The sequence below is a fragment of the Amblyomma americanum genome, chromosome 8, assembly GCF_052857255.1.
Source record: "Amblyomma americanum isolate KBUSLIRL-KWMA chromosome 8, ASM5285725v1, whole genome shotgun sequence".
NCBI lineage: Eukaryota > Metazoa > Arthropoda > Arachnida > Ixodida > Ixodidae > Amblyomma > Amblyomma americanum.
The window spans coordinates 34929041-35000396 of NC_135504.1; the positions used below are offsets into that span (position 1 = coordinate 34929041).

At 47.9% G+C, this 71356-nt stretch overlaps 3 protein-coding genes across 3 annotated transcripts; 2 read left to right on the plus strand and 1 right to left on the minus strand.

Annotated features, from left to right (window-relative positions):
• The first annotated feature begins 7077 nt into the window (after positions 1 to 7077).
• On the plus strand, positions 7078 to 16908 carry LOC144101319 (Golgi-associated plant pathogenesis-related protein 1-like). The gene is made up of 4 exons (XM_077634421.1): positions 7078 to 7311; positions 10797 to 10976; positions 14232 to 14361; positions 16482 to 16908. The coding sequence occupies exons 1-4, from the start codon at positions 7231 to 7233 to the stop codon at positions 16742 to 16744; spliced, it is 654 nt and encodes a 217-aa protein (XP_077490547.1). The 5' UTR covers positions 7078 to 7230; the 3' UTR covers positions 16745 to 16908.
• A 9471-nt stretch (positions 16909 to 26379) lies between these two features.
• Positions 26380 to 34091, minus strand: LOC144102299 (uncharacterized). Its single transcript, XM_077635603.1, has 5 exons — positions 33987 to 34091; positions 30887 to 31029; positions 28182 to 28249; positions 27532 to 27618; positions 26380 to 26634 (listed from the first exon to the last, which is right to left on the minus strand). Exons 1-5 carry the CDS (start codon positions 34089 to 34091, stop codon positions 26498 to 26500), a joined length of 540 nt encoding a protein of 179 aa, XP_077491729.1. The 3' UTR covers positions 26380 to 26497.
• Positions 34092 to 54213: 20122 nt separating this feature from the next.
• LOC144101320 (uncharacterized) lies at positions 54214 to 58547 on the plus strand. The gene is made up of 4 exons (XM_077634422.1): positions 54214 to 54502; positions 54853 to 55034; positions 56194 to 56387; positions 58381 to 58547. The coding sequence occupies exons 1-4, from the start codon at positions 54275 to 54277 to the stop codon at positions 58425 to 58427; spliced, it is 651 nt and encodes a 216-aa protein (XP_077490548.1). The 5' UTR covers positions 54214 to 54274; the 3' UTR covers positions 58428 to 58547.
• Positions 58548 to 71356: the final 12809 nt, after the last annotated feature.

Sequence of the window (71356 nt, forward strand, 5' to 3'; positions counted from 1 at the left end):
CGTCGTTTCTAGTCACCTTGTCGCACGTATTACCTTGCGCTAAGAACCATGCACATACTTAACCGTGCACATACTGAACCATGAACCATGCACATTGTTTTAGGCTTCGTTACCCTCCCTTGCTTTTAACGCGATAGCGTTAAGGAGCTCTTGTCGCAGAAAATACGGCGTCGGCGTCGTCGTTGACGGTGAGAGAAAAATCCCGAGAGAGCAACCTAGGAGGCAGGCGGGCCACATAGGTCATGCGACGTTCTGGCGTCGCACAACCTGCCCACCGCATTTTGAGCTAACTGCGCACCTTGGCAGGTGGTGGTTAAATTAATTACTGGGCAGGCACGAAAGCTTGCTCTTTCAAGAAACCGGGTCGCACAACCGGGCCTCGGGGTCGCACAAGCCCAACCGCTGGAGCGCTTGCCATCGCAGGGCAGAGTTGCATCGCTTAACCGCTGCACCACTGCGCCAGTAGTGGTATGAGGACTCCCAGGGAACTATAAATGTTGAGTAGAGAATGACATGCTGCATGTATGGGCTAGCCAATTAAGCTATCGCGTCATCACCTTAAGGCGGAGCTTGTTAGAAGAATTTTTAGATGTCCTTCACTGTTTACGTTATTCACTCAGTTGACCAGTCACCATATGTTTGGCCCTCTTTGGCCCGAGATTTCCTAGAGGCAAAAAAAAACGCCTTATCATTGTCTTGAAACTTTTATATCCTTAATGCTTCCCTCATAAAACCGTAAAGAAGCTTAGTAAGCCACACAAGCCCTGAATAAATAATTGTTTCAGTATGACATAAAAGAGAAACTATAGTACTGGCAAATGACCTTCAATGTCTTCATTTCTTGTTAATATTACTGACAATGAAGTGTTTGCATTGTCGTTGTGACTCCCTTTGTAATAATTATTTTTTGCTTTGTACAACCTACCCCCCCCCCCCCCCCCACTGTAATGCCACTGTGGCGCTGTGGGTAAGTAAATAAATAAATAAAGGAGGCCCTCAGCTAATTATTCTGACCTGCTGCCATGACGTCGCTGACAACCGCCTTTGACAGGGCACGTCCCTCAGCAGCACGCTAGCGGGTGCAAGGTTACGACCGCCACTGCATTACAGGAGGGGGACGCCGTTCCTTGGTGAGCCTTCTTGGGCGTCTGCCGCATCCTTGTTAAACTGTCTTCGACTTTAGGTCTCCACAAGAACCCTCTCCTTCCTCAATGTTAGGATGGCTGCTTATTATTCTTCCATTCGTAGTAGCAACGATGCCGAACAGCTGTAACCATCTGCAGCTGTCTATGTGCACACCTTTTTGAGCGCACCTGCATGCGTGCATTATTTGTGCGCTCATAGATCGATGACGTAATGAAGAGTGTGTAGGCACTGCAGATGAGCAGTCTGGAGCCAAGGCGCCTGGCTAGCGCAACACTACTTTAAAGGTAAACAGTCGGAATGAAGACCTCCAGCTCCGGGAAGTGCTCGGCAAATGATTCTATTGGCAGGGACACTTTCTTTTATGCTTTGCATATTGCAATCACTCAGTTCAGCCCTTGGGCGCGGCCGGGCAGCCACCATTGACCTTTAGCGCAACCACGTAACATGACGTCACGACAGCCGGAGGAAAAGTTCAACATAGCGATGAGAGGTCTCCCGGCCATGCTGAACAAGATCCCTGATATAAAATTCAGCATGTACGCGGACGACATAAACATGTGGATGAATAACGAAAGCGACGCGGAAATTGAGTGGAGTCTGCAAAGGGCAGCAGACGTAGTGGTGAAGTACGCGGCCGAATGAGGCCTGGCGTGCTCACCGCAGAAGTCGGAGCTCTTCGTGTACAATAGCGACAGCAGGAACAAGAGAGACGTAGAAATTAAAGTGATGGTGGGAGGCCTGGAGGTGTCCAGGGTCGTGGAAATGAGGATCCTAGGCATGTTTATCAACAAGAAAGGCAACAACACCAATACCATAAAGAAATTAGCCACATATGCAGACCAAGTGGTAGGCATATTCAGGAGGGTAGCGGTAAAAGGGCGAGGGCTAAAAGAAAGGAATCTCCTGAGAATGTCGCAGGCGTACGCAATAAGTCGGATCTGCTACGCGACGCCGTACCTAAACATGAACAAGGCAGAAATAGAGAAGGTAGACAGAATATTGAGGAAATGCGCCAAGCGAGCTCTGGGACTCCCGACATCTACGTCGACGGAGCGGCTTGAAAAAATGGGGGTACACAACAGATGGGTTGAGCTGGCAGAGGGAGTGAGAATATCCCAATTAGAACGGCTCGGCCAGTCTGAAACGGGCAGGACAATACTCGAATGGGTAGGAATCCGGCCAGAAAGTAGCACGCACAAGATGGTAAACATCCCGGCAGTAATCAGGGCCAAGATATGCGTCCCACCTATGCCGCGGAACATGCACCCCGTGTATAACAAGGAAAGGCGAGAACATAGGGCTAAGGCCTACGAGAGGAAGCTGAAGGAGCGACCGGCAGACCAGGTGGCGTACGTAGACGCGGCGTGCGGACAGCACGGGGCGGCTGTATCCGCTGTGGTCGACGGGGCAGGAGTACCAACGGTAGCGGCTTCGAGCCGCACAAGAGATGCCAATGCGGCGGAAGAGTTGGCGATAGCGCTCGCTTGCGTCGGTACCAAGGCCACGATGATTTTAAGTGACAGCAAAACTGCAGTAAGAAACTTCGCGAAAGGAAGAATCTCGGAAGAGGCCAAACACGTCCTCGAGGCGAGGCCGATAGAACGTAACATAGAGATAATATGGATCCCAGCGCATGAGTCTATTGCAGGAAATGAGGCTGCACACGAGCTTGTCCGAGCTCTCTATCACCGGGCGGCCGCAGAGCAGCCCTCTCGCATAGACATGAAAGATGGCCTAATTTCATACCACGAGATCACGGAACATTATAAGCTGAGCAGGAGGGTCTATCCGCCGCCCGACCGTTCCCTCGCAACAGAGGAGGCAATTGCGTGGAGAAGATTGCAAGGGGGGAATCATATACGCCCCTTCTGGGTATACATCACAATCTCCAAAGAGGAGAAAGACCAATATTGTATAACGTGCGGGGAGAGGGGCACTCTCGACCATGTCATATGGGAATGTGCTGGAAGCCCGGGCGCCGAGCAAAAGATAGAAGGTAGAGAAGCCTGGGAGACCTTGCTGCGGAGCGAGGACCCCGCTAAGCAGCGACAAGCCATCCGCCTGGCGGCTGAGGCCGTGAAGCGACAATGTGTCTTCACCAGACCTTAGTTTGCGAGGCTCCTAAGTAGGGCTCCCTTAGGCCTGCGTGCCGGGGGGCCCAAAAAGGAGTTTCATTTCGGTGGAAATAAACGTTTTGATGATGATGAAAAGCTGGGCCCCAACTCGCGCGGTCGCGCGCGGCCGCAGCCACCACCTGACTCCCGCTCCTCCCGCTAGGGGCGCTGCGCTATGATTGACGTCACGGCATATGTATAAAAGAGCTGCGCTCCTTCGTCGGGACAGTCTTATACCCCTGTCACACGGGCATTTCGAGGGCCCTCGAACCGATAGTCTATCGACTCAAAGGCGATCGAGCGCTGCTACACGGGCAGTTTCAATGGCGATCGAGTCAATAGCCTATCGATTCAACGGAGCAGCACTGAACTCCATCGAGATATGCAACGCATTCTTGGCTTAACCAAGCTAAGCCTGGCCATTTTTTTTTCTTTGGCCGCCGCGGTGGCTGAGTGGTTATGGCGCTCGGCTGCTGGCCCGAAAGAGGCGGGTTCGATCCCGGCCGCGGTGGTCGAATTTCGATGGAGGCGAAATTCTAGAGGCCCGTGTACTGTGCGATTTCAGTGCATGTTAAAGAACCACAGGTGGTCGAAATAATTCCGCAGTCGTTCACTACAGCGTCCCTCATAGCCTGAGTCGCTTTGGGACGTTAAACCCTCATAAACGAAACCAAACCAATCTTTCTTTTCTTTCTTTTTATAGTCCCACAATAATTTTTGTCTTCTTTATTTGAAGGATTGTCCGCTCGTGCCTATTCATTATTGTGTTGAGACACTGCGATCCGGCGGAGACGGCCGTACACTCGTCACGAAAGACGCCAGCTGGCATGGGTTTCTGTTACCTGCATGCAACTTTGTGAGTTGAGCAGGTGCAGTTTCGCGTGTCTATACTTCGTCCACTCATGGAAATCTGTGCTCTGAGTGGCTATATAGGGGCTGGCTCGGAGCTCGACAAACGTGCTCCCAGATATGCCCAATCATCCGCAGCGTTCGCTGTTAAGTTTCAAAGAAAAACCTCCTTTGCTAAGCTCAACACGATCAATTATTTGTCAACAAGGTATTCTCACGGCGAAGCCCGGTTCCTAGTGGGTGATAGGACTGGCGTTACGTAGATAATTCACCTGCGATTGTAGGATTACTACACGCTGTCTCCCTGCAAGAGGCGGAGGAAATGCATTTGTATGTGAGACTTCTCAAGTTCAAACTTATTTTCCTTGACTTCTTTTAATAACATTTGATGTGCCCTTGGATACATAAAAATAATTGCTTGACGGGTACTGTTTCTAGATTTAGCTACATCTTTGATGTGTCTGTCTATAACATTTTCTGTTTGTAGAGAATAAACAAGACTACAGCATTCCTATCGTGCGCAACATTTAACGCAGTTAATTTATGAGTGGAGAGGGAGGGACTTTGCCAGGGGTTACATGCAGTGTTGTAGGCGTTACCGAAAAAAGTAACTAAATACGTAACTCGTTACGTTAAAAAATAACGAACGCGTTAACGCCCTACGTTACCTACAAAAAAAGGTAACCCGTTATCGTTACCGTTACCGAAGAAAAGTATCGCACATTACTTTGCCGTTACTTCATGGCCATAAATTTTAAGTTTTCGTCACCTTAAGAACATACGATAACAATTTTATAAAGCTCACATTTCACATATAACATCTAGCCCAAACAAGGATTTTACGCCATATCCTGATTTAACGAGAATACTTTGCACAAAGGTGCAGGAGCTTAGCAATGTTATAGTGGCCTTAAGTTGCCTGTAGATTTACATGTTTTGGATTCTGTGTGCCACATCATGAAGCCATCTTCTGATAGCGGCATTAAACACAAAATGACACTCCTTCATCAGTTCTAACTTCACAAAGAAATCATAGCTGAACTGTGAACAAATTTAGAGTAATTCTGAATAATGTGATGTTCCAAAATGCTCGGCATGCTTTCACTCTGTAGAAAGTTGTGTGTGTGAGTGGTTTGGGAAGGGGAGGTAGGTGAAGACAAGTGTGTGAATGCGTGTTCGTGCAGGTGTTTCGTGTTTTACGGCCATTCTGTCTTTTTTTAGTTGGGTGCGTTGTCAAGGGCAGCTGTTTTCTGGCATGCATGCGAACCCCAAAAAGGGTTGTCGGGAGCACCTGTACATTTTGTTTACATCACTTTAGGTTCTCTGTGCTTTTTTTCTAAAAAATGGCCGGAGTGGGTCACAACTGGAACAAAAAGTAGCTAGTAACGTGACACCTCACGTTACCGAAAAATGTTAACGTAAGTACGTTACCCGTTACAGTTCCGAATTAGTAACGAGTACGTTACTAAGTTACCGAAAAAGTAACGCGTTACCGGTAACGCCGTTACTTGTAACGCGTTACCGCACTGGTTACATGAAACCTTTTAAGCTTAAGACGCTAAAATCACCAAGAGATTGTATATTGTGGGGACCTGCCCTGCAGCCCCCTGAGTTTGCTTTCCCGCGAAGCACCGTGCAGCGGCGGTCTCACCTCGAGGCTGAGCGCATTCCCTGGTGAGTTACATTAACTGGCAAGAGAGGGCGCCAGCATCGCTGCGCGGAGACTGCCAAAGCCCGCGCGCGGGAGAGGGGGCAGGGGGGCTTCGGCATATCCTATACATCTTCGTGGGCTGAGCGTAGTATTTACCGCATAAACCTAGTCCGGCAAAATATCGTATAGGGGCCATTAATAATAGCACACGTCTTTTTTCCAGTATTTTCCGATAGGCATTATTCAAACATAGTGCACCAACCATTCTACTGAAAGCGAAAGAACCTGAAGTGGACACAGAAAAACCAGAAGGGGGTGACTAGAAACGAAATAGACTTCATATTCGCGGCTTGTCCTGGCACCTTCGAGGGCTTCGAGATGCTAGGCAAGGTAATATTCCGCAACCTTAGGATGGCGAGGTGTAGCATCATTTTATACTTCAAAAGAAAACAGGACAAACTAACTAGAAAAAACAGCGAATTGCATTAAGAGGAAATATAGAGAATTTCAAGGCCTCGTTGAGGTATTCGGTCTTAAAGTCAACCTCCATGAGGCGAACTTTCACTGTGATGTCCTCGCGGAAAAAAATGTAGCGTAACGAATTTGTCGCACTATCCTTCATGCAAGGCGGTAGCGAACGCAGCCGTCACATACCGCCAACAGGGAAGTTGGTTGTTGGGGAAAGTATACGGCGCATTATCGGTCTCACACCTTGGCGGACACCTGAACAGCGCCGTAAGGGAATGGATAAATGAGGGAGTGAAAGAAGAAAGGAAGAGAGGGGTGCCGTAGTGGAGTGCTCCGGAATAATTTCGACCACCTGGGGATATTTAACGTGCTCTGACATTGCACAGCACATCGGTGACTTTGCGCTTCGTCTCCATCGAAATGCGGCCGCCGCGGTCGGGCTCGAGTCCGGATACTCCGGATCAGTAGCCGAGCGCTCTAACCACTGAGCCACCGCGGCGGGTAGTCATGGGTCTAGTTATTGTTTTTGGCGCCTATGTGTACCATGAGAATCGGCGTCTGCAACTAACGGTCGTCAAGCAGCTGCATCGCTGCATCAAAACAATTCACGCTGTAGCATTCACAAGGACAGGAGAATGCATGGCGTGGACATGCCGAACACTCAGACAATGCATCCCAAATAGATGCCAAGGTTGCTTCACTTAACGTCAGCGACTGTGTCTTTCCATTGTCTATGAATGCCGGCAGAATTTTTTTTATTGTTATTACGATTATTTGGTTTCGCTTCCCGTCCAATAGAAATTCCATCTGCTTTCGCAAGAACGGATGTCGTTGGACGACAGTAATGATAAATAGAGCTCTGTACGAGCATGAAAAAGTTGCTGGCATATAGGATTCGACACCATTCGCTCCGCACTCCTACTGGTGCTGCAGTTTTAAACTCTTTTGAAAGCAAACGGTGTAACAGAGCGGTACAGCCCAAAAGGTCCTTTAAAAAGCAATATGAGGCTCCTCGTCATCTTCTTGATAGCCTTCTTTATCGCTGCTGTACCTGCATCAGCATTCATAAAAATCATACAGAAGGTAAGTTTCTTAATACTTACTGTGACCGCTGTTATAGGTAGTTCTTGTGAAGCGTAAAAGGCTTTCTTATATACGAGTCAATCGGCAATCAAACGATCCCAACGAACTTAACACATCTGTAATTCATAACGCCGGGTTCCTTTCCCATCTGTCCCTTTGAATGCGCCACAACTTGCACACATGGCATGATAAGGATGAACGTACTTCAACAAGACGCTGTTGTCTAGCGTTAAGCAGGCAAGGATATAGGGTGCCGTATACTTTATCTGTAGGTATTTAGGCATATGCTGCAACCAGAACACGCGCCTATATACATGAGCACTAACTTTAAACCTGAGACACATTTACATGCCAGCTAGCCCTGCTAACTACGCCATGTGAAGTAACTGTCACGACAGCAGTACACCGCATTCTGGCCTCAGTTGGATCCTTCAGACGTTCCGAGGTTTAAAGCTCGGGGTTAATAGGCGCCTTCAGGATGTCACCTATAGCTATCAGCACGTCTCATTGTAATATGGTATATATCGCATGGCAGGCTAGTCTCCGTGCATCCAGCACGCTCTGAATCTCCTGAGTAACAATGGTGGGGCAATCTGAGTTCTTTCTAGCAACAAGCTAAATGCACGTCGTGTACTCAGACCTCTATGAAGCCGTCCATAAAGGGACACTCTGCTGCCTGAGAGGAGTATAAAAAAACGAAATCAGGCCATAGCTAAGGATTGTGTCATGCTGCTTTAAAAGATCAGGTCTGGCTAAGTAGTCGGGCAAGAGTTGTACTACACTTTGTGAGAGGGACTTTGCGCAATCCATAGCATGCGTTTCATTTCTGCTGGAAGAAACTCGAAACGCTTCTTTTCTTTCTCTTCGAGCTAGTCACCGTTTTTTGAACGGTCCAGCTATGCTTTACTCATGATCTCTTGTAACGCTTTCAGAAAGGCAGACTGCCACTACGCTGCCAGAGGCGCTGCGATCTGCAGCGCTGTAGCAGGCAAAAGCGGTTGCTGGTATCTGTGATAGATATGACTAGCATCCTTTTATTGATAATATATTTATATCCCCCTAGTCGTCTTAACTGTAGTTTTAATAAACACTATCTGCCTAGTCCACTGTCTCACTTATTACTGCAAGTACAAGCCGCCTATACTCTATATATGACTATACATACTGTGTCACAAACAACCACAGAAGGCGAGACTACTATATGGAAAATAAGCTTTAAATTGTTCTGTCGTGTTTCTCAGCGGCACAGCCGGGTGCTCGTTTATTTGGGCGGAGAGCCTTTAACTGCGGCAGGAAAAGTGATCAGTCAATTAAAGTCAATAGATTGCCTCTTTAACGCCATATTGCCGGAATACATGAACAGTTTTTCGATCATATCAGCTGAGAAACTCCAATTCAATGATGTGTACTCCTGTGACTATATCGTAGAGTTCGCAGACTCTGCGTCATCTACAAGCAGCCAACAGAAAATTCGTTTCTCTTCTTCCATGTAATCGTGGCATGTACGTCGTTTTGCAATGCAGCTGGCCTATGAGCCTTGACGTGGTAGTTTGGCAGTATAAATGCAGTGGCTGTGGTAGAGTTGTTAATTTAATTGCATCGCTCCGAGAAACGGCAAGAATTCTGGGAGTTTTCATGACCCGCCGCGGTGGCTCAGTGGTTAGAGCGCTCGACTACTGATTCGGAGTTCCCGGGCTCGAACCCGACCGCGGCGGTTGCGTTCTTATGGAGGAAAAACGCTAAGGCGCCCGTGCGCTGTGCGATGTCAGTGCACGTTAAAGAACCCCCTCAGGTGGTCGAAATTATTCCGGAGCCCTCCACTACGGGCAGCTCTTCCTTTCTTCTTTAACTCCCTCCTTTATCCCTTCCCATACGGCGCGGTTCAGGTGTCCGCCGATATGTGAGACAGATACTGCGCTATTTCCTTTCCCCGAAAACCAATTATCAATTATCAATTTTCATGGCTTGAGGGGCGAACTTTAAAATGGTTGTCTGTGAAAGGTGGGTTTATGAGAGCAATCTTCGCGTAACAAGCCGGAGATTGACTGCGCTCCACGGCACGCCTGATTTTCGAGGGCGAGCGTATTGTCCGAAGCACGTATTCCCCTTTCTTGTTCACGAGCAGGAGATGGAAAATGTAAGCCGTACAGGTTTGTGTGTGCCGCACTTCTTGTGTTCTTTTATTTGCACTCCTCACTTATCTCTCAAGAACTTGACTGAAAAGCTTATTCATTGCTGAAATGTCGTCATACAGAACTGACCAGGACTAATGTACCGCTGTGAAAAAAAAGTTGGGGGGTGGTTTAGCTCTGGTTAACCTGGAGTGACGCGATAGCTACCGCTGGCCGAGTGGTACTTGGTCACGTGACCAAACACGTGACGAACCACGTGATCAGCCACGGCACCGCGCCGCCGGCAGCTGCTCCGCACCACGTGACCAACCACGTGACAGCGTTGCGGCGCAGCCACAGGGTGACGAGCCGCCACGCTTAAGGCTACAAATGTTACCGTAATATAGCTATCGCTAGAAAAAAAGACATTGTATATTTGCAGCCAGTTTCAAGACATTTAAATACCCCCCTGTCCTGTAACTCGCGCAAACGCTGAATTGGGCTGAGAGGCTTTTACTGTGATGTAAGGAAACTGGAGGCCTAAACGATTCACTGACAGAGAAAGGTGCCTATCTCAGCGTCAAAACCATGAACGGCCAGTTGCTGGCCCAGCTGGCGAATTCTATTCCATAAATCGCCGTCTTGGAAGCAAAAAGACAATTGCCCGTTTCCTGTAGTGCGTCGATAGTTCTGGGGAGCTCTCTCTCTCTCTCTCAAAGTTTTCGCCGGAGCGGGCATAAAGGTAAAACTGAGAGATGGGAAAAAATTGCAATATCCCTACTGAAAGTTTCCTTAAGGCGAGTCGCACAATGCATATATTTCCATATTGATTATATGGAGTCCGTAAGGAGTGTATTGAGTCGGTATGGAATTTTTTGAAGCCGCGTATGAATACTTACGGATTCCATGGGACGTCATTCACATTATATGAAATTTACAAGGAAATTGTACGAAAAGTTTTTGGACTCTATACAGGCAACGTCGGGATGTCCATATATTTTTTCATATCGTATGGACATGGGCTCCATATTCCAATAATTGCATACGAGCGACTCGTATGGAAACTTTCAGTAGGGTTGAGAGGGCTTTACCTGCAAAATCCTCTGATACAGATGTCATTGAAATCAAAACTAAACTGTGCACTACTGAAGTGTATACGTCATAGCCTGGAAGTGTCTGCTCTGACATTCGTAGCCTCCAGCGTGTGCTCCCTGGTGCTCTCGATAGGAGTTCCTCCAGAAAAAAAAAATCAGGCGAAGATGTGGCTGATGCCACTTTGCGTTTCAGGCGAAAGCAGAGTGTTTGAAGCGACTGCCGTACCGGAATCTCGTTTTATTACACGATGTCATCCCTGCTTTCTTCCATCGTAAACAGGAGCTTGGCGAGGGTAGGAGTCGACGCAAAGGCGGTGGTGGCGGTGGCGGCGCCCACGAGCCAGAAGACTTCCAGGGCGTCTTCACACGGTCCATGCGAAAGCTGCAGCGCCAGGTGTTGAGGCGACACAACTACTACAGGCGCAGGCACGGTTGTCAGCTTCTGCGAGAAGACGAGGATGTAAGTGCGCCGGATTTATGAGCCGCTTGAGATAAACCTGGATGACTTTGTCTCCTGTTTGGCTGTGCGCCAAACCCTGCAGCCAATCCCCCACCATGGGCATGTGTCATCGCTTGTGAGGCAACAAAAACAGCAAGCTCCCAGCGCGGCAAACTGCAGTTGAGGTTACGTGTGCTTGTGAACGCGAATTCTTTTATAGTTTTATAGAAGCAATTCTAGAAGCATTCTCTAATTTCTCTAGAAGCAAAGAAGCAATGTGGAACCTGCTTTTTTTGCTATACCCTTTTCGACGCTTTATGATCATCAATCTATATCATCAGTCTAATTCTATTCTCGTCCGTTCACGGACGTCACTGTTTTGGGATTCGGTTTTACCCATCTTAGGCACAGAAGGCCACGTAACAACTACTGGAATCTCCATACTTTTGAGCCTAAAAGCTACAGACTTGAGTGGCCGCCTTTAAACGCACTTCTTTTTGCTCCGCCGCGGTGGCTCAGTGGTTAGGGCGCTCGACTACTGATCCGGAGTCCCCGGGTTCGAACCCGACCGCGACGGCTGCGTTTTTATGGAGGAAAAACGCTATGGCGCCCGTGTGCTGTGCGATGTCAGTGCACGTTAAAGATCCTCAGGTGGTCGAAATTATTCCGGAGCCCTCCACTACGGCACCTCTTCTTCCTTTCTTCTTTCACTCCCTCCTTTATCCCTTCCCTTACGGCGCGGTTCAGGTGTCCAACGATATATGAGACAGATACTGGGCCATTTCCTTTCCCCCCAAAATCAATTATTATTATTATTATTCCTTCTTTCTTTCTTTCTTCTTTTCTGTATTTCTTTCTTTCTCTCTTTCTTTCTTTTCTTTCCTTATTTGTTTCTTCCTTTCTTCCTTTCTTTCTTTCTTGCTGTTTGTACCTTGCTAGCGTTATCTTAATAAAACTCTTTCCTGTTTTTATTTTCCTCTTTCCATCTTCTGCATTACGCTTTTTTTCTTTTTACCCTATTCTTTTCCGAAATTCTCTTCAGATCCGTCATTTTCTGTCGAAGCCCATGGACACAACGAGCTTGTCTTTTTTTCCTTTCTCTTCGTTCCGTCTTTTAATGCCTCTTCGCAGCGCGTGAGGCATTGTGCATTGTAAAGGCCCGCTTCTTTTCTCTTCTTCTCTCTATCGGCGCTTTACCGGAATGAAACCTTTGCGGGCATAGGGTGGGCGCAGCTGGCAAAGGACAGGGTTAATTGAGGAGACATGGGAGTGGCCTTTACAATGGGCATGGTCACGCTGGTGATGATGATGATGGCATATCGGTACGGCTCGAGCCTTCTGAGTGAAGCTCCGTCTATATTCGTGACCAGCAAACATAATTCGTAAGTTACAAGAAAAGTAGTCCGTTGGTAAATCTTTAGCTCTTACCTAAACGAGAAGCTAATCACAAGGCGAAATGGCGAGTTCAAGAATTCTCATGACTCCGCCTTGTTTCATACAGTCAGCGATTAAAAACCTTATTTCGTTTAATGTCGTAACATGTAAGCGAAGTTAAACAGGACTCCACAGACCGTGGCCCACTGTTCCTAATTGCTATTTATTTTTTTTTAAGCTTTATCGGATTTAGACGCACATTTCAGTCAATTCCATATCTCACCAATACTTTCGATTCTGGGAGGTTGTGAGTGCTTGCTGACCAACATCGGGGAACAAAAATCCCAGAAGAGCCTCTTGCAGTCGTGTGCATTCTAAATTTCTGTCGCTCCTCGCGTCTGAAGTGTACGGGCTGGTTTCGGTACCGTCTGGCACTGAGCTACACTGAGCTGCTCCGCCCATTTGCAGCATCTCCGCATGATCCATTAGGTGACATTTGCAGCTGTATCTCCTAGTGCTCATTCCTGGGTTTAACAGTGTGTAGTAGCATCTGCACGCACGACGTGCAGGCGAGAGAGAGGGGTGCAGAGGAGGCAGAGAGCATGCGCAGCCGAGGAGGAGGGTATTCTCGTACTGAATAGAGAACAAGGTTAGGGCGAATCGGAGGGAATATACGATGGCACTACTCCTCGTGTTAAACTGCAACACACTCTCGCGCCGTGTATTGTCCATCGTCGTCTTCATCAACTAATACTACTATTTAACTAATATCCTCGCCAGACGTGCCAGACCACGAGCCATTTCCAGGCTAAACTTATGCTTTCGCGCGTATGCTCGGTTTAACTATGTTAAAAACTTAGCGCTTTTTTTTCATTCATTAGCATTTAAACCCCCACTCTCGGAAATTTCGTCTGTGTGAAGCTTCATCGCTGGAAGTGGCATTAAAAATGCCTTAGCATCTCATACTTGTAGCCTGCATAGGGATTCGAACCCGCGGCGGCGCGAGCAGATAACCTTGGCTTGCCGCTGCTTCAGACCACTCGACCTTTCGCCCCGCTTAGCCTCTCGCAATTTGCATTGTATATCGTAGTGTTGTTCATCAGCTGTAATTCATGCGCGAATCAGTCCAAACGCAAGTTCACGAGGGCACTTGCATGCGCAAAAAAAATGAAAACTGGCTTTTCGGGCATGGAAATGGCGCAGTATCTGTCTCACATATTGGCGGACACCTGAACCGCGGCGAAAGGGAAGAGATAAAGGAGGGAGTGAAAGGAGAAAGGAAGAAAGAGGTGTCGTAGTGGAGGGCTCCGGAATAATTTCGACCGCCTGGGGATCTAACGTGCACTGACATCACACAGCACACGGGCGCCTATGCATTCGCCTCCAGCGAAACGCACCCTCCGCGGTCTGGTTCAAACCTGGGTACTCCGGATCAGTAGCCGAGTGCGCTAACCACTGAGCCACCGCGGCAGGCAATGTGAGACAGTTACTGCGTCATTTACTTTATTCAAAAACCATTTTTTTTCTTTTGTTGCCTCCAATGCCTTGAAGATGTATTGAGTAAATGATCGTGGTTTTAACGATATATGAGCCGCCGCCATGGCTAAATGGTTAAGGCGTTCGTCTGCTGACCCTAAAGATGCGGGTCCGATCCTGGCCGCGGCAGTTGTATTTCTATAGAGGCGAAGTTCTAGAGGTCCGTGTACTGTACGACGTCAGTGCACGTTAAACAACCCCGAGTGGTCGAAAGTTCTGGAGACTTTCACCAAGGCGTCCCTCATAGCCTGAGTCGCTTCGGAACGTAAAACCTCCATAAACCAGAAAACATCGAACGCTCCACTGACGTAATCCGCTTTTAGCAACGAATTTTCTTCCCTCGTGAAAACTGTGCGATGGTTACAGATGAACCGTTATGCTCAAGCCTGGGCACTGGAGCTGGCCAAGAAGGGCAGAATGCAGCACAGGACTAGGCCGAAGTACGGAGAGAACCTGTTCATGTCTTGGAGCAGTGACATGAACAAGCCAATTCACGGTAAGCCGAAGCTGCTCATATGCCTCGTAGCGTTTTTCTCTCTGTCGAGTTCCTTCAAGCTCATCGAAAGACTGGCGAGAAGTGCACTATAAAGCGGCTAATCTCTTGCCTAAATTTCTTTGGACAGTTCAAAGTCTATCGACAGTCATGAGACTGTCTATTGACATTTTTCTAAGCCTATAAAGAACAGACGTGTGCAATTACGTTTTTGACGCTTTTTCATTTAAACTGTTTCGGTTGTTTTGTTTTCGCTGTTTACTTTGAACTGTTATCACTATTTTCTTTCAATAACTTTACCGAAAGGTATCATAAGTATCAATAATTGAAAAGCCAGCGATCTGCCGGCCCGAAGGACGCGGTTTCGATCCCGGCCGTGGCGGTCGAATTTCGATGAAGGCGAAATTCCAGAGGCCCGTGTACTGTGCGATGTCAGTGAACGTAAAAGAACCCCGGGTGGTCGAAATTTCCGGAGCCCTTCACTACGGCGTCCCTCATAGCCTGAGTCGCTTTGGGACGTTAAACCCCCATAAACCATAAACCAAAAGTCAGCGATGACACCTAGTCACGTGACCTCTTTGATAGTTTGTAACGCAGCAGCAAAGCCTGCAGTGATGTCACACCATTGCGGGCACCCCTGAGGACCTGTGACGAAGGGTGTGATGTAGAGTGCACGTGGCACCGTGAGTGACATAAATCAACATTCGTTCGCATGGTCCATAGTGATGTCCTGGGCTCATATTTAAAATTCAGTTCCTCTAGGGATTGATCCCTGGATGCGCTCAGCTATTGGCTCAAGCAGCGGAGCATGTTGGGACGCCGAGCTACAAGGCAAAGCGTTCGGAAACAGCCGTCATGATACGCATGCGCATGCGCAACTGTGACGAGCCGCAGCGAGTCACGTTATTCGATAGTTTCGAGGCGAGCGAGCGCTGTCGGCTCAACGCGCACAGCTGCGGCCAGGCGTGGCGAGTCACGTGGCATGACGTCAGAGCCAAGCCTCCGCTCCTCCTGGTTTGAAGGTCAAATTTCATGGCCAAATGACCTTCAGCCTTGTACGGGAGAAGTAGAGCTTTCGCTCTAAAATCAAAATGTCGCTAAGAATTAATGGCCACCAAAAACTCTTCAATGGGTAGCGAACGGACGTTTCCAGGCAGATAATTTCAGAATTCAATGACCTGAAGAAAGAAGCTGTGTTTGAACGTTTATGTGCGGCATAAGAAAGTGGTAAGCTTCAGGCTATGGGAACTTCTAGTAATGGAAGGTTTAGTAAAGTTCAAATAATGGTTCAGTGAACGAAGGCGCTGAGAATGAACCAGTGTGTAGAAAAACTTCAAAAATTCTAAGCGGTGGCAGCTCGGAGCAGTGCACCGCCATGCTGACGATCAACCTCAGCCGTTCTCGGGCAGTAAAACAACGTTAATCTCTCTCTCTCTTCCCACCGTATAGCAAGTTTCCACGGAGCGGTGGACAGCGCAGCTCCATGTCCACAATACACGACAGGGTATATCACTTTGGCTCAAGCAAAATGCGACGCTCATCTGAATTCAACGCCGCACAAAGGCTTCGCAGCCACTTACACCGGATACAGCTCCAATGATTTCCTCAAGGCCATCATATTCATTTGTTGCAAACCATCTGTGCAAAACAATACAGATTTTCCATCAAAAAGACACAAAAAGTCCTTTAAACTACGCCGTAAGCATACAAATGGCTTTATGACTACTTGTAATGAAACCACAAGCATTTCCATTAATGACGCCACTTGTTCAGTCACCGCCCACCAATGCCTCGATGGTTGGCGGGGCCGCTGCGACCCTGTTCACGTTAAAGGTTCCTCTGTGGCGCCGGAACTAAGCCTTGCAAGCCACTTGCCCCCACTTTAATGGACAGCCAGAAACGGTTTCTGTGTCTCCGATACAGGGCCTCCGACGAAAAAGAGCTGCACAAACTATCATGGCAAACGTCCTCTGGGGCTAGGACGAATTGATAGGCTTCTCTTGGATCAATGATCATGTAAACGTTAATTGTTCCATCATAAACGCGCTAAAACACACCAAGATTCGGAGGAGATGAAGATACGAGCGTCTCAGCCGCCTCAACCTTTCGCTGTTCTCACGCAGGAAAACAAGCCGTAGACTCCTGGTACAACGAGATCAAGGACTACGACTACGGCCGACCTGGCTTCAGCTCCAAGACGGGCCACTTCACGCAGGTTGTGTGGAAGAAGAGCAAGTACCTCGGCACTGGAGTCGCTCGGGGCCGGAAAGGCGCTGTGTTCATCGTGTCTGTCTACGACCCGAGGGGAAACTTCATGGGCCGATTTCCGCAGAATGTTCCCAGGCCTATGGACGGCGGCGGCCAGCAGCAGCAAGAGCTGGCTTAAACGACTGCGCATCAACTTGTACGAAAAAAATTCTTGTCCTGACTTCATGCCAGCTGACGCGCACTACTGCATGCTCCTCGACAGGTGTGGAGCTTTGCTTGCTGAGCGAAACAAATAAATCCGCTCGGTGCACGACAGTTTTACCGTCACCGTTTGCAACCGAAGAGGTGAGCTCGCTGCGTGGTTCCCGGGTATCGGAACATTGTGATCGCAGCGCTGAGAACGTGGTTGTGACGCGTTCACGACGCGGTCTTGACGTGGTCTGTACGATGTCTCCCTTCTAAAAACGGTCTGTAGACTTTTTATAGATGCTATAGCATCTTTTAGCCTTTTGCCTATACCGTCTATAGGCCAACTATAAACTAAAGTATATGATCGCCTTAATTGTACTATGTCTATAGACGGCCTATAGACGATCTATAGGCTAAGCTCTATAACCACCTTACTTTCCTTTCGTCTATATAGGGTCTGTAGACCATAGACGAAAGTCTATAAGAGCCTTAATTTCATTTTGTCTCTAAGCTATCTATAGATTAAAGTCTATAACTGTGTAAATTTCCTTTCGTTCATCTATTCACTATTTATAGGCTACAATTTATAACCGTCTTAATTTCCTTTCATCTATAGACAGTCTAGAGACTATAGATGGTCTATCGTCTATAGACCAGTCTATACCAGCTACAGTTTTTTGCTGACAATCTATACACTGCATTTCGACTAATTGTGGATGTTGTGATGACAGCGCGAAAGGAACAAGGACGAGAGAGGCACAAGAACACAACAGGCTATGAACAAACTAGCCCCAACCAAAGTACTTCTTTCGAATAAGTCCAGAAGAATACCTTTTTTTTTTGCCCTTCATTCTGATGGGAACTGCATCGGGTGACTGCAACTATGACTAGAGTCCTCCACCTCCTTCGCTATTTCGGGAAATAAAAAAAATATTTCGTGGGGACGATGCAGCGCGCTCCTGCATGTTGTTTTTAGAAACCTTGACAAGCTCCTTTTCGTTATAACGTCACGTATATTGTGATTACATTATAATAGTTTTAATGCTAACGAGTAAAGCCAGGAAAGGCAGCCATTCAAGAAATAAGGCTGCCTACATCAAACTGTACTACATCAAACGAACACACTGTCCCTTAGAGCAATCGTTAGAGACAATTCCTTTCCATCCGTTACTGTCCAACGCGCTTAATTAAGAAGCATTTCATCAGTGATTCAACATTTCTATTTAAAACGTCCTGTAAATAAAGGGGAAAAGACGGGTGTGAGACTTCAAGGATGTGCCCATCTCTTAGAAACACTGTTAGGAGAGTCCCGAAGAGCATCGTTTGCTACGCGATTAAGATCTGTCATTTATACCTTTGCAGTTTGCCTTCACGTGAAAAAGTGCGGCGGCGCAACAATCACAGCCCCGCCGTGGTAGCTCAGTGGTTAGGGCGCTCGACTACTGATCCGGAGTTCCCGGGTTTCAACCCGACCGCGGCGGCTGCGTTTTTATGGAGGAAAAACGCTAAGGCGCCCGTGTGCTGTGCGATGTCGGTGAACGGTAAAGATCCCCAGGTGGTCGAAATTATCCTGGAGCCCTCCACTACGGCACCTCTTTCTTCCTTTCTTCTTTCACTCCCTCCTTTATCCATTCCCTTACGGCACGGTTCAGGTGTCCAACGATATATGAGACAGATACTGCGCCATTTCCTTCCCCCCAAAATCAATTATTATTAATCATTATTATTCAAGAATCACAAAGCCAGTTTTTTTTTCGTTCTTCCCCATACACCTGCTGCTTCGGAGGCAATGACACGCTGATGTCGTCCGTACCAGTTTTTCAAACACGAACACACATAAAAAAGACATTAATTATTAATTATTACTTTTTAATTATTGTTTGAAAAGTGTGCCACTTACTATTCCATGGGAAATGAGGCGCGTATGCACAAAGCAATAAGGTTTCGGTTTCGTGTTCGCGAAAACAAAAAGGTTTTAAAAACGCGAGTGGAGAATTAAAGCTTATAAACAAATTGCCCTCCGTGGTCTTGGATACCACATCAAGCTACACACGGCTAGAGTGCCAGCGGTGAGGATACGACCGTGAAATGAGTTTCTGTTTCACGTTTTACAAATTTTACCGCGAGACGGCGGAAAATGGTTCGGGCTGCAAACAGCTCTGGGCACGGATGTGTCGGTGTTGTCGGCGTGTTCTCTCGTAGATTACGTTTTAATCAAATTCCAACTTCATCGTGTACTTACGGTAAGTCTACACGATTATTTTTTATTCATCCAAATCACTCTAAGCAGAGCTGTGTGTGCAGAAAAGATTTTATGCGCAGCGAGAAAGTTCCTATCCTCCTTTGTGAGCGGAGTTAAAAGCAGCGGTAGCCGTCGGGCTATCGACTGATGCCGCTGTCTGTGCCGCTATCTTTCCTAACGCGCGGAAAGGCAGTCGGTGTGAAGCCCGTGATAGTAAGGTGCTCCTCGCGAGCTGTCTGCTGTCGTTTTCGTGTTGCAAGGTAGATGCGTGGCCACAAATATAAGTTAGCCCGTGAATGACGGCCGAAATGGAACAGGCTTTAGATAGCGCCATGTGAGCTCGATTTACTTGGCAGCTCCGGAAACGCGCACTCACGTTCAGAGGTGGATTACATATATTTTTTATCTTTCTGTTATCGCCTGTCCGGACCATAAAGTGCTGTTCGTTGAGAGGTGTGCATGGCTTGTTACGTGTAGACGCTCGCTCGGTGCGCGTCGGGGACTGCGACGTTTCACCGAGGATGCTTTGTAACGCTCCAGACTGGAGCACGGGACGTGTGTCAAAGTTCTAGTCAAGCGGCGCTGGAGGAATGTTTATGGTGTGATGGATGAATGAAAGCTCTGGATAGCTTCGAATTAAACAAAATTGTAAGTATATTGATCGTCATGTCATTTGTGAAGACCGTGGGGTGACCTTTTTCAACGGTTGTCGACTGTCTGCCTATAGAAAGTCTATAGAGAATGATATACTGAAGGTTTAATAGACAGATTTAGAGACAAAAGTCTGTAGCATTGCCAGGCCATATATCTGTGAAATGTCTATAGATAGTCTATAGACCTATGTCTGCTGTACAAGTAGTCTTTTGTCTACATACTGTCTATAGACAGAAATGTACAGGAAGTGTATGGCCATAAGTCTATAGATCGTCTATAGCATGTATATAGACCTGTGTCAATTAGACTTTCAGTAGGCATTTCTCTATAGACTCTACAGAGAGAAGTCTATAGGAATTGTATAGCCATAAGTCTATAGATCGTCTATAGACTGTCTGTACACCTGCATCTGTTAGACTTTCAGTAGACATTTGTTCATAGATAAATGTCTACTAAAAGTGTATGGCCTTAAATATATAGACTGTCTATAGACTAGTCCATAGGATTTTTCTATAAAAAAGTCTATATACAGTTTGTTGATTGTCTAAAGAAAGTTTTGTAAGGGTAGTACCATGCCTGTCGCCTTCGCTGTTTAGTTGGATGCAACGTAAGTCTGGAGTGAAGCTCCGCTCGCAATCGGGACCGCCGCACAGAATTCTTGAACGACAAAAAAGTAGCTCGTTGTTACAACTTTTCTTGTTAACTGACAAGAAGCTAATTACAAGAAGAAAAAATTGTGAGCTCTAGAGTTCATGATACGTGTCTTGTTTAACAAACTCAAACATTTAAAAAGCTATTTTCGTTTACTGTTGCTATTGGCTAGCGTAGTAATACAGGACGGCTCGGATCGTGACCCAGTATTAGCAAGGGCTGATTTTTTTTTTGAAGTTCTCCTACTATAGAACGTTACCGTGCAGAATACTCGCCTTGCTTCTTCACCGACTGCCATAAAGAACGTAACGGCCTGAACTTCCTCACGTTGCTACTTCAGTTGCATAGCCGTTGTGAATGAGCCGAACTCTTTCTTCAAGGCGGCCTTGCAGTGAAAGATGACTCCCATTGCGTAGTACGGCAGAATAATCAACGACGTCATGCTTGCAATGTTATCGTCTCTGCATTCTTGCTGGGCCGTTTACAACCTACAAGATTAGGCTGGTGATACTAAAGGCGGCCCCGAATCGCCGCCCACTTGTGACACCACGTAACACCCAAGCATGTGGGGACGGGAAAGGCGCTTTTATTACTCAGCGCATTGCCCCGCCGCGGTGGCTCAGTGGTTAGGGCGCTCGACTACTGATCCGGAGCTCCCGGGTTCGAACCCGACCGCGGCGGCTGCGTTTTTATGGAGGAAAAACGCTAAGGCGCCCGTGTGCTGTGCGATGTCAGTGCACGTTAAAGATCCCCAGGTGGTCGAAATTATTCCGGAGCCCTCCACTACGGCACCTCCTTCTTCCTTTCTTCTTTCACTCCCTCCTTTAGCGCTTCCCTTACGGCGCGGTTCAGGTGTCCAACGATATATGAGACAGATACTGCGCCATCTCCTTTCCCCCGAAACCAATTATTATTATTACTCAGCGCATTCGTATTTATGGCAACACGTCTTCGGCTGTGACATGTGCAGTGGTTACCTTTTTCACGTGTGCGCTTCGTGCGTTCTGCCGTAGTAACCGCGGTGAGTCACGACAGAATTCAGTAGCCTCCAGAGTAGGTATTAAGTCGACATTACAAACCTAACTCCTCCCGCCTATGTCTAAGAGAGGTGCTGGCACCTGCCTACAAGGTGCGCATTGAGCTGCTAATTCGCTGTTTTTTTTTTGCCCAGAAAAATCGAAAACAGTGACCAGTGCCATTAATACGTAAGGGAGTCTGTAGCATACTTTTCGAGGGCGTTTGCTTCGTGCCACACTTCGACGCTGTATGTCAAGACGAGCATCTTTTTCCATACCCTTGTCTGCTGAAGAGTTTAACAGAGTCCTCGAATCTGGCAGTCTTGATGCCATAAGAGGATTCTCGCACAGCTTCTGCCCTCCCGGTTCGATCACGTTCCTACGTGGCACTCGCGGCAATACAGGACGTACTACGTCTGCCGCTATAGACGAGTGTGGCGCTGGTGAACACTCTCAATGTTCGGTTGCACTACACATAAATACACCTGAAAGCAGGAGATTGGACAGCCGTCGCCGTGGCTCAGTTGGTAGGAAAGCGGACGCAAACTTCGGAGGTCGTGGGTTCGGATCCAACCGGCGGCGGGGGGTTGTTTTTATTCTGCTCTTAATAACCTCCCATTGATGATAACCACAAATTAAAAAAAATCCCCTATGCTCCTTGGTTTCGGCGACTGTTGACATCCATCGTGTGCAACTATAGACACAGGTACAGCGGACCAGTCAATTTTAGCCAACGACATAAAACAGGTACTGCAACAATACCAATACCAACAAGTGTACGGCACAAAGGCTGCGGACATTGGTTCTCTCACGACGCCCCTATTTCTAAATAAAGCTTCAAATAAAGCTTCATTTTCTTCACTGCTTCAGCATGTGCGCCCCAAAGAAATTCCCTGGTGTCGAACCCTAGATCCGCTCACTCTGCATAGTTGATGCAGGGTCTTGGTGAAGGGCACGTTTTCTGACAATCTCTGTTACCGTTCTTTCACGGATGCTTCATATAGAATGAAAAAAAAAGTTTACGTTGAAATAAAAGCCGCGATGCTGTCATTCCCAGAAAAACAAGAGGAGGAGGAGGAGGAGGAACAACTTTATTTACGTCATGGCCTAATGGCACCATGACCTAATGGCGCCGTGACGGGGGCCCAGGCGGCAACTCAGCGGAGGATCTGAGGCCTTTGTCGCTCAAGAGCCGCCGAGACCTGCTGGACGGCCCAGGTTTGCACGTCACGGTCAGAGCATTCCGCCGCAGCCGCGAGTCGCGGCGGAATCGTTATGCTTTTAGAAGCCTCGTCTGGAAATTTTGTGCAGTCCCATAGGATGTGCGTCAGAGTTGCCCTCTCAGAAAAACAAGAAAAAATATTGAACACGAGCTCTGGTAAGCACAGCCAATATGGGCGGAACAGTCTGTAACAAAGACTGCAGTATATCATTCCGCTGCGATCCCTTGTACAAGCGGTTCTTCGTATTCCCTTTGTTTCTCTTGTAATGGCACAAGCGCGGGAGATCACTTTAGCTGTTGGCTTTGTTGACCTCATTCTGTGTGAACAATGCCTCTGAACGCGGACTGTCTGCATGCGAAGGACACTTTATTTTCAACTCGTTGGTTGCCTCTTCGGTAGTATTGCAGTTTTCAAGTACATAGGGCTAATATTTCGGGCTACTATGCTGTAAAATAAAGTCTACTGGTCTAACTGCCCTTATGATTGTCTACCAAGCCGCTTATAGCGTATACTATAGAAAGTTTCCATACGACGAGTTCCATAATTCCGTATGTTTCCGTAAGAAATTTATGGAGTCAGTATGGAGAATATGGAGTCGGTATTGACTAATTGCAAATATCTATGGAAGCTTGCGGACTCCATACGACGGCATGTACATTGTATGGCAACGTACCGAAATTATGTGGAATACTAATGGACTCCGTAATAGGGTTTTTCATATATTTTCTCATACCTTATGAAAAGTAGGCTTGCTAAAGACAATTGCCATTAATCAGATGATATCTTTCATATCTCGGCTAGAGTACAAAGGCACGAAAGAAACCCAACAGGAAAGCAAACTAGCCGTAGTGGAAAAGTGCAACCAATTAGTAAACAATTATAACGCTACTAATAAAGTGGAATCAGTCTCAAGTGTACAGATTTGCGGAAACATGCAGTGTAGTTTAACAGCGCGTGGCTGGTCTCGGTTGAATGTTGCAAGCAGCAACTCCCTCTAGTTAAATCTATTCCACTTTACGGAGTCCCCCTATATTCAGTGCGCTATCGTCGTTCACGCTTACATTTGTTGGGAGGTTCATGCCTGACCTGACAGCTGTTTTTTTTCTTCTTAATTAACTAGGCGGGTAGAGCGACTGGCCGCGGAGACAAAGGTCCTTATTTCGAGTCCCTAATTAGGAAGAATTGGCCCAGTCGTGCCAGCCCAAGACACAACAGTTCTTAGAAGCTACGCTTTGCTCTGCCGCGACAGCTCGCCACAGCTTCTAGATGTCGCGGCGGAGCATCGGCTCTGGCGACGCCCCGACGTTTCACGGTTTGGTCACCAGGCGAGAAATGAGGCGCTGCCGTCCTGGACCAAAGTGGGGGCTCGTTTCGAAGTAAAGTTCATACTTTAGCTGAATAATGCGGAGTGCCCACTACGCTCGCAAGCCTGCTTGGAGAAGACGGCACGGTTAAGCCTGAATTTAATAGTCTGTTCCGGGAATCGCCCTCGCGGCGTGTGATTGGCTTTAAAGTGTTTGACGCTTAGAGAGCCTGTCAGCGTGGCCTGTATGGAGATGTGCAGAAACGGCATCCGATGTGGGGACCGAACCACGAAACATTCGACTGGCTGATCAACGGGGAACGTTACGTTAGGTCGCATACCACTTGAACAAAGCGCGAAAAAAAAATGTGTTTGCTCTTGCTCCTTGGTTGCGGCATTTCAGGAAATTTCTTCATGCAGAGCAGGCTTGTGGGCAAGGTAGGGCACCTGTAAGATACCAGTTTCATGTCCTTAAATACCTGTCCAAGACTCAGATGACAGAAGCCAGCAGTCACCGAAGCCAAGGAGCATAGGTGATGCTTTTTAAATTTTTTTTTTCAATTTGTCGTGTTGATTAGTTGGAAATTAAGTGTTATTAATTTATGGCTTGGAGATGATTGATAAGACAGCAGAAGAAGAAATAACCACATGCCGCCGGTAGGATCCGAACCCCCCTGACTTCCGAATTTCGCGTCCGGTGCTCTGCCATCTGAGCTACGACGTCTTTCCAATGTTCTGCTTTCGGGGGTATTTGTATATAATGTCACCGAACCTGGATGGATGGATGGATGGATGGATGGATGGATGGATGGATGGATGGATTGATGGATGGATGGATGGATGGATGGATGGATGGATGGATGGATGGATGGATGGATGGATGGATGGATGGATGGATGGATGGATGGATGGACGGATGGACGGATGGACGGATGGACGGATGGATGGATGGATGGATGGATGGATTGATGGATGGATGGATGGATGGATGGATGGGCGGGTGGATGGATGGGTGGGTGGATGGATGGATGGGTGGGTGGGTGGGTGGGTGGATGGGTGGGTGGGTGGATGGATGGATGGATGGATGGATGGATGGATGGATGGATGGAAGGTAGCAGAATCCCTTCTGAAACAGGGCAGTGGTTGTTGCCACTATGCTCAGTTTTTTCCTTTATTTTTGTTTACTCTGCTGTAAGTTGTTAAAACAATTCGCCATTTCCTTTAAAAAATGTCTTCCTACACTTCAAAAATTATGTCACCTCTCTGCTTTTGTACCACCAATCCTCCAATCGCTTTTTGCTAATTTCCACCGCAGATTTATTTACATGACTATTGTTATCTCTAAACCCTAAGGGCTCAGGAAGAGTGACTGTGCCTGCATCGACATCGGGATGGATACCATCGCATTTTAGGATGAGGTGTTGTATTGTTTCTTCAGATTTACCACACACAACACATGTGTCATCTTCTTCGTTAAATTTTTTTCTGTAGCTACGCGTTCTAAGACACCCTGACCTAGCTTCAAAGAGTAGGGCACTGCCTCTTGAGTTATCATAAAACCTTTTCTTCCTGATCTGCCTTTTCCAGCAGCGATATAGTTCTACACTGTGCTTCTTTTCCATTGAATCTATCAAATTTTTACCTTCGACGTTTTTAACCTGTCGGTTAATGCTCTTTCTTTCTCCTTCCTCGTCTCTGAGAGTGTTCACGAGCGCCACCCTCGTCCATAGCGGCGGACGTAGTACGTCCTGTATTACCGTGAGTGCCACGTAGGAACATGATCGAACGGTAAGAGTGGAAGCTATGCGATAACCCTCTAATGTTTCCTAAGGCATAAGGGTCCTTAAGCCATATTCGAGGCCCTCGTTGAGCTGTTGAGCAGACAAGGAAAGAGAAAACGAGGAGCTCCAAGACACAGGAATACAGCAGGGTGGACTTGCAGAAATCATGACAGAGTAACCGAAATTGGCAATGCATGTAATGCGGAGAGCAGGCAGACAAACGTAGTGGGGGACGGCACAGGGCCATGTGGGTAGATTAGATTAGAAGTGCGCGGCTGCAGGTTGGCCGCAGTTGCTGCAAAGCAGATCGATGTCGATCCAACAGTGTCCTTTGAAAGTGCAGCTCTCGGAGGTTCCCTTAAAAAAAATGGTCGATAGCCAGTCTATAGACTTCTGCAAAGCTAATCAATGTCGATCCAACAGATTCCTTTGAAAAGTTCAATTATATAAATTGTATGTAGCCAGTCTATAGACTTCTTATAGACTCTATTGCCTTCCTAGAGATGTTTTCTTGTCTATTCATAGTCTATGGACAGAAGTCAACAAAAAGTGTATGGCCATAAATCTATAGATTGTCTATAGACTGTCTATAGGATTTATCTTGCTTGTAGACTATTCTCTAGGGTTCGTCTATAAAGTCCATAGACATCATGGACGGAAGTGTATGGACGGTCTAAAGAAGTTTCTGTACGGGTTTTATAACTGCAAGGCATTTGATAGCCTTTAAGACATAACAAAGATCCACAGAGACCACCAGTTTTTCGTATCAGAGAAGTGAGTAAAGTTGTCTGAAAACCAGCAAGGCTTTATTTTCGCTTCCACAAAAGTCAACCTGAGCAAAATGAGACACAGCAGCCAAAGTCTCCACATAATCAATCGACGTCGAGGAAATCGCCGCAGGTGTCTTTGTCGTACGCAATCACTTTGAGGTCGCAATTCTCCACGAATTTCTCCTCGCATATTTTCGGGACGTTGTCCTTCACGTCCCTTGAGACAAACAACGTGCATTCTGCGCAAACAGAAAGAGTTGGGTGGGGTTACATGTTAATACAAGACAAGAAATAAATGGGGCGTTATTTTTTGTGTCTTGTCCTGTTGATTGCAAAAAAGGTTCGTGTTCTCTCCATTTCATACTTCGGTAACCAAAAAAGTCACCGCGTGTATCAATAACGAGTTTTAGAATAGGGTGACCCTGTCGGTTAGGAGGATATGGAAATAATGGTGTGCATGCGCAGTACGCTCACCTGCGAGCCATTGCAATTTTGCGCACGACCAGTGAGCCCACGCTATTCTCATATCCTAAAAACCGATAGGGTCCACCTGTCCTAAACCCCATAATGTCTCCCTATCGAAAATTCACAAAAATTCTCCGTTGTCAAAACAGATTTTCCTGTAGTATTTTGTGACCTTACAATAGAAATCCTTGCATGGCGCAGTATCTGTCTCATATATCGTTGGACACCGAAACCGCGCCGTAAGGGAAGGGATAAAGGAGGGAGTGAAAGAAGAGAGGAACAAATAGGTCCGTAGTGGAGGGCTCCGGAATAATTTCGAAAGATCCCCAGGGGGTCGAAATTATTCCGGAGCCCTCCACTACGGACCTATTTGTTCCTCTCTTCTTTCACTCCCTCCTTTATCCCTTCCCTTACGGCGCGGTTCAGGTGTCCAACGATATATGAGACAGATACTGCGCCATTTCCTTTCCACCAAAAAAAATTATTATTATTATTAACGACAAGACTTCCTGCTGAGCAGTCTTCTGTCGTAACGGCAGCGCAAGTCCTGTCCCAACAACGGAACACTTCACCGTGCACACTGCATAAAATTTTGTCGTAGCGACAGGGCGACAAAAATTTCTGTTGTATTTTGAGACCAGCTCTGTCGTATTTCCTAATAAGAGTCTTACCTTCTCTGTCTTTGTAGGGCATGCCGAAAATGACGCAGCTCTTGTAGTCCGAAAAGTAAAAATGAGCGTTGTACTCGTGTTCGTAATCTGCAAGGCATACACAGGTCAAAGTTGTCACGGCCGGAGATTCGTAATGCCTTGGGGACAACACAAGCACGTCGTATTAAAGGTAGCTGCGCTTTTCTAAGTAGCCTCTTTATTCTGTGTCGTCTCTCTATGCCGCCTTTTTACGTGGTTGTTATACATTGTCTCTCTGAGATGTTTTCTTTTGTCGTCATTGTAAGTCGTTCTATTTTGTTCGGTTCCTTTCCATTTCGTTACGTGTCTTTTTATGCATTTACGGCTTTATTTGGCGTTCTATGTCGCTGTATGTCCTTCTATATGTCTGTGCGCTCTCGTTATTACTGCAGGATACGTATTTTAACCCTCCGGGACTAGGGACTTTTGAACAAGTTCGTTCCAGCACTGTTGAGTTCGTGTTTTTGCTTGTAAATAGTAAAAATAAATTTTGTGATAATACTTCACGAGCAGCCTAAAGCACGGGTTGTTGCAAAGAAATAATTTGACGCATATACTGCGCTTGCGGTTGAGGGAAATAAAAAATCAGTTGTTCCCGACGATTTAAAAGCTGCCAATATCGACACACTTACCGTCGTCAATCGTGTATGTGCTGGTGTCAAACGTCGGACCGCGCTTAATGTGGTATGTGACGTTTTTGCTGAAAAGAAACGAGCAAAAATACTCCCTCAATAATAGCCCGCAACCAGCTCTTGTGCACACGGGCTTACAGTTATTAACTACTACTGGCACATTATCTGAAAGAAAGGTACATGTGTATACAAACAGTACAGCCTACCCTAACAGGGCCAGTTAATAAACATCACCCAGAGCAACGGGCATTTTTGCTTAGCTACGAATATTTAGTCAATATTAATTTGTGTACTTCAGCAGTTGCCGGAAAATGTGAACAAAACCAGAATTTCCATTAACATCATTAGTGCACATTTAGACAGGAATGTTAAAAATCTGTACAGCTTTCTAAGTTGTTCCATGTTAAAGAAAATTCGCACTTCTTCATCGGGCACAATGAAACAGGAAAAGGTAGATATGTTAAATTGTAAATATTCAGAAAAGGAAAACACCATGTAGCGCTATTTAAAGTGGCACTGGATAAAAAGTGACATTGTAAGTTGAAGTGATATGACTGAGGCTCAAAGTGATGTGAGGGACGTCGGCAGCAACCAAGTAAAGCCCCGTGTCCGTACCGAACGCGTCTTCATTTCGAGCATGCGGGAAAGTCATGTTAACGTCGCTGCCATACAACGGTGACGACACGCAGCCTTTCAGTATTAAATTAAAAATCGTAATGTGTGGCTTTTAGTTGGTTTATGGGGGTTTTGGCACATCAAAGCGACTCGGGCTATGAGGGACGCCGTAGTGGAGGACTCCGGAAATTTCCACCACCTGAGGTTCTTGAACGAGCTCTGAAATCGCACAGTACACGGGCCTCTATAGAATTTCGTCTCCATCGAAATGCAACCGCCGTGGCTGAGATCGAACCCGCGTCTTTCGGGTCAGCAGCCGAGCGACATAACCACTGAGCCACCGCGGCTGCAAATTGTGGCGTTTAACGCCCCAAAGCAACATATGCGCTATGAGGGAGGCCACAGCGGAGGGCTTTGGGTTAATTTAGACCACCTCGGGTTCTTTAACGTACGCTCGCATTGTACAGCGCATAGTTTTTTTTGTGTGTGTGTCTGTCTTCAACTTCATCGAAATACGACCGCCAAGACCGCTGTCGAGCTCGCAATCTTGTGATCAGCAGCCGAACGCTAAAACAAACCACTGAGCCACCGCGGAGGGTATCTCCGTATTTCCTAGACAACGATCGCTCTATCAAGACCCGGACGGGTCCGTCCCTCGTTCAATACTTGTGGAGGGCATATGCAGTACCGTCGGTGTTCCGAAAATCGTGGTCCCCCCTTTACATATGTACGCCTCAATACGTCTGATCGTTGGCAGTTTAACGCTCAGGAACCTTCAACAACAAAAAAAAATCTTTATAGTATTTCTCTTTCTCTGCGACTGTAAAGACAGCCGTCTTCGTCTCCGACAGCTGTGGCACTAGGTTTCGGCATGTTGGTCGCAGTGTGTCGCAGTCGTTGCAACCATAGCGATCGCTACTGCATGAACAACTGGAAGGGTGACGTAGCGTATCACGTGACAAGCGCAGTCGAATGAACTGGCGTCGGAACACGGCGAGCCCTCTGGCGGTGGCTGTTTTGGTCGGTGAGGCCTCAGCCTGCCTTCAGTTGGCCTTGGCTCTTCCAGCTTTAAAAATGATACTTCCACGGCGCCATTTGCGGGTATGTTGCAATTTATTTTAATGAAATCAAAACCAAATATCTCGCCTTAGATATATTTTCCAGTGAATTTATTTATTTACATTACCCCTCAGGGCCAGTGGCATTGCAGAGGGGGAGTGGAAAATATACAAAAACAGTGAGAAAATATAGTTGGTTACAAGAATATTTAAAAAACATCTGAATATACAATGGTAGCTATTTCTACGTGGAACTGCTCATAATTTACAATGCCAGCAACGGGAAACACTCCTCATTTCACAAACAATTCGCACTTACTGCGTGCAATAATGCATATCGCACTGGTATCAATCGACACGGCCACACGTGCATGTTAAAGGGCTTCACATTAATCGCGTCGCTACCGATGTGACAGTGCCGGTATATTTAGTTTTTTGAAGTGAAAGCTTCACTACGTTAGGCAAAGCCGATTTCGTCATGCGTTGCCGGTTGACCTTCGAGTGAGGCAGGAGTTAAGTGTGGCTATAGGCCTTACCATATGTGCTCCACCACGATGACCTTTGACATTTCGATTCGCCGGTAGAGGGCGGTTGAATAGTCCCGTGACAATCGCGTGACGTCGCGCAGTGGAAACAGCCGTTGCGACATCAGTCGGGGAGGGGGAATATATAGGCCGCAGAGTTCGTTGGGTGACCAACCTCTCACGATCAACCACCAGTTTAACTGTCACCTTCCAAAGTGGTAGGATGGAGCACTGCCTATCCAGTGTGGGGAACCCACTCAACGTTTCAGACGCCAAGCCGCGTCTAGTTGCCCGATACACCACAGCATTCACTCTCTAATTAGGTTCAGCAGTATTTAAACCGCCTCTAATTTTTATGCACTCTACAGTGCAGGCATGCTGATCTGCACAGCTGCTCGGGCGCGGCGTAAAGAATGCTCTGCGCATCACTGTTTCCTTGGGAAAATACGCCTAAGCCTCGGAGCGGCACGTTTTGGATCGCAACTCGCAGAAGGGAATTGAACCTTACGGCGAGTTCCCCTTCAGCATCCAGACGTAAGTGGCGGTTCGGGCATCTTTGTCGTACTGCGTTCGTTTGGCGCTGACACAGTCCAGATCCCCGTCCAAATCTGCGTCGAATATGGCCAGTGCGAAAGGAAAGCTCTCGAAGACCTGTACAGGGCATAAGAAAATCATCGACGCCAAAAATCCGAACAGGATTAAGTAAATCCAACGTCACACCAGCCACCGCGGTGGCTCAGTGGTTACGGAGCTCGGCTGCTGACCCGAAAGGCGCGGATTCGATCCCGGCCGCGGTGGTCGTATTTCGCTGGAGGAAAATTCTAGAGTCCTGCATGCATACTGTGCGATGTCAGTGCACGTTAAAGAACCCCAGGTGGTCGAAATTTCCGCAGCCCTTCACTACGGCCTCCCTCATAGCCTGAGTCGCTTTGGCATGTTGAACCCCTATAAATCAAACTACAAGATTGATAGTTATGGCAGAGGCAACGATCGAGCTGAACGTACGAGCTCCTTTTGACTGAGTCGTAAATTGTGGAGTTTAATAACCCGAATAGACGCATTCGATATTAACGACGCCGTAGTGAAGGGCTCAGAATTAATTTAGACCACCCGGGGATCTTTAACGTGCGCTGAAGTCACACTCACACGCGCGTTTCTGTTTCCCCTGCATGGAAATACACCGGCCGCGGCCGGGATCGATTTCGCGATCAGAAGCCGAACACCAATGCACCTGAGCCACCACGGCGGGTGTTTCTTCTGACTAGTTGCGAGCAGTAATAAAATGTGGCCAGCTCTCAACATCGAACCTACTGCTTACTGGTCCTTTGAATTTTTTAATTACAGCAACAACATTTATCTGGTGCGACCTGCATTTAGTCTGTGCAGCATACAACCCTTATAAAAATGGTCTAGATACGGTCCATAGACTTCTTATAGACTAATGCTTTCCTATAGGTATTTCTTTCTGTCGATTGGTAGTCTGTGGACTGTCTGTAGGCTGTCTATAGACAAACGTCTACAAAAAGTGTGTGACCATAAATCTATAGATTGTCTATAGACTGTCTACAGGACATCTTTGGCTATAGACACTTGTCTAGGGTTTGTCTATAAATAATCTAAAGACTTCATAGACAAAATTCTACAGACAATCTATAGACTATCTACAGAAATTTTTATAAATGAATGTTTTGCGTTGTGAGAAAGCGGCGACAAAAACTAGCGAGATGTTGGCAACTCGGCAGCGTGTCACCTGCGCTTTTGGCAGCCCCGTGTCGGGGATAATAACCTGCATTATCGGTGAGGCCGCACGCATGCGCAGAGCGAGCAGCGGTGATTAGACGCGAGCACGCCTATGTTTTACGATATTATAGGCACACGAGCTGCTTGCACTGGTCTAGTCGCGTTATAAGCCGCTGACAACATTGGTTTGGATTGGTTTGGTTTGGTTTATTGAAGTGTAACGTCCCGAAGCGACTGAGCCTATGAGGGACGCCGTAATGAAGGACTCCGGAAATTTCGACCACCTGGGGATTTTTAACGTGCACTGACATCGCGCAGTACACGGGCCTCTAGCATCTCGCCTTCACCGAAAATGCGACGTTGCAGGGAGCGAACCCGCGTCATTCGGGTCAGCAGCCGAGAGCCGTAACCACTGAACCACCGCCTGACAACATTGCATCCACTGACAACATTGAAGAATGCGTAGTCAGTGACATTCACATGTGGTTCAGAAAAATAAAGAAAGCGATAAGGTATGAAAAAACGAGAACAGAAGAAAATTTTTCCTCTCACCGTTTACCTGGTTTAGCTAAATGCGATTTGTAAGTCCTACTGTGTTTTCCGTTGTTTAGCTTGGTTTAACTTTGTTTAGCTCTTTTCTAGCTTGAAAATTCCAGTTGCTCTCAATTAAATGCTGACTATTAAATAAGGTGTTTTCCTCCTTCTTTGCCTTTCTTTTTCTAAAACTACTTTACAGCGTCCAAGCCTCGAAACACATAAAAATAACAAGACAGTTTGTGCAGACGAAATCGAAAAAGAGTTTGTTGTGCCTGAGCCGAAGATCATACTCGTACATACCGCTACGCCAAAGAGCGAATCTTCTCAGGCCGGGTAAGCAACAATCTGTAGGTAGAGCTGCCGTCCACAGCACTCCGGATCGCTTAGTGCGTTTGGTGTGTTTCGCCCACTGACGCTTACCTAAATTTATAGTTTACCAATTTCGGATAACGCCCCGCCGCGGTGGCTCAGTGGTTAGAGCACTCGACTACTGATCCGGAGTTCCCGGGTTCGAACCCGACCGCGGCGGTTGCATTTTTATGGAGGAAAAACGCTAAGGCGCCCGTGTGCTGTGCAATGTCAGTGCACGTTAAAGATCCCCAGGTCGTCGAAATTATTCCGAAGCCCTCCACTACGGCACCTCTCTCTTCCTTTCTTCTTTCACTCCTTCCTTTATCCCTTCCCTTACGGCGCGGTTCAGGTGTCCAACGATGTATGAGACAGATACTGCGCCATTTCCTTTCCCCAAAAAACCAATTATTATTATTATTATTATTATTATTATTATTATTAGTAGTAGTAGTAGTAGTAGTAGTAGTAGTAGTAGTAGTAGTAGTAGTAGTAGTATTAATTGCGGATAAAGGAATATTCGGCTTCTCCTTATAAATTAAACAGAGAATTTAAAAAGAAACTATTATCTGAAAATAAACTTTAAAAGCTGTAACACAAAAATATATTAACAAACATGCCACCACCACCAGCCATTTCTGGGAGTGCACTGCCGTGTCGTCTGGCGACGATTTTCCTAGAATGAAGAAGTAAAGGATAAGTGTTTATCAGATTATTGATGTTCATATCGGTATCGCTGCTGATTTATCCCTCAAGAGCGGAAACAACTAAATAACGATGAAAATTAAACTAGGCACGTTTATGAAGCAGAATGTCGAGAAAAATATCAAGAGTACAGTTGTCACCATTTCAAAGCGTTTTTTGGTGACAGACAAACGGACTGGTTATTGGATTTTACAAAGAAGAGACCTGTTGAATTTGTGGTCAGAGTATCATTGATACGCTGTTATTACAGCGTGTCTGGAGACCACAGAACTACGTACGTGAAAGGCGTCCGCTGCACCATGCACTTTCTCAGCCCCGGCCAGATGAACCGCCAGAAGAAATACGCCGAGGCCGACCCACTCCAAGGACCGAAGCGAATGCATGTTGCCAACCAGGGAGCGTGTGTGTGTCTCAAAAAGGTGCCACACCAACCTATATATGCACGAAAACACGCTTAACTTACACAGCGTTCAAAATGGTATCAATGCAATCACTGTCGGTCAATGAACCGGCACGGTTTCACTTCTTTGCGTTCAATCACTCACGTATAGCTCAGGCAACACTAGGAGTAGACTTTCTCTGCAAACGCAACAGTCGGCGTGTTCTGCGAATCAGTAACACGGATAGAAAAAAATAGCCAGCTCGGTGGGAGCAATCCTCCCCGAACAAAATGAAATGACAGGATTGAACTGTCAGCTCTCACAGGTTGCGTAGCAGGCGTGCCTTGAGCTCTGGTCCCTCTCTAGCACTAGGTGAGGTTACAGGCAGTGAGCCGGTAACATTTCCATTTCCCGTTCGCGGCTTCAATTCGCAACCCTACTCGGCTCGGAGAATGAGAGCGTTATCAGCCCAGCAATCTAGCTTTGTCTACAATTGCCAGTGTCGTCGCATTTTGGAAACCAAAAATACAAATATGAAACGAAATACAGAACCAAATGGCAGTCATTTTTTCGCTAATGAAACTCAATGCAAAAAGATGCGAGGTATTCAGTAATGGGAAGTGACGCTGCCGCAGAAGTGAAGTCTGTCATGCGTGTTTGAAAAAAAAATATAAAAAAAACACGCTACAACGGGCCATTTCTCGTTCCAGTTCAGCTGCAGCGTTAGAGATAAGGCGCTAATGACAGTTCAATTTGAACGTGCAGCCGCTGTAATGACAGCACCGATCCATCATTGCACACAGTCGTCGGAAGCGATTTGGCAGCGATGGTTCGGAAGTGGGCATGATGCGCCCAACATGGAATATTTTTATTTATTTATTTAGTTTACCCTCAGGGCCAGAGGCAATACAGAGGGGAGTGGTCACAAAAAATAAAAATAAACAACATACAAAGCAGCAAAGAAATTAGTAATACAGAAATGATGGCTCCTAGTCATACAATATTATCTAATGGGTTATTGATGTGCTGATTATTAGGATATAATATAGTACATACAGTGCATCAATACAGTGAAAAAAAAACACATTTTGTCAGTGCAACAAAGAGAATCAGATGGCCAACTTAAACAATGTTATAAAATATAAGACAGTACGTACAGTGCAGCAATACAGTGAAAAAAAATGGCAGTACAACAAGTAAAAAGAATAAAAGAATCAGATTCTCGTACTTATACAGTGTTCTCTAATGCGGTTTTGAAGTGTTTGTTGTCAGAAATGGCAGCGGTTGATGCGGGAAGGTGATTGCACTGGACAGCTGTGCGCGGGAGGAATGACTGAAACGTGGCTTTGGTTTTGCATGATGTAATTCCGACTTTGTTACTGTGATCTAACCTAATATCTCTTATTCATCACGGCGGGCGCTTACCGCAAGTAGTCAGACGTTGGCGCCATTCGGCGGGGGGCCGGCTGGGTGAACGAACTTTGCAGGGTCGTCTCCCTCAACTGGCTTGGCGTTCAGCATGTTAGAGATTTGGACAGCCTATTATAAAGTTTCCAGCTCAGCCCAACTGTAGGGATGGGTATGAAAACATCGCTGTTGCAAGGTGTGAATTCGTGTTAACAGACTAACCAAATAGTTAACTATTACTTTAGTCCGGACTCTTTGTTCCGTTCTTGAATGTGCAGGGCATGTAATGCGAAGGCAAGATAACCGCTGGTTCTTAAGGGTAACGAAGTGGATTCCAAAATAAGGCAGCGTAGCAGGGGGTGGCAGAAAGTTAGGTGGGCGGATGAGATTAAGAAGTTTGCGGGGATACGGTGGCCGCAGGTGTTAAAGGGCGGGTTTAATTGGAGAGACATGGGAAATGAATTTGCCCTGCAGGGGGTGTAGTCAGGCTGATGATCATGATGAATGTTCCACCGCCTTACATTCGTGCACACCCTTTGACAGACGAGCAACGGCATTTTGCTTCACAGCAGTTATATGAAGCACTTAGTGCACTCCTACGGACCAAACGGTCCCGAAAGGTGAGGGCAAGGGTTCTCCTTAACGTGCACAGATGTAGAGCTTCACGGGCGCCGTAAGTGCACTGTTACACGGCTAATATACAAGACTTTTTAATCCATCGATTGCTTTTGGCGAAGACGCTGCATGCAGGTGAACGTAACGATTCAACATAATGCTGAGAATTAAGTATTGCTTGGTTTTTCTGTGTTTCTTGCTTCATAGGGGCAGTCACGCTGCCTTATCACTTTGTCACGCGAGAAGCACTCATCAGCTCCAACATTTTCAAGATGTTCTTCGATGTTTTAGTAGCCTTATCTCCAGAGTCCCAAGTCGGATGCCGACACAGCACGACCTAAAGCGAAGGGAATCCGATCCCGATGACCACTAAGCGCGCTTGCTGCTATCCTCGCCGCCAAGATGTTTTCTCTTCGTGAGCAGCACAATTAACGACTTAAGATAGATAGATAGATAGATAGTTGCCAGGAAGAAAGAAAAGGAAAGTGCACAGGCCTGCTCACTGGCTCAAGCCGAGCCACAATCGCTACCACGTGCAGATAGCAGGAGAGTTGAAAGATGGGATAGAAAGACAGGATAGTAAAGACGCGCTAAAGACAAGGCCGATCCCGGAGGTAGCGCAATACCGGGCCAACCGGTGGCGGGAGTGAAGCATCCTTCAAACTCTCCGCCACATTTCCAAAAAAAGGCCAACTGGACCCGTAACATATACTCTACGGAGTCCGGACATTTATAACGTCTTAAGGGCTGCGCCAGCCTCTTTTATATCTGTCGCGTGCGCTGGCATTAATTGCTGTCTGTCGTCCTCACCGCTGTCGTCCTCACAGGAATCCGGGCGCAGCGGCAGCCGCGGACGCAGCCGCAACCGGAGCCGGAGTCGAGGATCCGAGCGGGACGAGTCCTTCCCGCCCCTGGGACAACAGCAACAGAAGCAGAAGCAAGGACAAGAGCAACAGAAGAAAACGAAGACCGGCGGTGTCAAGGTGAGCTGGGGAGACGGCCCTCCCAAAACGCTCTTTGCTCCGCACTCAAACACAAACACACAATCCACTCGCGAGAAACAGTTAATGGAAGAGAACAAAGCCCTCAGACAGGAACTAGGCCAACTCAGAAAGCAGCTGAGCGAGGTCCTTAAAGAACTCCGCGAAATCAGGACAGGGCAGACACAGCCCAAAACTCAGACCCCACCACCCCCAATGGTGGAAGCAACACAGCCACAAGATGGGAAGCTCGAGGCTCTCATAATGAACATGCAGAAACAGACGCAAGAGCAGATGCAATTTATGCAGCAGAAATTTGCCCTTCTAGAGCAAAACGTTAGAACACACATTAAGAATCAGAACGCGCAGAGAACGACTAACGACGCTAGAGAACGCCTATATAACGAACGCAGGTTCGGCGCAGAAACCCTCAACTCCAACCCTAGTACACCATCATGGCAGAACGCCTCCAACAATTAGAGATATGGCAATGGAACTGCAGGGGGTACAGGCAAAAACAAGGCCTCCTGCAGCAGTACATTTATGCCAAAGGAACCCCGCCAGACGTAATTATATTACAGGAAGCCAACTGCACACCTTCGCTGAGGGGCTATACGTGTCAGGAAGCTCGCCGTACGGCGACCCTCGTAAGCAAGAAATTGGTAGCCACAGCACACGACGAAATAACGGACACTCGGATCGACCACACGATCACAGAGATTATACCTAAAAAGAAAGCACAATCCAAGAGCACCTTTATTATCAACCTATACAGCCCGCCTAAGCAGAAGGATGGGGACTTTAGCAGGCTTTTTACAGAGGCTAGAAAACTAGCGGGCAACAACACCCTAATAATAGCAGGCGATTTCAACGCCAAGCACCCAAAATGGGGTTACAGCAAAGACGATAAAAAAGGAAGAACAATCAGCGACGCTGCAGAGCAAACGGATTGCGATCTCCTAACTGACGAAACCCAACCAACCAGACAGGGTAACAGCGTCAGCCCAGACACTTGCCCCGACCTGACTTTTGTGAGGGGCGCCAGACAGGTCGAGTGGGAAAACCTACTCGAAAACCTAGGAAGCGACCACTATATACTGAAAACCAGCATCACAGCCGAAGACACAAAACGAAAAATAGGCAAGACCCGTCTCGTCGACTGGGACGCCTTCAGGGCCCACTGTAGACAGATGCAAGGAGGCGACATTGTATCTGTGGGGGAGTGGAGCCAACAGCTCAAGGAGGTCCAGGAACTCTACACCAAAGAAGTGGACCGAACCGAACACGCCCCGGAGGTGGATAAGCGACTCCTCAAGCTATGGGAGGCGAGACGCGGACTCACCGCACGGTGGAAAAGACAAAAGCTGAACAGGAAGCTCAAGACCAAGATAGCTGAAATCACCAAGCAGGCGGAGGAGTACGCGACGCAGCTGGCCAGACAAGGATGGCAGCAGTTTAGCAACGCGCTGAACGGCACCCTGAGCACGGCCAGAACGTGGCAGATCCTCAAGTCCCTCATGGACCCAAGCAAAAACAAGTCGGAGAGCGGCAAAGCAATACGAAGGCTGGTGCACCAATACACCGGTACAGATAAACAACTACTGGAGGAGGTCCGGGTCAAATGCTACGGCAACGACCAGGTCGAGTGTTACAAAGAGGAATATCAAGGCGAAGAGAACCCCGTCATGGACAGGCCCATAACCAGGGAAGAGGTGGTCGATGCGATCAGGTCGGCAACAAGAAACACGGCAGCAGGAGCAGACAGAATCCGCAATTCACTGATCAGAAACTTAAGCGACGGAGCTATTGACCAGCTCACCGCGTACCTCAATAAACTATGGCAGGAAGGAACAGTACCCGCCGAATGGAAACACGCGGTCGTGGTGATGATTCCGAAGCCCGGTAAAAAACTACAAGTGGAAAACCTCAGGCCGATATCCCTCACATCGTGCCTAGGCAAGATGTACGAACGAATAATAACGAAGAGAATTCAGTCACACCTGGAGAGAAACCAACTCTACCCTGATAGCATGTACGGGTTTCGAGCCCACCTGTCCACGCAAGACGTACTCCTCCAGCTAAAGGAGGAAGTACTTGAAAAAATGCCGAGAAGCGGAGAAAACGTTGTCATGGCCCTCGACATCAAAGGAGCCTTTGACAACGTAAGCCACGCCGCCATCATGGAAGGCATAAACGACACGAACTGCGGAAGGAGAGCCCATAACTACATCAGGGCCTTCCTAAGCAACCGAACAGCGACCGTAGGGCTAGCCGAGCTGCGAAGTGACGTCTTCGCCACACCCTGCAAAGGAACACCCCAAGGCTCAGTCATATCGCCGGTGCTCTTCAACATGTCAATGCTAAGACTGGCAAGAAAGCTCAAAGAGATCCCGGGTATCAAACACGCCATGTACGCCGACGACATAACCGTGTGGATCACCCAAGGATCGCTAGGAGAAAAACAAGACCGACTACAGGAAGCCGCCACCTGCGTAGAAGACTACGTGAAGGAGAGGGGCCTGAAATGCTCGACCGAAAAATCGGAGCTCATCAGAATAGGGAGACACCCTACCCAAGCCCCGCTGGACGTCGTCCTCGAGGGACAACCGATCCCGGAGAAAAACATAATCCGCATTCTGGGCATGTGGCTACAGAGTAGCCGCAAATGCAGCCACACCATCACCCTGCTCAGGAAAGCCACGGAACAAGTAGGAAGAATGATCAGCCGAGTATCCCAAAGAAGATACGGAATGAAGGAAGACGACACCCTAAGACTCGTAAACAGCCTAATCGTCAGCAGGGTCACATACTCGCTGCCCTACCACGCAACAACAAAAGCGGAAAGAGAGCAAGCCGACTGTATACTAAGGAAGGCCTACAAGATCGCTCTGCACCTACCCAGGAACACGTCAAATGAAAAATTACTCCAGCTCGGAGTCAGCAACACCTTTGACGAGCTAGCAGAGGCTCAAATGGGTGCGCAATTGACGAGGCTCAGGGGCTCCCCCACAAGAAGGGCGCTCCTAAAAAGGCTAGGTCGGAACGCAAGTGGTCTGGCTGACAGATACACAGAAGTTCCAGACGACCTCAGAAGAACTTTCAACGTGGGACCCTTACCTAAAAATATGGATCCCAACCTACACGAAGAAAGGCGGAGAGCCAGGGCCGAACAGATAAACAGAAGGCTAGGCCAATCCGAAAGCACACTATACACCGACGCTTCTATGTACGCAAGAGCAGAGAAACGCACAGCCGCGGTAGCGGTGGTCAACGGTACAGGGGAAACTATCACCTGCGCTTCAGTAGGGGTGTCAGGGATAGCAGAGGCCGAAGAAATTGCCGTCGCGCTAGCGATAGCCGAAGGCTACAGAAAAGGTCGCTCCCTAAATATCCTAACGGACTCGAAAGAAACATGCAGAAACTATACGAAGGGCAATATCAGCGGCACTGCCCTCAGAATAATCAGCGAGGCGGCAGCCTCAGCTGAAAGAATACCCATACAACATATAATCTGGGTGCCAGCCCACGCAGGCGTAGCAGGAAACGAAAGGGCGGACAGTCTAGCTCGAGGGCTCACTTACCGAGCAGGCTTATCGATCGTCTCGGAGTCACGGCTACTCATATGCGAGGGGGGCTACACAGAGACCCTACAACTATATAGGGGAATCAGAAAGAGATATCCATCACCACACAAAGCACTAAATAGGGAAGAGGCTGTAGGATGGCGTAGGCTACAGACGAACACCTTCCCTAACCTACACACATACAACAAGATATCACCAACGCAATTCAGACCAGACTGCCCCTGGTGCGGCAGTACGCCCACACTCTATCACATCACCTGGGAATGCAAGAGAAACATAGCATTCCACAATCAACAAACACCGAGTGCGGAGCAATGGGAGAGCTGTCTCTTCAGCAGCGAGCTTGAGGTCCAGAGGGCCTTGGTAAAGCACGCAACTGAAGCGGCACAACTCAGTGGAGCCCTGGACTGAGGGCCCACTCTTGCTTGAAGACTCAAGTCGCCAGCACCCAAGCAAGACGACCAGGAAGTCTTCATCCCCGCGAACCTCTTGGAAAGAAATAAAAGTTTTCTCTCTCTCTCTCTCTCCTCACCGCTTGATTACACTTCGTCTACACTGGGGGAGTTTCTCGCAGCTAAAAGAAGACAAGACGTGGCAAGAAGCCGAGTTAATGTCATTGCCTGCTGCCGTCGGTCCAGCAAAATTCCTGACCTATCACTTGAAATAAAAGCAAATGCCACTGAGGGTTAGAAATGAAAATTAAAATTGGTTTCTGAGGAAAGAAAATGACGCAGTAACTGTCTCACATACCTCGGTGGACACCCGAACCGTGCCATAAGGGAGGGTATAAAGGAGGGAGTGAAAGAAGAAAGGAAGAAAGAGGTGCCGTAGTGGAGGGCTCCGGAATAATTTAGACCACCTGGGGATCTTTTAACGTGCACTGACATCGCACAGCACACGGGCGCGTTTTGCGTTCCGCCTCCAGGACCATCTCCTCGTGTACACCGACGGCTCAGTGGCCCGCGACAGCTGCTCCCTTGCTGCGGCGGCCACCATCCCCGCCCTGCGACTGTACAGCCAGCAACACGCAGCCTTCCTGGGCTCCTCCACCACGGCGGAGTTGATGGGGATCCGGCTCGGGCTGGACCTGCTGCTCACCCTCGGCCCTCCGCCGCCCAGGAGTGCTCTGCTGTGCGACTCCCGCGCCGCCCTCAGCCGCCTGCAATCTAACGGCCGCGGTACCCCACTAGTACGTGCGGGAAATTCGCTCGCGCATCGAGCGCCTCGCGCAGAGAGGTTGTGCCGTGCGTGCACAGTGGGTGCCCGGTCACTGCGGCATCGCCGGCAACGAAGAAGCTGACGACATCGCGACCGCTGCACACCAACTACCTGCCAGCGATCTGCCCCTTGCGCTGGAGGACGTGCGTGCGGCCATCCACGACCATCTCCGAAAGCAGCACCCCTACCCACGCATCGTGGGAGGTGAGCGCATCGACAGTGTCACCGGCTGTCGCGCACTTACACGGTCACAACGTGCAATGATCCTCCGCGCGCGCATTGGCTGCGTGTGGCCCGGGGAACGACGGGTGCGTCACGGAATCGCGACGAGTGATGTGTGTGACGGATGCGGTGCAGTGGAAACACTAGAACACCTGCTCCTTCGCTGTACCGCGTTCGCCGATGCTCGTCGCTATATGCTTGCGGCCTATAGGGCGCAGGGCATACTACCAGACTCCATCAAGGCGCTATTGTGAGCGAACTTTGGTGAGCCTGTGTGCATTCCTCGAACACAGGGGCTTGATGTCCCGTCTGTTCTCCGTCAGGTAGTTACACGCATTGACCAAACGCTCCGCGAATTCTACCTTGAATGATTATAACTGGACGCCCCATTCGAGTTGTATACCAACACAGTGCTGTGCGCGTGTTTTAATTCCTCTAAAATGAACTAATCATGCGCACAACCTGGACACATTTCTTATTGTGTAAATACTTTGTACATATTACTTCTCCCCCTGTCCTCTCTTACTGTCCCCTCACCTCTTTCATTTAATTTCTCCATTCTGCCTGCTATCCTTTATTTCCGCTACCCCAGCTCAGGTGCTTCAGTATCGATGGCCGATGCCGGGGCTAGCTGAAATCTTTTCCTTCCTTTTTACTATTATTTTAATAAAAACCCACTGCCACCACCACCACCACACATCTCTCTCACCACCGCCACCTGTATCAAAGCACGAATGAAGCGCTATGCGCCCTTCCTTCTTCAAAGCTATCGCCGTCTACAACATTGTCAACGCCAGCGCCAATGAGCACAGTGAACGCCGACATCTTTCACTTTGTATATCCTGAATTAGCTGAGCTAATCCACATTAATTTTTTTTGTCTTTAACCTTGAATACCTCAGAATGTGTCCTTTTTACGTGTTATTTTCGCAGATAATAGTTAACATATACGCTGTAGTGATTTTTCTGATAAGTTTATTCCAATAAAAATAGTAAAACCAGCCATGCATCATACAAAACAATGATGAATCAGTACATATTAGCTAAAAACAGTTTTCTACTTCAGTTATAAGAAAAAGTGGGGAATGAAATGTGGTCGCCGCAGCCACATTTCTTCAAATATCTTTTCTTTTCGTGTACTTTCATGTACACATTGACACATTCCAAGATATCGGATACATCGACGTTCAACAATAGACATGACCGTAAGCATGCAAGACGTTTCAATTATAGTTTTATGAGCATCTCTGCAAAAGTCGTCTTGTACGGCCTGAGCTTAGAGGTGGCAGTTTCGTCCCTGTGTGGCTCCAGAAAGCATAGTCATCAATTTCACCATCGTCACATTGGACGGTTACTAGGGCACTTCATGCATAGACAATCATTTGCGGAAAAGCAATTAAGTTACAAGACCAAATCGGCACATGCTTCAACGCTGTTAGCAAGAGACCTTTAACCTAAACTATTACTTATTTAGCTAACTATTGTAAAATTGCACTCTAAAGTCTCCTAAAAATTTTGCTGTGGCGGGTCAACAACAGCCTCGCAGCAAAAGGAGCCGGTGAAGAAAATTGAATTGCTTACGTGAAAAGGAAAGGCGCAGTGACCCGCTCTAGGTGGACACCTCACCTGCGCCGCCACTCGCGAGGCTCACGAGTGCGCGCACTGCTGTGCGGCCTCAAGACGCTATCGCGGCCGCAGGGACCGATGCTCGTCGCGATATGCTCGCGGCCTATAGGGCGCAGGGAATACTACCAGACTCCTTCAAGACGCTATTGTGGCCGCAGGGCAGTGCGCGCACTCGTGAGCGAACTTTGGTGAGCCTCTGTGCATTCCTCAACACACGGGCTTGACGTCCCGTCTGTTCTCCGTCAGGTAGTTACACGCAGTGACCGAACGCTCCGCGAGTTCTACCTTGAAGGATTAGTAACTGGACGCCCCACTCCAGTTGTAACCAACGTAGTGCTGTGCGCGTGTGTTTTAATTCCTCCAACTTGAACTAATCACGCACACAACCTGGACACATTTCTTATTGTGCAAATAGTTTGTATATATTACTTCTCCCCCTGTCCTCTCTTACTGTCCCTTCACCTCTTTCATTTCATTTCTCCATTCTGCCTGCTGTCCTTTATTTCCGCTACCCCAGCTCAGGTGCTTCAGTATCGATGGCAGATACCGTGGGTAGCAAAAATCTTTTCCTTCCTTTTTACTATTATTTAAAAAAAAAACCACTACCACCAAGTCGCAGTTAAAAACGCAGCCGCCCCGGTCGGGTGCGACCCCGACCGCGGCGGCTGCGTTTTTATGGAGGCAAAACGCTAAGGTGCCCGTGTGCTGTGCGATGTCAGTGCTCGTTAAAGATCCCCAGGTGGTCGGAATTATTCCGGAGCCCTCCACTAGGACACGTCTTTCTTCCTTTCTTCTTTCATTACTTCCTTTATTCCTTCCCTTACGGAGCGGTTCAGGTGTCCGTCGATATATAAATCAGATACTGCGCCATTTCCTTTCCCCAAAAACCAATTATTATTAAGTCGCAGTTTACCCGCCACGGTGGCTGAGTGGTTAAGGCGCTCGGCTACTGATCCGGAGTTCTCGGGTTCAAACGCGACCGCGGCGGCCGCGTTTCGATGGAGGGGAAACGCAAAAACGCCCGTGTGCTGTGCGATGACAGTGCACGTTAAAGCTTCCCAGGTGAACGAAATCATTCCGGAGCCCTCCACAATGGCGCCTCTTTTCTCCTTTCTTCTTTCAGCCCCTCCTTTATCCCCTTTCCTTACGGCGCGGGTCAGGTGTCCACCCAGATATGTGAGACAGATACTGCGCCATTTCCTCTCCCGAACAAGCATTTTCCATTTTTATTTCACCCGCCGCGGTGGCTCAGTGGTTAGAGCGCTCGACTACTGATCCGGAGTTCCCGGGTTCGAACCCGACCGCGGCGGCTGCGTTTTTATGGAGGCAAAACGCTAAGGCGCCCGTGTGCTGTGCGATATCAGTGCACGTTAAAGATCCCCAGGTGGTCGAAATTATTCCGAAGCCCTCCACTACGGCACCTCTTTCTTCCTTTCTTCTTTCACTCCCTCCTCTATCCCTTTCCTTACGGCGCGGTTCAGGTGTCCAACGATATATGAGACAGATACTGCGCCATTTCCTTTCCCCAAAAACCAATTATTATTATTATTATTATTATTATTATTATTATTATTATTATTATTATTATTATTATTATTTCGCCTCCATCAAAACGCAGCTGCCGCGGCAAGGTTCGCACTCGGGTACTGCGGCTCAGTAGATTAACGCCGTAACCACTGAGCCACCGCGGGGGGTTGAGGGTTAGCCCCCTCTTCGGGTTTGCGGAGCCCTCTTGAGGTCACGTGAGACGCACGTGTGAATTTCTGCAGCTCCAGCTGCGCACCGTATATCGCGCATGTGTTCCTCGCTTGTCCTGGTGTCCTTCGAGCAAATGCAGGCTGCATGGTTTTCTTCTCACTCCTATAGTGGCGCCCCTATGGCTACTCTTAACTCTTTGGGCCCTGAACTTTTATTGCGAAAGCAATACTGCTCGCACTTTCGGCCCATCGGTGGTCGTGGCGCCTCCCTGTTTACACCCTCGGTAGCCGAGGTACCCCTCAGGGATCGGTACTCTCCCCGCTTCTATTTAATATAACTCTCATCCCCATGGCAAAGGCTCTTTCAGCCATTCCCGCCCTCTCGCACTCTTTATATGCCGACGACATCAGCCTGTGGACCTCCACGGGTAATGTCGGCACCATTGAAGAGACACTACAAGCGCGGGCAGATGTGGTGGCCTCCTATGCCCATCAGGTCGGCCTTGCATGCTCTCCTACAAAATCGGAACTTCTGGTCCTTCGCCCCCCTCGGGGAAGACTGGACAAAACTCCCCCGCCTGGCATCGATGTAACCATTGATGCCACCCGCATACCAGAGGTAGACAAAGTTCGCATCCTGGGGAGGGTTCTCCAGAACAATGGCAAGAACACTGCCACAACCACCAAGCTCACTGCTACCATTCAACTAACCGTTCGCCTCCTCAGACGAATCGCTAACAAACACCGAGGCATGCGGGAACACGACCTCCGCCGCCTGATCCAGGCTTTCGTCCTTAGCCGGGTAGTATAGTCCCTGCCCTATCTCTTCCTCTCCCGAGTAGAGAAGAACAAAGTCAACTGCCTCATCCGTCAGGCGTACAAGACGGCCCTCAACCTCCCCAAGCACACGTCGAATGAACGCCTTCTTAAGGTGGGCGTACACAACACCCTCGCCGAGCTCACCGAGGCCCATCGATCTGCCCAACTTGATCGGCTCTCCTCCACCCTAGCCGGCCGTCACATTCTTGACGCCATTGCCCTACACCCCCCTGGCTATTATACCCACACCTTCTCCCTCCCACACCGCACACGGGACCTCATCACCATTCACCCCCTCCTCAAGAACATGCATCCCGAGCATCACGCGGCTCGTCGTGCTGCTCGGGCTGCAGCCCTACACAAACACTATGGCGCACAGCCGGAGAGCGTCTACGTCGACGCAACCTCTTACACCTCCTCTTCCGCCTTTGCCCTGGCGGTAGTGTCCAATTCGTACACCCCTATTACGACAGGCACTGTCATTGCCTCCACTCCTGCGGAAGCGGAGGAGGCAGCCGTAGCCTTAGCCATCGCTACTGCATCGGCGACCCACATTTTCAGCGACTCAAAGACCGCGGTCCGTAACTTTGCGAAAGGCCGCATCTCCGAACCCGCTTTCCGGCTTCTAAGCCGGGCTCCCGCCCCTACCCGACCTATTCAGCTTCTCTGGGTCCCGACCCACGCCGGCCGCCCAGGTAACGAGGCGGCTCATTCTTTAGCTCGAGGTTTCGTCAGCCGAGCAGGAGCCGCCGACGCCTGGGGAGACGCTCGAGATTGAATGGTCGCGTATCACAAGATCACTCTACACTACCGTGAGCAACGGCTAACGTATCCCCCTCCGCACGAGTCTCTCACTAAATTGCAGCAGGTGACGTGGCGACAGCTACAATCCCGCACCTTCCTCTCCCCTGCCCACTTAGCCCTGGTTCACCCGGGACTGTTCACGCCAGTACGCACCCTCTGCGGCGCTCCGAAAGCGGATTTGCACATGCAGGGGCTAGCAAAAATCTTTTCCTTCCTTTTTACTATTATTTTTAATAAAACCACTACCACCACCAAACATTCTTTATTCTTGCTCTGAGCTCCCTCTACCAGCCGATTGGCAACTCACAGACCTCGAGCGATGGGAGGCTGCGGTGTCCAGTTCTGACCCGGCTGCCCAACGGCAGCTAGTGGACTGGGCTTTGGAAGTCGCTGAGAAGCATCACCTTCCGGCCACGACACGCATCCAAGAGCAATCCCATCACTAGGATGTAACAATTAAGGCTTGCTATACTTTATAAAGTCTTTCACCACCACCTCCTTACACAGCTGCGCGTCACGTGACCGTGTGACGTCACGCCAGACCGAGAGACGGGGCCCCAGCTCGCGGCATCGATTGTGGAGGCGAAGCCTTGCGCGCCGCTGCTGCGGCGCTGCCGAGAGAGGGCGCTCGCTGGTGTGACGTCACGCTAGGAGGATAAATGGGGCTACAGCTCGGCTCCTCGCAGTGGTCGGCGCGCTGCCTTGCCAAGGGTATTGCTTTCGCAATCTTCCAGGCTTAACCAAGCTAAGCCTTCAGCCAATTTTTTATTTTGGTCGCACGATTTTTTGCTCTTTTTTTCACAATGTCTAAGGCCCCATAACCAAGCAGTAAAAATTTAAAGCTCGTGTTGCAATTATTGATATATAGGTACGGGGTCAAAACAGGACAACGCGACTCAGTGGATTTAAAATGCGAAATGAACCGCTTTGGTTACTGCAGTTCATAATAAATAAGTGAACGGTGGTGGTGGTAAAAACTTTATTGGATTCACTGGGGTGGGTTTTCGGGGAAAATAGAGGGTTTAACCGCTCCCTTGCCTAGATGGTAGTTCTTATTCCGGGACACAATTGGCGGTAGCCGCTGCCCGCGCTCTTTGAACAAGAGCCGTCGGGGACTCCAGGTGCAAACAGTCGAACAGGATCGCCTCCAAGCCCTCTCTCGTTGGCTGGTTTATTCTCTTTATTCCCGGATTTCTTTGGCAGGTCTTCTCATGGAGGTACCTTCTTCGCAGCACATCTGAGCACAGGTTTCTGTACACATGCAACTGATATAAAGCAGAAGAATATAGAAAAATGTGAAACCTAATAATTTATGCTTGGTTTCTCTCACCATGGTACAGGTAACAATTCAGCGTGTAACTTCTTAACGGCACAACAGAAAATCATAATTATTTTTGCAGAAGGTGAAGGAGTGCTTGGGTTGGTAAAAAATAGAAATGGCAAATGACATTTTTTGATGATACTTAGATTTTTAACCACGTTGTCATAACTTAAGCCTCCAGACTCTCTGAAATCAACACGCTTAGTGCATCGCCTGTTCCTTCAGGCCTCCAGGTATCGTCAGCGTTTCTGTGAAAGCTTTTGTCGTACGTAAAAGTCAGACAACCTGTAGCCTACTCCTCGCCTGCATGCCTCTGCTATAGTGTTTGCCTTCTGTAATGTACCAATGCTCATATGCCTCGCGGGTAATGTGATGGTGATTATGGATTTTTATGGCGCAAGGGCATCTGTGGCCAAAGAGTGTCATTGCAGGAGGTATTTTTCATTTCTCAAGGTGGGGTCAAAGACCCATTTCCCAAGCATTTCACCCTGAAGAAGCCGAGCACCAGACTAGGGGAAAACTTGTACCCATTGTATCAACGGTGGGTACCCGGCGGCACTGGGGATCCAACCCCGCACATCCCGCATTCGAGGCAGATGCTCAACCACTCGGCCACCGCTGCTGTCTTCGGCAATGTGAATGCAATCAGGGCTTGCGCTCTCTGTTTGTTTTTGTTGTACTGTCTATCTGTGCACGTGTTGCCCATTTTCTCTGCAGCGATTACTACGGCGGGTTGTTTACCTCGAGCGTCATACAAAGTGTGATAACAGAAGAAGTGTTGCGATACAAGTGCACGTGCCTCGTCAGCGGGAGCGCACGAGACAGCTGTCCCAGAACAATAGGGTACGATTCGATTTGGTGGCCGTCAGAGACGGAAGGAAGGACGAAGCCAAGCGCAAGTGGCCGTGCCGTAGCAGGGGGTCCGTCGAGGCGGTTTTGGTTCCCGTCATGCCTCGGTGGACTTTCGAAAAAAAGCGGTCGGCACCATGTGGACCCGCACGTGCTCATCAATTGTGACAAGCTGTCGGCTAGTCAGCTAACGCCGACATTGAGCTCCATGCGGCACCTCGCCCGTGTTGTACATCGCGATCAAGTACAGGAGTGGTCGAAAGTTCCCAGGCCATAGGGTCTGCTTTTCATCGGTATATCTTGGCACTTAAGATGCCCATAAAGCTATCAAGGTTCTCGGAGGTTATAACAGTACTTCTTCTAGCCTGTACTGATATTTTGAGCTTCGGGGATGTCGTAGCTACCTGACTGTACTGCTCAAAAGCAGATCGTGTGGCCTGGGAACTTTTGATCAACGCTGTACGTGCGTGCCACGTATCTTTTCTTTAAGCCCTTAGGTAGAAGATGGCAGCGGAGAGACCTTTCCGTTCTGTACACGTAAGCGTCAATCGCTTCCTAACCTAACTTAGAGAGTTGAGAAAAAGTTCGCACATCTCACCCTTCTCTTCCACAGTGTTTACGCCAGGTGCGCGAACAGTATAGCGAAGAACATGGCTCTCGAGATCTCAAGTGTACAAAGGTCGCCATTTACAGTACCCTATCCGACACAGCAAGGTCCTAAAGCCCATTCATAATGTTTTCTCGGGTGAAGTAGCGAGAGCCTCCCCCACTTTCACTACGCTTATTCCTCACATAGCTTTGCAGCTTCTGTTCTCGAACGGAAGCGCTGCCTTTTTGTATTCTGCTCAAATTTTTTAGGGGAATACCGCATGTGGGAGAAGACTTGTAATAACGGAGTAATTACTCATTGACATCCACCCGAGCGCAGCCATACGGCTACAAAGGAAAGCTTTACAACTTTCTCATAAACTTATATATATATATATATATATATATATATATATATATATATATATATATATATATATATATATATATATATATATATATATATATATATATATATATATATCTCGACCACCTGGGGATCTTTAACTTATTCCGGAGCCCTCCACTACGGCACCTATTATTCCTTTCTTCTTTCACTCCCTCCTTTCATCATCATCATCATCATTTATTTACCCTTAAGGGCCCCAGGGGGCATTACATAAGGGGGGGGGCGAACAGTAATCATGTCACATCCCTTCCCTTACGGCGCGGTTCAGGTGTCCAAAGATATATGAGACAGATACTGCGCCATTTCCTTTCCCCCAAAAAACAATTATTATTATTATTATGTTTAACGTGCACTGACATCGCACAGCACACGGGCGCCTTAGGGTTTTTCCTCCATAAAAACGCAGCCGCCGCGGTCGGGTTCGAACCCGGGAACTCCGGATCAGTAGTCATAAACTTCGCAGTTAAAGAAAAATTCGTCCTGGTCCGGGGTTCGAAGCCGGTACCACAGCTTCACTGAAGCAGTCACTCTACCAAGTGAGCTAACCGGGACGGCAAGCTTATGGTAGGGCGAGAGCGAATTGATCGATAACTGGAAGTGGGAACTGTGTTGGTCAAATGTTTAAGGAGAATCCCCCAAAGTGGAGCAGATTCTTTGGGCGAGCTTCTGCAGCGGCGTTACATAGCTGTTGTTTTCGGCTATCGTCTACAGCTCAAGGCAAGTAGGTTACACTGCTAAATGCCGAGAAGCAGCATAGCAGGGCGATACGATGATACAAGGTCTGCTCGAACGTGAAAGTAGCCTGCAGCAACGCGAGCCAGGACACGGATACAATTGCGTACAAAATGGGCGACGACTACTCGCGCAAGGTGGAAATGGGAACCAGAAAGGACATACGCGGATGCGGAAAAGAGGCAGCGGCGCTCTTCAAAGTTTGGCGGTACTTGAGATTGATTGAGTAGATGGTTATTGACGCGGATGCGTGGTTGGGAGAGTTGGTTCATGGCCTGTCATATATTGACAAGGATGGTAGCTGGAACGCTTGTGGATGGGCCCTCAGCCCAGGGTTCCCGAGGCTTCTGTCGACCTCCAAGCGATGATAAGGAGCGCTGTCTGGTCATCCAGGTGCACGCCCGTCAGCTTCACCTGCCACAGCTTCAGGGCCACATTACGCGACTTTAGATAGTGGGGTTCTTGGGGACATGTCCATATGATATGTGTTATGATATGTGTTAGAATATGATATGTGTTAGAATATGCCGTCATAATCTGGGATCCTTTCACTAAATCTAACATTGCTAAATTAGACAGAGTCCGAAAGAAAGCAGCACGGTTTATTTACAATTCATATAACCGCACTTCTATCACTGCACTTCTTAATCAAAGTGGTTTGCTTCCAGTCTCTCATAGAAATCGCATCTGTCGTCTAAAATTTTTATTTCAGTTAATCAAAGGTCAGTACAATATTGACACATCCAATATTATATCGTTCTCCTCAGGGTACAACACAAGACAACGCCATGATTTTACAGTAACACCATTAAACGCACGAAATAACACCTTTAAGTACTCTTTTTTCCCCAGAACGATTACAGACTGGAATAATCTAACTAATGATGCAGTAACCCAAACTTCACTAAAAAGGTTTGAAAGCCACCTTTAACTTTTTTTATAATGTCGTACCGCTACATTTCTTTGTTTCATTGTTTCTTGATCTTAAATTGTTGATCAATTGTTCTTGATTGTTTGCTTGTTCCTGAGGTCGTTTTTGTTGTTTCCAGAATTTATGTATTGTGTGCCCACCCCTGCGAAGGTCTTGTAAAAGATCGCAGTATCAATAAATAAAAATAAATAAAATTATGGATGGGGTGTCGCGGAACCATGGAAATTTGTAGCCATAAAGTATTGGGTAAGCCCAACACTTAAGTAAGCGCAACTTAAGCCCGACTTAACTAAGCCCAGTGTGCCCGGCCTCCCCTGCTGTAAGCGGGGCCTGCCTCGAACCGCTGCACCAGCAGCGATTCTGCTATATTTATTTATAGATACTACTGATCCCATATGTGATTGTTGCAAGAGGGAATTTCAAAATCAGTTAGAACGACTGAAAAGAATACATTAGTTGGCAATCCTTATAAATGAAAAACAACAAATGACAAGGGTAAAGCAGAACCACAAGAAGTAATCTCGTACTACAAATCTGCAGCAAAAGTAAAAAAAACACATAAAATATTACAACTGCTCTTACATCTTGCAACGATCAACAGAAGAGACGTGAGGTTTCTTAAAAAAACCGAAATACAACCGCATACAATTAAATACACTGCATGAGATAAAAATGAAATATTATTCATCGGTGTGAAGTCGCACAGTTGGAGTACATAGTTAGAACACGAATAACCGTATACTAACGAAAGTGCAATATTTGGAATGAAGAAACACTTGAAGAATCATTTGCTAATTACCTAATATGCTCTCGGCAGCAGCCGTGAGTACTTTTAACGAAAAGACTGTATGTAATTGAAGGATGTAAACGGTTCCATTTTCTGATTGCTGACGGGAAAAATGAGTGCTTAAAGCAGTCAGTATGAAAATCATACTCGTTAAGCCTATGGGAATGTTGATTACGCGTTTGTCTCGCTTCAGATAATAAAAAATAGTTTTGAAAATTGAAAATTGGTTTTTAGGGAAAGGAAACGGCGCAGTATCTGTCACGCATATCAGCTGACACCTTGACCGCGCCGTAAGGGAAGGGATAAAAGAGGGAGAGAAAGAAGAAAGGAAGAAACAGGTGCCGTAGTGGAGGGCTCCGGAATAATTTCGACCACCTGGGGATCTTTAATGTGCGCTGACATCGCACAGCACACGGGCGCCTTAGCATTTCGCCTCCATCCAAACGCAGCCGCCGCGGTCGAGTTCGAACCCGGGAACTCCGGATCAGTAGCCGAGCGCCTTAAGCACTGAGCCACCGCGGCGGGTCGATCTGAGATGCTGTCATCGATTTGCGCCAGCGTCTCTAGCAGTGTCTAGTTTTACGTGGCGATGAATTAGTTGGTACACCAGCTTAAGCCACGCGAATTTAACAAGAGTTTTCAGTGTTGGTATTCCTTCGTGATTCATTATTTCAGTTGGTAAATCGGTTATTTTGTATTTGTTAAATAAAAACCTTACAGCTTTGCTTTGGTCTGCTTCGAGCTTAGTTATATTTCGATTACAATAATAGAACCAAACGACGTTAGCATATTCAAGAAGAGATCTAACGAGTGTACTAAGCTAACAGTTTAGTTTGATGAGAGGTTAGTTGAAAGCGTCGTCTAATTTAAAAGAGCCGCTTTAGGGCATCTATGTGTGCATTCCATCATAAGTCATGGGTTATTAGTACTACGAGATTTTTGCGTTCAGTGACTGTACTGATGGGTATGTCGTTAACAGTGTATAAAAATTCCGATTTATGCTTCCTTCTTGTTATTGTAATAGAAGCTGTTTTAGTAGCGCTTAGTCACCTGCAACACGGCGCACCATTTTGTAATAGTTTCTAGTGCGTTATTAAGAGCTTCATGGCTTTGAAATTAAGATTAGCCGATAAATCACTGATGAAAATTAGAAACAGATTAAGGACAAAGACTCAACCCAGGGAACACCAGATACCACTTGAAATATATGTGAAGCTTGGTGGTTAATTTCTACAAACTGCGTTCGGTCTCATAAGTAGCTTCTATTCCAGTTAACTGCATATCAAGGACCTAATGTCGTTTCTAGGTTATTAATTAGTTTAGTATGTGTAGCCCGACTTCTTCGTACACTACACAACTAAGCCCCCCCCCCCCCCCCCCCCTTGGCTCTCCCGCCGATATCACAAGAGTTACTCTGCCTTTCCTTTCGTCATAACCTATTTTAACGCGCCATTGTGTGCGTGCTTGAGCGCTGAGCACGTGGCCTCTTAGTGCATGCGCATACAAAAGAAGTAGAAGAAGCAGCTTGCCGTTGCCGTTCGGTTCCCTCCTGAGACTAACAGCAACTGCGCATTGTCGGTGACCTTAAGCAAGCGGCGATGGCTCATCGCAGTTCTGAGCAGGATTGTCGCGGAGAGGAGGGGACTGCGTGGAAGGAGCTCCCGTGGCGGAAGCTGCGGCTGCACCCCGGCCTGCAACAGGACCTGCAGGGTCTCAGCCTCGGGGGTGACCGCAGTCCGAGCAGCACCGAGGACGCCAACACCGGCCGCGCCCGCAATCGCACCGACTCCATCGGCAGCTCTACTCTCGAGCAAATGAAGAACCTGGTAAGCGCTGCACACCTGCGTGTCTACAGTTATATCGACGCCTGCTCGGGACTCCCGCCCACTGACTGCAGTTGCCTTTGCGTGGTTCCCAAGAGAGGTCAAGCCAATAAGGCTCCTTCTGGGTCTCATAAAGAGCGTGGGCGCTTTGGTTTGATTGTAGATTCCTTCATTCGCTGTCCTTGAGTGGAACGATCCTACGGACCTTTAGGGCAAACGAGGACGCGGAGTTCCTGCGTGCCATTCTTTTTGCGAAATAGGCGGTTAGAACAGCCGTAGACTGTGGGAAGGAACCCTGCAGTTTTGGAAGTGCCACTGCCCTATTTCATTCCGCCCCTTCCCGTCCACTGCAGGCGTTGCACGCTCAAGAGGAGCGTCAGCGCCGCTCGTCCCTGAACATCCGCAGGCGCGCCGCGGTGCCCCTGGGGTTGGCGTGGATCGCTCTCCTCGTGTTCGCTGCATTTGTCTTCCGGTCGGCTTTTGTGCGCGGAATACGCGGCCAGGACGCCCACCAGGACGACGGCTGTACCTCCAGGTGAGAACCGTTGTGTGTAGTTTATTAAAGTGCGGTCATGTCGTGTGTGTGGCGCTAACAAACGTCTGGGTCCGATTGTCTCAGGCGACAGATAAGCGGACACTCTGACCGCAGATTCAGAGAGAATTTAATAGCAGGGAGGCTAGCTAAGCAGAAATTCCCCGGCGGCGGGTACTATCCACGTGGGGAAAGATATTTTTGTGTTCAGGGGATTCAACCTACTAAAGCGACTCAGGCTATGGGGACGCCGCAGTGATGAGCTCCGGAACTTTCGATGGTCTGGGGTTCTTCAACGTGCACTGACATCACACAGTACACGGGTCTCTAGAATTCTGCCTCCATCAAAATGCGACCGCCGCGGCCGGCATCGAACCCGCGTCTTTCGGATAAGCAGCAGCCGAGAGCCTTAACCACTGAACCACCGTGGCGACGCATGGGTAAGCAATGAAACAAGGAGAATGAGGAGACAGGGAATGGAAGAGGAGATGGTCGATCAGAGGAGCGGAGACTGAATACCTTGAGAGCAAGAACAACTTATTATTGAGGCAGAGGTATGTGTATACAGAAAACATCGCCTGACACATAGCGTGCACATTATGAAGAAAATGCGGCAAGTGAACTGAAACCAGATCTCCCGACAGCAGTGACCATAGCAAAATCACTTGGACACAAAAAAACATGTGTAGCCGCCTGAATTTAGGCAAGACGTTAGGTTTGCGAAGCTGCTGAAGTCTCTCCAAAAGTTATACAGGCACAAGTCTTGCTCTCGGCCCTCGAATACTGGGTGCTGTTCTCATCGTTTGCTGTCGAACCTCTCTACGAAGATGGGAAAGGTCGTCCTCGCCCCTTTTAAGCTCCGGAAGGCTTCGTGTACTAGACAAAGGCGGCTGAAACAGAGTTGACTGGAACTGGTGTATCATACTGCTATTCTTCTGCACCTATTCACTACAGCTATTACTACACTCTGAGCTAGGAAGGACAGAACTGCCGCAAGCAAGGGTTAGTCTTCTAGAGGTGCACAACCATTACTCCGCCAATCAGCGACCGTGGCGAGGACGAAGTGCTGTGTAGTTATCGCCATTTCACCCGTCGTTAACATCAGGTGTGGTATGGTGTTTCGAGGGCGTGCTCAGTGGCCAAAGCATGCCGCTCTCTACAGGGGGTGCCAAGAGCATTTGGAGCTGCTGTCCCGGAGCCTGGACCCGGCTGTGAACCCGTGCGTGGATCCGGCTGCCTACGTGTGCAAGAAGGTGCGGTGGATAAGCCAGCTCGGGTCGGACGCGTACATCGACACAATGGCGGGCTATTACGAGCGCGGCACTGCCTTCCTCGCCCGACAGCGGAAGCCCGCCCGTGAGTGTTTGCGGTTTGTATATACCCTCTTCGTATATATAATTTTTGTATGTTTTTATGTTTTTGTATACTTTTCACCTTTCACTAAGTGATCACGCTATAATATGTGGCTCCTTGCACTCTCGTATACTTCAAAGCTACAAAACTAACAAAGCACTGACACTTTACGACAAAGGTGACTATATGACAACCGTACTTTTGTGACAATTTCGCTATTGGCTATCACAAACGCCCCGTGCGTAGTAACTGGCAACTTTTTAAAGAACAAATGCTACGTCTAAGTGAAAGATGCATCTAGAGGCCCGCGCACTGTGCGATGTCAGTGCACTTTAAAGAACCCCAGGTGGTCGAAATTTCCGGAGCCCTTCACTACGGCGTCTCCCATAGCCTGAGTAGCTTTGGGACGTTAAACCCCCATAAACCAAACCAAACCTATGTTAGAATATGCCGTCATAATCTGGGATCCTTTCACTAAATCTAACATTGCTAAATTAGACAGAGTCCGAAAGAAAGCAGCACGGTTTATTTACAATTCATATAACCGCACTTCTATCACTGCACTTCTTAATCAAAGTGGTTTGCTTCCAGTCTCTCATAGAAATCGCATCTGTCGTCTAAAATTTTTATTTCAGTTAATCAAAGGTCAGTACAATATTGACACATCCAATATTATATCGTTCTCCTCAGGGTACAACACAAGACAACGCCATGATTTTACAGTAACACCATTAAACGCACGAAATAACACCTTTAAGTACTCTTTTTTCCCCAGAACGATTACAGACTGGAATAATCTAACTAATGATGCAGTAACCCAAACTTCACTAAAAATGTTTGAAAGCCACCTTTAACTTTTTTTATAATGTCGTACCGCTACATTTCTTTGTTTCATTGTTTCTTGATCTTAAATTGTTGATCAATTGTTCTTGATTGTTTGCTTGTTCCTGAGGTCGTTTTTGTTGTTTCCAGAATTTATGTATTGTGTGCCCACCCCTGCGAAGGTCTTGTAAAAGATCGCAGTATCAATAAATAAAAAATAAAAAACCAGGAACGGTTTCAATGTGTCCTACAAAGAAAAAATTTGGATTTTTCATACACGCTTAACAACACCGCTATACGTAGTGTTACTAAGCGCGAATATCTGGGCCCTGGGAAGCGTAAGGGCCGAACATAACCAGCACAGCAATGCAGAAGGTGTTCGTTTTTATAAGCGTTGCTACACAGTCGACCCTTGAGACGAAATGCCGTGCTTACGTCACACTTAACGCACAGACCTTATCCGACAGCGCACGAAAGATATCTATACATGCTCAGAATAATCCAAAGAAAAGCAGCAAGTTTTCTTTATAACCGATAAAATCGCACTTACTCACCCACCGAACTTTTACACCGTGCAGGCATTCACACGTTGGCCAGTCGAGAAAAGCAGAAACGTTTAAAATTTGTGCATTACTAATTCACAACTTCTGGATCTAAACTTCAAAAGCTGAATTCTTGTAATTCTAAATACTTATAAATTTTATAAACAGGAGACGCACAAGAGAAATCGGGCATATGCACCCAAATAAGCTACAGAAATTCTCCTACATTTGCAACTCATTTTGGCATTCTGATTTTCCGCAGACTGCACACAAATAGAGTGCCATAGAGTACTCTATGTAGAATGCTGTAGAACCATGTATTACAGCGCAGCCAACGTTTGCAAAAGTTGTAGCGCTCGCCGACAAAGCCGTCTCCTTTTATGCATTGTTTATGGAAATTGTAAATTGTCGTTTATATTGTGTGTGTATTCCATATCTTGGTAGTTCCTCCAACGTAAGAGCCACATTTTGAATTCTTTAAATTATTCTTTTCTAGCACGCTCCTGTAATGCTCCTGTATGTCGAAAATAAATTTTTAAAATAAATAAATTACGTATAAATAACTCCTTCAGCTATTTTTGCATGGATATGGCGTCGACTGATTTCTATACTTTTTTTTCCCCTTTTTGTAGGAACGCAGTACTTCACGAGCTCAAACTGGCTCTCCAAGTTTGCGTGAAGCTTGACCTTGAGGGTGACCTTGGCCAAACCATAAATAAATACTGCCGCGACTGCGATTCAAACCCTCGGAAGCGCGAATAAATAACCTTCGCTGATGATTCCACGAGAGCACTATGCTCTCGCTACACTGCAACACTCTCTCTTGCTCACAAACTTCATCGAGCAACCTCTCGCAACCAATCGATTATTTAACAGCCACCTGCCGCGGTGTCCAGTTCGCTCACAATACGTTGGGAAGGTTGCGATAACGCCACAAGATCGCGTGGCCTATCTGGCTCGACGCCCTCTTCCCATTGGCCACAGCTGGCGCCACGATCCTCCGAGCTAACCCGAGGTTACCCGAGTTACTCCGAGAGCACAAGACAAGATTCTTGCGCAAGGTTGGTACGTCTGGAGCAGTGCTTTTACTATAAAAATTGTGTTCGCATTCCCCCGCAGCAGAGGGCAGATAACGTCCACCCTGACTTTTCTGCGGCTTGCTTGCTTGGCACTAGCTTCCGGACTTGTCCCGCTTATCTCGTCATCTCGTGACTTCGGTGCGTACGGCTGCTTGCATTTTTGCAGCATTAGTTTCAAGTTGTTGGTTACTTTTCGTGCTCCTTCAACTATAAAGAAATTTCATAAAAGAGCGGACAGTAGGTGAAAACTGGCTCCAGAAAATGCGTCATGGCTTAGTTTATCCGCCCTCCGTTTAGTGGTGCCACCAGCGTAGGCGCCCACGCGGCCAGCATTGGCGGCGGGGCAGACGAAGGCAGAGCGGAGCTTGGGCACGGTCGTCTGCGTGAGTGAGCGCGGGCGTCGTTTTTTTGGTTATAGTGCGGGCAGGCTGTGTGTTTTTGCGTCTGTATTGGTCTTCAACGTGGAACTCCATCGGAGTCTGGTGATGGCAAGGTGAGAAATGTTTTCCCGCCGAACTACGCTGCATTAAACTTATCTTTCTACGTGGCATTTCAAGCAGTTCCGGCCGGTGTCTTGAATTGCGCATTTCGTGAAGGGGCGCGCGCGCTTTCAGAATTGCAGGCTGTTTTGGCGCGGTTCATGGCACTTCTGCGATTTCTGAAAGTTCCTAGGTATAGGAGTGGTTCCTTTTTTTTGCCAGACTGCCCTGCATATAGAGCAGTTTAGCTCAGCAAGCCGGCCGTTGTCGCAAACTGAGCAGTTAGCTACGCGGCCAACCGGCAGCTCTGACGAAGCGGTTTCGCATTGACTCCGACTTGGACGCGACGAAACTTGGACGCGACGATTTTTGAAGCGAAAAGCTTCACTACGCTAGGTAAAGCATGTCCGTAGCAGATAGGCCGGAGAATGACCTTGAACGACCTTCAGCCCAACCACGTTAACCGTGTATGAGCATATGCGGTACAGACTTCAGCGCGAGTCTCTAGAGCGCCCAAAAGGCCAGCTTTTTGGCTTCATGCGTGAAGCCTGCCGATAACGCCTGGTTTGAGATAGCATGCAGCGCATTCATCGGCGATCGTTTGCGATCGCGGCTGCGGTCTAGCGTGGCGATAAAAATGAAGGCAGTGTCATCATCAGTGTGGCGACGCATGCTCAAATGCAGGCGATCTCGAACCAGGCGTTATGAGTAGACGTCTCACATGCAGCCAAAATCTGGCCTTTCGAGCGCTCTAGACAGACGTGCTGACGACTGTACACTTATGGTGTCGAACCCTTGACCCCTGACTTTTAGTTCACCTTTCACATTGGGTAAAGCAGGTAAAGCACTAGGTAAAGCAGTCGTCACATAGGCTGGACAGTGACCTTGGACGACCTTCAGCCCAACCACGTTAGCTGTGAATAACCATATGTGGCACTGCTATGGTGTCGAACCCTTGACCCCTGACCTTGACTCATGACATTTAGTTGACCTTTGACATTGGGCGACCTTTGGGTTGACCTTTGACCTTAAAAACATCCGATGGGCTGATTGAAGCCACGTGATGACATCCGATGGGGGTGTCGTAAGACCATGTGATACCACGTCATAGCCACGTGGTCGTGTGGGTACATATAGAACGGCTGTCGCGAGCGTGTAGCCGAGCTGCCATGGACGATCCTCAGACGCCTAACAAGCGTGCTTGCTTGCAGCGCATAGCGAGAGGACGAGACAAGAAAACATTACAGCCGATTTAGCATACTTGGCCAAATGAGAAGTTTGTGCGCTAGCACGCAGCGTTTCATTTCGCTTTTGGCTCCAGGATATTGTTCCAACATTAGGCTTCAGGCAAATACCTGCGAAATGGGTGATTGGGGATGACTTAAGTGGTAGGGCACTATAAAACTTGGGACCCATAAAGCACGTTAAGAGGGCACTGCTATAGCGATTCATTGCACTCGGTTCTACGGCGGCATGCAATGCACAGTGCGACAGAGGGGTCAAAGGTCAACCTAAAGGTCACCCAATCTGCGCCCTCTTGCAGTGGCCGTCGAAGCGCAGCTGTTCTCGGCACCGTGGCTTCGAAACCCAGTCGGGCGATATTTATTTTATTTCTGTAGGTCTCGCTGGCTTTACACAGACAACGTGCTTTTTAACGGGACTACAAGCTTAGTGATAGCACACTACAAGGATTCACACTGACTAGCAGCTGCGTTTATTGCCTCGGCATGGCTCATACAGTCACCAAGCTCGTGACGACACAAGGAGAGAAAAAGATTTAACAGACGATTGCGACAGTCTGTATAGAGAGGAAAGCTGTCTAGCTTTCATCTGTAGCCGTACGGCTGCGCTTCGATAGATGCCAGTAGGCAATTACTCCCTTATTACATTCATCTGCTTGCCGGCTAGATACTCAGTAGTTTTCAGAACGCACTTGTGGCACTATTATCGCATTTTCAATGTCTGCATTTCTTCTTCCGCACTGTTGAGCTCACTTTTATTAGAGTCCACCACGTGTAACCTCCTTTTGACACCAATAAAGTGTGTCATCTATTTAAAAACACAAAGACTACACATGGCCTAGTATAGTCTGTATAGGTAGTGTGCACTGGATACGCAATGTCATATGTCACAAGAAACGTTATTCTTGTTATTCAGGTGAGCTTGGAAGAACAGGAAGATAAAGCGGGGTCTGGAGAGTGTGAAGTTGTGGACAGCCTCGACTAAATACAGGCGCTTCTACGGACAATCGCTGGGAAGGCATTTCTGCGGGAGTTGCGCTTACCATTTCGTTGGTGTGCCTGAATTTTTTTTTTTTTGCTGGCACATGTTGGTTCGGACGCTTCGTGTAGCAGAAGCATTGCTGTTATTAGTTACGGTATAGAAAAATAGTTATAATATAAACCAGTTTAAATCCTGTTGTATAGAGCTGGACACCAACGGACATAGAGCACTACGTTTTCTCTTCGGGAAAAAACAGTGTGAGAAAGTTTCAACACCGGATAAAATAAATTGCAAACAAACATTTGTTTCCATCTCTTTAATACTCATCTGGCAATTACAGTTAAGAGAGTTTAGACAGGTTTTAGGAGGGTGGTTTCTCGCACAACAGCCTGTGTGTATTCGTTTGAGTGCGAATCACCCAGCCACTGCCTTCTGCTGTACCGCCCAAGGTGTGTCGTTGCAAATAGGTACATCGGCAGCCGTCACCGCAGTCCTGTCCAAATTTCTTGTCTTTACAAGGTGACTAGGGGGGGGGTGGGAAGAAAACATGGGCTGAATTATTCCTGCCACGGCATTTTTTACTTTTTTCTTACCTAAAAGGTCGGACAAAACGCGGGGAGAGAAATATGCCTTCGCAAAATTTTGACGCACAATTCACGCAAAACCTCTGGCAGCAACCTAGGCGCTTCGCTAAAAATCAAAAACCACGGTTTAACCTCTCCCTCCATACTCTTGTCCATGGTGACATCGGCTCGCACTCCCGCCTAAACCACATGCCTATTGAAAAAGTCCCATATTTTATATGGGACACATATGGATTCATATTGGAACATATGTATTCATATGGGACACACATAAAATCATATGGTGCACATATTGTGAGCAACCCGCCACGGTGGCTCAGTGATTAGGGCGCTCGACTACTGATCCGGAGTTCCCGGGTTCGAACCCGACCGCGGCGGCTGCGTTTTTATGGAGTAAAAACGCTAAGGCGCCCGTGTGCTGTGCGATGTCAGTGCACGTTAAAGATCCCCAGGTGGTCGAAATTATTCCGGAGCCCTCCACTACGGCACCTCTTTCTTCCTTTCTTCTTTCACTCCCTCCTTTATCCCTTCCCTTACGGCGCGGTTCAGGTGTCCAACGATATATGAGACAGATACTGCGCCATTTCCTTTCCCAAAAAAAACAATTATTAATATTGTGAGCACTGTGTGTGCGTTCGTCATCGTCGCCTCTCTGGCTGCGACTTCAATCTCTTTTCATCTGTAAATTCCCATCGTCATCGCTTGGGGCTGTTCGCTTCAAGCACGTCTCTGGCGGCGGTGTTAGAATAAACGTCTCCCGTGAAGTCTTCCCTTACACGTGTTGGAGGTGCGCCTTGGATCCCCCGTATCCTCTTTCCCCTCTTCTCCCTGGAGCTGCGTTTCGGTCGCCGCTTGTGTACTGTCACCGTCATGTCCCATGAGGAGAACGCCGACGGCCCGGGTTCCTCCCGCTCGCCCTGTGCTGGCCCCGCAACTTGGACCGTGAGCAGCCGTCAACGCGACCCTCGGATGTTTGCTGGCCTCCGCGGCGACGACTCGTTCCACAACGACCGCGTGAGTTCGTTCAACCGCTGGGGCGACACCCTAAAACTCCTTAATGTGTGCTTCTAGTTGACTGACGTCGCACTCACATGGTTCCTGAAACATGAGACGGATGTTCCAGGATGGACACGTTTCAAGCAGCAGTTGCCACCGATTCGTGGCTCTCCGGCTGTTCGGTCTGAAGTAGCCCAGATGCAGCTCGCTGACCGCATCCAGCGCGTTACTGAGTCGTACACTTCTTATATTGAGGACGTACTTCCTCCCTGCCGGCGTGTCAATGCCACCATCACCGAGGCTGACCGTATTCGCCACGTCCTGAAGGGTGTCGGATCTCTTGCGTTCAAGGGTTAGAATCAACGTCTTCCGTGAAGCCTTCCCTGTAAATTCATATGGGACACATATGAAGACGCATGTGTCCCGTATGAATTCATATGGGGCGTAAATGGTGACCGATGGGACACATACGGGGACCAATTTCACTTCTTATCGGGCATCCCTTACACAAATTTCTTTAGACAGTCTATAGACTGTCCATAGACTTCTGTCTATAAAGTTTATAGTGTCTCTGTAGACAAACCCTAGAGAACAGTCTATAGGCAATGCAAATCCTATAGACAGTCTATAGACAATCTATAGATTTATGGCCATACACTTTTGGTAGACTTTTATCTATAGACAGTCTATAGACTATGAATAGACAAAAAGAAATATCTATATGAAGGCAATAGAGTCTATAAGAAGTCTATAGACTGTCTATAGACCATTTTTATTAGGGATAGGGGAGCAAGTGTAGTTGATATGGGGGCTATATGAGGCCATACGGGCACATGTGCCCTAATGAACCCTGGTACGGTTAACAGAAATTGAGTCTCCTATTGGGTCAATTGTTTTATTATGCTGGAAATCTACATGACCTGGATATGTAAGTGCAAACAAAGATGTACCCGGCAACCATCATGCGTGTACCAGCCTGTGGTTTATTCCGTGGTTTCTTGTGCATGTGCGTGCCTCTGAAGCCTCTGAGCGCTCAGTCGGAAGTGTATTACCGATGACGCTACTCCGTGGACCTCATGTGAAGCTAAACGACTCATTATGCCAGGCATTGATGAGCCAGGTCAAAGCTAGCATTGAGAAACTATGACATTCTCGAATGTTTCTACCACAACCGATGCTTAATAAAGATGCAGTAACGTTTAATCGTTGAGGCATTTGCTAAGCCACCAGTGAACGTGGCTGACCTTTCGAAAAGGCGTAGACTAAACTGTCCGTCAGTCACAGAGCTAATATCATCGCCAAGTATTTTATTCATGTATTTTGGCAAGGAATCATGATACGGCTATCCAGACACCCATATTTACGATCCCGGCCGCGGCGGTCGAATTTCGATGGTGGCGAAATTCTAGAGGCCCGTGTGCTGTGCGATGTCAGTGCACGTTAAAGAGCCCCAGGTGGTCGAAATTATTCCGGAGCCCTTCACTACGGCGTCTCTCGTAGCCTGGGTCACTTTGGGACGTTAAAGCCTCACAAACCAAACCAAACGAGACACGTATTTTGTATTGTGGCATGATCATATCTATCGGGGCGACATTTTTTAACGGTTACAGATTTTTGTATTAAATATTGCAAGACAGATGTCGGCGCGGTCTGTGAAGGTGGATTTTGCAACAAGGTGTAGATTTGTGTGATACAGCTCAACTAAAAGGCAATAATTTATTAAAATTAAATGACAAACTATTTATTTTTTACTTCTGATGGCAGGATTCTATTGCGAAATGGAAAGCCGTCAACGTCGATGCTGGGCCCAGTTTTTAAATCGGCCTTATCATCAACGTAGTTGGCAATATCGAGCGTGAAAAATACGCCTTCGAAAGCTTGTTGGGTTGGCTTTCTCCCGTTACGCATTTCTAAACGGGCCTCGCTCGCACTTCTGAGCAAGGAAATGCAGACACCATTTGTGTATTTTGTGACTCAGAAACAGTTAACGTTCGGTGAAGATACTACGCTCAGTCACTGCATAGTGCACAGCCAGGAGTTAAACATAGTCTGATGCCAACAGAAGTATCTTTCTGGAAACTTCGTAACCTAAGAACTCAATGGAATGACACAACTTGAGTTCCGACTTGACCGTCATTCATCTCTTTTGATCTCTCTTTAAATGTGTGTCAAACGCTAGAGATTATGCGATGAATTTATTAAAATCTCCGGCTGCGCATTCATTCGCCATGCAAAAGTGATCAATAACCACGCAAGGCTGCTTAAAACGGCGAATGCCCTGCTAAGTTAAAAGGGAGTTAAAAGCAGAAACATGCGGGGCCATGAAAATGGACACCGGTTGTCGCGCTTCCTAAGCGGAAAGTTAAACCAGAAGGAAATACTAAAAATCTTCATGGAAGAATGCGCTTATACTATAAATACTACATTCCATTACAAACGTCCCAAAGAGAGAAATAAAAACGAGACGAATCTCTACAACACATTGCCTATTTTTGCCGCCTAGCAAATCATTTCCGAGCATGTCTTAAAACAATGGAATAATGTTGTGCAGACTAATTTAACGCCTTGGAGTTTAACATTTTCAGAAGAAAAATATATAGGGCTACTCACGTATTTGCCGCACGGCCCAGCAGGCTCTTCGGCTGAAGATGCTCTGAAATTTTAAAAAACGCCTCATGTAGAAATAGAATGTACTAGAGAGCAGCAAACGTATTACTAAGTCTCGCTCCCACACTGGTAATTTCAATTAAGGAACAAGTTGTACGCATCAGAATTCCTAAGTGCGGAAAAACATTCCAGAAATATATTTCAGAACCTTGTCTGAAGAAGACAACGAGCATATGCGCGAGCCGCATGGTCATCGCCTGGTGCACGCTCCTGGCTGGACTAGCTGACCTCGGACTGCTGTTGGCCCTGCTCCCGTTGAGAAGCTTCTCAGAATAAACCCCACCTCACACAGGTTATAAAATTTAGGAGCTTGTTGTTTCCTGGTGGAAGGACACAAGCATACCGAGTAATGCCTACATGCTCCTACATGCACTCATTAACAGAGTGATACGAAAGCAGTATACTGTATACAACTTTGCATGACGCAAAGTATGCCCAAGCAGAAGGTCATTAAAAGGCAACGACCTAGCATGCTACGGCCACGGTCTTGGAAGGGCAAGTTTTGAAGAAAGAAGTGGCGCAGCAACACTCTCCGGCTGCTGCAACTCGTCTTCCCTCATTCCTAAATTTTTATTTATGAGCCGCTTGAGATGACCCTGGATGACTTTTGCTCCTGTTTGGGTCTGCACCAAACCCTGGTCCTTCCCCCCCCCCCCCGTGGGTATGTCGCATCGCTTGTGAGGCAACAACAACAACAATGGCGGTGGCAGAGATGGCAGCTCTGGTAATGGAGTAATAAAAATCGCGGACACCGCCATTCTTTTTTTTTTTTGCTCAGAACGGGAGGCATAAAGCTGCCGCTTTAATGACAGTCGCCCAGCTAGCCTTACAGAGTTCCGAATAAGGTGGCCGGTATATTTGGCGCAGTGTTGTATCTCGCTTAAAAAACATGCGACAACAAACTGTTGGTAAAAGGAGCAAGCGCCACAGAGAGAGAGAGAGACATAAGGACGGAAAGACCGGGAGGTTAACCAGGTGATGCCCAGTAGGCTACCCTACATGTGAAGAGGGCAGCGCCACAGAGAGAGAGACATAAGGACGGAAAGACCGGGAGGTTAACCAGGCGATGCCCAGTAGGCTACCCTACATATGGAGAGGGCAGCGCCACAGACAGAGAGAGAGGGACATAAGGACGGAAAGACCGGGAGGTTAACCAGGCGATGCCCAGTAGGCTACCCTACATGTGGAGAGGGCAGCGCCACAGAGAGAGAGAGAGATAAGGACGGAAAGACCGGGAGGTTAACCAGGCGATGTCCAGTAGGCTACCCTACACGTGCGGAAGGGAACAAAGAAAAAAAAAGAGCGGTAACGGAATGAGTTAATCACGAGTCCATCGACCTCTAAGACAAGGGGACAGAGAACGCACACATAAAGCTCAAGGTTTATAGCCGGGAACTCAACCCCGAGTCGTTCAAAAACTTCACGAGCGCCGCAGAATTCGTGCGAAGGAATAGCGCTGCTGGCCGGAACTTTTTCGCCTCATGGCTTACTGGAGTAAATTCGCATGGTGCACATGCACAATCGCCAGCAATGAGCCTAGATGCAGTCATTGAATATTTGATATCTTTTACTGCGGTAAAACATAGTTACGAAGGAACACTATTGTTGTACTTACTCGCAGCTGAAAACGAAGATCAACAGAACGAGGAAGCCATACAACACCAATTTCATACTGATCCCGGCCCTTAATTTTTACAAGTGAGATGGCGATATCTGAAATAGACAGTTTTTCTGAATGCGTATTGTGCTTTTGGGCTCGGGTACTGCGAATAAATGTATATCGGGCCTCTGTAGCACTTGTCCCGGCGAAAACAATTTTTTTGTTATTCAAATTTTCTGTTTGGCATCAATTAAAGGCAAAGATAACCCCGTTTTCGCAAGTCTATGGAAGGCGACTCTCTCGGAGATATTTAATTTGTTTGCATGCAAGGCATTTTTCTTAAGAATAAATTGGGGGCTTCTGCAAAACGCGCAGTAACATCCTGCACGTCTTTATACCGGGATGCATCGAAAGAGGTCAATGAAATTAACTTCTTCCACTAACACTTGCTTCCATGCACCTTTTATTGATAGAAGCTTTCAAAACTATCAGCGCGAAAGACCACTGCGTAAGCATCGCTTCCATCGCCCTCACTGAAATAGAAAAGAAAAACATTTGCTCTAACATTAACGCTCCTCGTACAACGGATTTTGCTTCACCTATTCCCGTAGCTGGCGTGCTTCTGAAGCGAAAAGCTCTACCATGCTAGGCAAACCAGTCGTCGCGTAGGCCGGAGAATGACCTTGAACAACCTTCAGCCCAACCACGTTAGCCGTGTATGACTATATGTGGTACAATTGTGGTGTCGAACCCTTGACCCCTGACTTTAGTTCACCTTTGACATTGGGTGACCTTTGGGTTGACCTTTCACCTTTGATGTGAAGCCACGTGTTGAAATTCGATGGGGGTGTCGTAAGGCCATGTGATATCACGTCATAGCCACGTGGTCATGTGGGTGTATAAGAACGGCTCTTGCGAGCGTGTAGCGGAGCTGTCATGGACGAGCCTCAGACGCTAGCAAGCGTCCTTGCTTTTCGCTGAATTCCAGGGTGTTAGCCAAGTCAAGCCACTGCCAATCTTTCCCCCTCCTCAGTCGTCACTGCTCCCCTTTCTTGGGGCTGTGTTCTTTCGCGAATGCCCTGTACCACTCTCCCCCCTCCCCCCGCCACCCCTTTGTATATTTTTCGAGTTTTTAAAAGATATTTTTTGCCCCGCCGTGGTGGCTCAGTGGTTACAGCGCTCGGCTACTGATCCGGAGTTCCCGGGTTTCAACCCCACCGCGGCGGCTGCGTTTTTATGGAGGAAAAACGCTAAGGCACCCGTGTGCTGTGCGATGTCAGTGCACGTTAAAGATCCCCAGGTGGTCGAAATTATACCGGAGCCCTCCACTACGGCACCTCTTTGTTCCTTTCTTCTTTCACTCCCTCCTTTATCCCTTCCCTTACGGCGCGGTTCAGGTGTCCAACGATATATGAGACAGATAGTGCGGCGCCATTTTCCTTTCCCCAAAAACCTATTATTATTATTATTATTATTATTATTATTATTATTATTATTATAAGCTAAACTTGTTTAACGCGACAGCGTTAATGAGCTTGTCACTGAAAATCCAGCGTCGGCGTTGTTTTCCTTATAGAGGAAAAACGCTAAGGCGCGCGTGTGCTGTACGATGTCAGTGCACGTTAAAGATCCCCAGGTGGTCGAAATTATTCCGGAGCCCTCCACTACGGCACCTCTCACTTCCTTTCTTCTTTCACTCCCTTCCTTATCCCTTCCCTTACGACGCGGTTCAGGTGTCCAACGATATATGAGACAGATACTGCGCCATTTCCTTTCCCTAAAAACCAATAATAATTAATTGTTGACCGCGAGCGAAAATGTCCCGAAAAACCTCCAGAGAATCAACCTAGGAAGCAGATGAGCCACCTAGGTCGCGTGACCTCGCGGCGTCTTCACAACCTTTCCACCGGATTGTGAGAGCAATGTGTCCACCGTGGAAGATGGAAGTTACATAAATGATTTCGTCGCTCGGAAAAGAGCAGTCTGGGTCGCACAAATGCCACCAGTGGCAGCACCTGCCAAACGAGAGCCGTGGCGCATCGCTTAGCCACTGCGCCAGGAGTAGTGTGAGGACTCCCAGGAATCTGTGAAAGTAGGGGATGAGCAACTCTGGGAATTTCCCCACTACGCTATCGCATCATACCCTTAAGGTGGAGCTTAAGTGTCCCCTCCAACTTTTTTGTCTTAATAATAATAATAATAATTGGTTTTTGTGGAAAGGAAATGGCGCAATGTGTGTCTCACATCTTGGGGGACACCTGAACCGCGCCGTAATAGAAGGGATAAAGAAGGGAGTGAAAAAAAGCGGTGCCGCAGTGGAGGGCTCCGGAATAATTTCGACCACCGGGGGATCTTTAACGTGCACTGTCATCGCACAGCACACGGGTGCCTTAGTGTTTTGCCTCCATAAAAACGCAGCCGCCTCGGTCGGGTTCGATTAGGATTCTCGGCCTACTACTTCAGAGCGACGGGAAGGCACACGCCGCCGTCACAAAGATCAAGACTACAACTGAACAGATACTTAGTATTCTTCGGAGGGTATCTAACAGAAACCGAGTTCCCTACTGCCTACTCCGCCCCGTATCTCCAGCTGACGAAAGCGAATAGGGACACCCTAAACATGATGATTCGTAAGGTAACGAAGCAAGCACTGGGCATGTCCCATATACTCGTCCACGCAAAGACTGCTAGACATGGGCGCCCCCAAACGATGGAGGAGCTCATCGGAGCCCACCTCTAATCAGAGAATCCGGCTCAGTCACACGGAACACGGACGAGCCATCCTACGCAAGATAGGATGGCAGATCGAGCCAGTACCCATCAAGGCGGCCCTTCCGGAAGACCGGAAGACGACCATCCAGACCAAAGCCATTCCCCGGAACATGACGCCGGGCAAGGACAACGAGAGGCGCACCCGCGCGGGCCAAAGCCATAGCCCGGAAGCTGGAAGAGAACCCCAGGGTCCTCTACGCGGACGCCTCGCTCCGAAAACGCAGTGACCGTGCAGCGGTGGTGGTTACGACAAAAGACAGGCTAATTGTCAGCGGGTCCCTGAAGACAACAGACCCCGCGGTTGCCGAAGAAGCGGCCGTGGCCCTCGAACTCGCACAGCCGAGGGTGGACACCGTGGTCACCGGCTCAAAGACAGCCTACGGAAGCTTCCGCAGGGGGGTAATCTCCTCCGCGGCCCGAGCCATTCTATCCAAGGGCAAGCCTCCGGGAAGAGCTATAGAGCTCGTTTGAGTCCCGGCTCACTCGCACGTAGCAGGCAACATCATCGCCGATTACCATGCCCGAGAAATGTCAATCCGGGCCGAGCACGAGCCGGAAGAGCTACCGCACCCGGTCACCAGCTTTTGGGACATTGCCCGGATGTACCGCGAGGAATGGTGCAGACTGCCAGAACCGTACCCCAAACTCACCAGGCAATGTTGATTCATCTTCATCTTGGCTATGTCAAACTAACTAGCCAAAAATTCCACCCCAGTAGCTACAGGGAATCTAAATGCGCAATTTTTGTCATTTCTAGAGCGCCGGTTCGAAATAAGTGGCCATTAGAGCTACACACCACACCGAAGATCAAAAGAGTAGTCTTGTACTGCTTCCTACAGTAGCAGTCCTTTTTGGGGCTTAGTTCTTTCTTCTGAAAAACTTGACAAAGACAGGCTAGTAGAATAAAAGTACGGTTTTCTGCACTCCGCATTTCACTGACTCTATGCGTACCAACAATAATCGGTAATAACACATACAGTTGGGCAGGAAATACATCGCTTTTTTTTTCAAATAAGTTAAAACTCCTTTCTCTATCACGAACGATTGCGCAAACAATGCTAAGAACGGCAGTTGGCCGCCGCTATCGTAGAACCCACGTCTTCACGCTTCGGGCTATTTTTCTTTCTTTCTTTTCTTTTTATTTTGACAGAACTGGTTACAATACAAGACCGAATAACACACATTGGTATAAAGCACTGCCAAGGTAG

What these genes read in the sequence shown, in the direction of transcription:
- LOC144102299 (XM_077635603.1), bottom strand. Translation starts at nt 34,091, where the DNA reads ATGCATTCGCTTCGGTCCTTGGAGTGGGTCGGCCTCGGCGTATTTCTT. An exon ending in CACATACACGATTGACGACG is followed by an intron (nt 27,619 to 28,181) that starts GTAAGTGTGTCG and finishes TATGCCTTGCAG; the next exon opens with ATTACGAACACGAGTACAAC. An exon ending in GCCCTACAAAGACAGAGAAG is followed by an intron (nt 26,635 to 27,531) that starts GTAAGACTCTTA and finishes CTGTTTGCGCAG; the next exon opens with AATGCACGTTGTTTGTCTCA.
- LOC144101320 (XM_077634422.1), top strand. Translation starts at nt 54,275, where the DNA reads ATGGCTCATCGCAGTTCTGAGCAGGATTGTCGCGGAGAGGAGGGGACT. An exon ending in GACGACGGCTGTACCTCCAG is followed by an intron (nt 55,035 to 56,193) that starts GTGAGAACCGTT and finishes CGCTCTCTACAG; the next exon opens with GGGGTGCCAAGAGCATTTGG. An exon ending in CCGACAGCGGAAGCCCGCCC is followed by an intron (nt 56,388 to 58,380) that starts GTGAGTGTTTGC and finishes CCCTTTTTGTAG; the next exon opens with GAACGCAGTACTTCACGAGC.
- LOC144101319 (XM_077634421.1), top strand. Translation starts at nt 7,231, where the DNA reads ATGAGGCTCCTCGTCATCTTCTTGATAGCCTTCTTTATCGCTGCTGTA. An exon ending in TTCTGCGAGAAGACGAGGAT is followed by an intron (nt 10,977 to 14,231) that starts GTAAGTGCGCCG and finishes CGATGGTTACAG; the next exon opens with ATGAACCGTTATGCTCAAGC. An exon ending in CATGAACAAGCCAATTCACG is followed by an intron (nt 14,362 to 16,481) that starts GTAAGCCGAAGC and finishes GTTCTCACGCAG; the next exon opens with GAAAACAAGCCGTAGACTCC.